General features: G+C 43.8%; 4 protein-coding genes and 1 pseudogene across 6 annotated transcripts; 4 read left to right on the forward strand and 1 right to left on the reverse strand.

Moving 5' to 3' along the window:
* The first annotated feature begins 5,850 nt into the window (after nt 1-5,850).
* Nucleotides 5,851-22,006, forward strand: LOC133903672 (dnaJ homolog subfamily C GRV2-like). The gene is made up of 22 exons (XM_062345107.1): nt 5,851-6,439; nt 7,027-7,257; nt 7,363-7,450; nt 7,866-8,074; nt 8,366-8,467; nt 8,542-8,604; nt 9,286-11,487; nt 11,781-12,143; nt 12,306-12,446; nt 13,304-13,696; nt 13,803-14,294; nt 14,973-15,196; nt 15,303-15,647; nt 15,831-16,119; nt 17,237-17,683; nt 17,767-18,112; nt 18,481-18,824; nt 18,911-19,381; nt 19,951-20,075; nt 20,598-20,721; nt 21,319-21,387; nt 21,544-22,006. The coding sequence occupies exons 1-22, from the start codon at nt 6,014-6,016 to the stop codon at nt 21,769-21,771; spliced, it is 7,722 nt and encodes a 2,573-aa protein (XP_062201091.1). The 5' UTR covers nt 5,851-6,013; the 3' UTR covers nt 21,772-22,006.
* Nucleotides 22,007-24,758: 2,752 nt separating this feature from the next.
* On the reverse strand, nt 24,759-27,358 carry LOC133903673 (transcription factor MYC2-like). The gene has a single exon (XM_062345108.1). It carries the CDS (start codon nt 27,259-27,261, stop codon nt 25,195-25,197), a length of 2,067 nt encoding a protein of 688 aa, XP_062201092.1. The 5' UTR covers nt 27,262-27,358; the 3' UTR covers nt 24,759-25,194.
* Nucleotides 27,359-36,841: 9,483 nt separating this feature from the next.
* LOC133903289 (probable ADP-ribosylation factor GTPase-activating protein AGD8) lies at nt 36,842-43,545 on the forward strand. 3 transcript variants are annotated; one of them, XR_009907210.1, is made up of 10 exons: nt 36,893-37,125; nt 37,337-37,455; nt 38,532-38,964; nt 39,235-39,495; nt 40,242-40,364; nt 40,809-40,910; nt 40,984-41,342; nt 41,479-41,567; nt 41,652-41,874; nt 42,119-43,545. XR_009907210.1 is itself a non-coding variant. In XM_062344595.1 (7 exons), exons 1-7 carry the CDS (start codon nt 37,057-37,059, stop codon nt 41,089-41,091), a joined length of 1,215 nt encoding a protein of 404 aa, XP_062200579.1. In that variant the 5' UTR covers nt 36,842-37,056; the 3' UTR covers nt 41,092-41,410. The 3 variants fall into 3 exon arrangements, 1 of the variants encoding a protein (XP_062200579.1); XR_009907211.1 differs by having other exon boundaries at nt 41,735-41,874; XM_062344595.1 differs by lacking the exons at nt 41,479-41,567; nt 41,652-41,874; nt 42,119-43,545 and having other exon boundaries at nt 36,842-37,125; nt 40,984-41,410.
* A 4,213-nt stretch (nt 43,546-47,758) lies between these two features.
* Nucleotides 47,759-49,712, forward strand: LOC133903380 (protein RGF1 INDUCIBLE TRANSCRIPTION FACTOR 1-like). The gene is made up of 2 exons (XM_062344735.1): nt 47,759-48,030; nt 48,573-49,712. Exons 1-2 carry the CDS (start codon nt 47,971-47,973, stop codon nt 49,272-49,274), a joined length of 762 nt encoding a protein of 253 aa, XP_062200719.1. The 5' UTR covers nt 47,759-47,970; the 3' UTR covers nt 49,275-49,712.
* Nucleotides 49,713-50,826: 1,114 nt separating this feature from the next.
* LOC133903986 (uncharacterized) lies at nt 50,827-57,127 on the forward strand (annotated as a pseudogene).
* The last annotated feature ends 7,393 nt before the right edge of the window (nt 57,128-64,520 follow it).

Genomic DNA, 64,520 nt, shown 5'->3' on the forward strand with positions numbered 1-64,520 from the left:
GTGATACTTCTGGTCTTTGTAGGGAGCTAGGAAACCTTTTTTATTAGGATATCTAGAATCAGCAAGATAAAAAAAAATTACATATAAAATAATGTGATACAATATATCAACATGATAATGACAAAAGTAATATGTCTATTTGTAGGATCTATGGGCCTTGCCTTCAGGAGGATGGGGAAAATAATATGAGTATCGGCTCAAAGAATCACTGAATACTCGAAAGTCGTGTGCACAACTAGGCTATCCAGCTACAACAAATGTGAATCTCGTATCAAAGTCACAGATATCCATTGTGTTCTGTATTGGATATCTATGACGACCAATGTGGGGGAATCATCTCAGTTGCTGGCACAACAACATGTATATATGTGCCATCTATTGCACCAATACATTTGTTGAAGTGGGGTGAAAAATGAGAATCTTGAAACCTTGGGTGAACTATTGTAAATTATGCATCTTTTGGTTTTATATTATTCCCAGCTAACAGATTGAGACATTCCAAGACTTTATTAAATTTTCAACTAATTGTTTCAGTTGATCACTTAAATATGTTCTCAAGTTGGAGAAATGATTGAGGACCACCACACATCCACAGGAACATCCCTAGAGCTTCAACAAAACTCATCATTCTTGTGGATTTTAGTTCATAATTTTTAACTAATGTTGTATGCAACTTGTCAAAAACAGGACGATTCATATGAAATATGTTCTAGCAATATCTATTCACTTGTAGTTGGTCAATGAACCATTGATAACCAGTTTGTAGTGGAGGGTGCCTCATCTTTTTATTCAAATATTTATCATTATGGTGCATAGCAATGAGAGTAGCTGTTGGTGCTACGTGGAGTAATAATTCATCACTGCCACTCTCACTAGATGAATCATCATGACTTTCACTTCATGAGCTCAACTACAAAAACATGACATAAGGTTCAGCTCAAATTAAAATTGGTGTAGGAATTAAAATTATAGCATTACATATAAGATTCATAAAGTATCAAATTTCAAACATTACATACAAGGGTCAGCTGAAATTAAAATAATAGCCTAACATTATGATACATCACATGATTGATAAGAAACTCTAGCCCCTTTTCCTCTCTTCATACATCCTCTTGAGCTAAGCCACCTTTTCTTCATTAGTTTTAGAGGCTTTAAACATTGCACGATATTCTTGTTTGATAAAGAGTTTGGTGGTCATAAAGTGTTCATCGCTTTCTTCATAAGCTCCCGCACTCACGATTTGTTCAATGAGCTCTATAATATCATCCTTAACCTTTTGGTCATTTTTCTTCTTCCCGGTAGACATCAATAAGGCGTGTCACTTGCCTAACCATGGGATTTCTACCATTCTTCAAGTTTTGAGGAAGGTCATCATTAATCTTACGCTTTCCTCCCTTTTTTTCATCTTTCACAATGATAGAAACATCTTCACCCTCCATAGAATCATCATCAAGCTGAATATGAGCTGCATTTGTAGGACCACCTGGAATAACCGATGATGCACCTGTGACATTGATATATTGAAGCATAACTTCAAGATCATCTAGGTTCTCCATAGGGCCATCAAGAAACTTACGATATTTGATGTTTTCCTGAAATAATAAAGTCATATGTTCTTATTAATCACAACAAATCATCCATGGATTTGAAAAGGGCAAAAAAACTTCAGATTTACGTACCGCTATTTTGGCCTCCCACCATTCGTCGTTGGTTGTAATAATTCCCTTTTGAATGTCATAAACAAGACCGGTTGTAGCCCTCTTCAAATATAACCATAAGTTGTAATGTGGCTTCAATGCATCCCATTTGTTCTTCAGCTTGTCATATGGATAGTGTTGTTTAGTCCTTGCATTGGATTTTTCCTCAAGGTTCTTGTAGCTAATGGTACTCAAGGTATGTCCCGATCTATTCCAAACTAGAGTTTCTTCCTTACATATCTTAGAGAACACTCTCGTCGTATAGGCATCCTAATTAGCTTTTAGTACCTTCATTTTATCCATCCAATTTACCGCAAATTACTAACAAATCAGCAAAACATATGTTTACAATAAATGAACAAAATATAACATATGTTTACCAAACCTGACAATCATTAAAGCTAACCCAGTAACTATCGGTTTCATTGGGCACTGTGCTAGGAGTTTATCCACTTGGTCAAAAAATGATTTAGCTCCAGTGTCCATGGGATGAAATTGGCCAATACAATAAAAGTTGTTGGATATCAACAAAATAGTTCCCAACTACTAACAAAAAAGAAACAACATCTAGACATGTGGAGCATCGCAGTCACCCTAAGATAATTGTAGTACTACATCAACTTAGTTTTGCTCAGTTTTATACAAGATAACCACACAAGGAAATATAAAAGATGGGATCCTAACAAACCAAGACACTTGATTTTCCATCCACTGCAAAGCTATCCATCTCAATTGAATATAGAACACACTATTATTCGACAAAACCTTTCAAATTACAGCAGCCACATCATGCTACAATAAGGTGATGCCTGAAATACCCTTGGGGGATAATGACCACAACGACCAATTAGCATGCTGACTAAACCCCAATTTAGTAAACCCTTGCCGTAATTTTTTAATCACTCATTAGCTCCAAATTTTAGATTCCGTAACGAAGGATTTACGAAAATTAGTACACAAGGGGCATGGGGATTCAACTAAACCCCAAAAAATATGAGGGACAAAGTGCAATTCAGTCTTTGACAGGATTAACTACTTGATAAAGTGCAAATATATTCAATCTCCATATTGAAAATGGGAGGGACTTGTTGATTTTCTACTTACCGTGGGGAGGATTGACACCGGTCGTCGAGAGAGGAGGCGCAACAGGGCTGGTCGTTGACGCAGCTCCGGTCATTGAGAGAAGGGTCGCGACTTTGCTGGCCGTAGAGGTAGGTCCGATAGTTGAGGGAAGGGGCGTGGCGGGTGGCGCTGATCGTTGAGGCAGGTCGGCCGTCAAGGACCTCGTCGTCAATTCGGTGGTCGAGGGACGGGGGCGCGACGGTGCTGGTCGGGACGAGATCTGGAGATAGGGTAGGCGACGTCTGACTTCGATCTCATAGGCAGCGCTGAAAGTGCATCTAGCCATTATGTGTGATTTTGATAATTAATAACAAGACATATGGACTAACAATGGTGTTAAGTTTGTTATTAGGTTGTTGCATAGGTAATGCAATGAGAGATATGCATGAGCTCTAGGTGAATGGAGAGATTGAAAATGCATAAAGATGAATGAGCTCTAAGTGATGACAATACATATAGACTAACAACTGTGTTAAGAATTGTTATTAAGTTATTCCATAGAAGATGCATAAGTGATGAATCAATGATTTCCCGAGAAATGTCATGAGAACAAAATAAATGCATCGTTGTCATTGAACTCTTAGTGATGCTCATAAGGAGAAGGAAAAGCTCAATAAGATTGGTAATAAATTTGAAGACTAAGTTATTTGTGTAGATCAAGTAACTAAAGGTATGACATTATCAATAGAGTTTTATGGACTAACCCGTGCACTATGTGTTTGAGAATGAGTGGGGTTAGGTTCTATATGAAAATTGACAATATGCATGAAGAGTAATAAGTTACGTATGGAGATCAAGTAACTTAAGGTACAAAAATTGTCAATTAGGTTTTATGGACTAACACATATGTTTTGTGATCGAGAGTGAGTTGAGGTTAGGATCCATAATAAAACATAAGTTGAATTGAAATTATATATGCTAGGAGTGAAGAACAAAAGTGGACTCCATATTTGATAAAGTTAATTCCTTGAAGATGTTGAATACAAAGTGATTTTTTTATAGCAAGACGGTGAAGGACAAGCAAGACTCGGCTGCGATGGACCGTCCGGTGGTGAAGGGCAAGCAAATAGCTTGGCGCCGAAGGACCAAAGTGGTGGTGAAGAGTGAGTGAAGGCTTTGCGCCAATGGACCGTGTGAGGTCATGAGAAACTATGAGTGATTCACATCAATCATTTAAAGAATCAAAAAGATATGGAGTGAAGAATATATGAAGTTAGCCCTCAAAGTTTGAATGAAAGAAACATTACTTGAAGGTATTTAAAGGCTAAAAGTGTTTCAAACGAGTTTTATCTTTAAATCTGAGTATATGTATACCGCACTATTAAGAGAGATGCAACGTAGAGCTAATTGTCATGTCTCAGTGCTCAAGAGTTTATAACCAAACCCCAAAGTGAGAGTTAACTTTGAAAATCCGGTGTGGAAAGTGTGGAAGTGTCCGAATTAGGTTTTAAAGTGTTTCTGGTTTGATCAAATATGTTTGGGATCATGATTTTAGTTGGGATATGTAGCCCTCTGAATAAGCTTTCTATAGAGTCTAAAATCGTCGAAATCGGACTTCGAGATCAAAAGTTATCGTCGTTTTTCAGGGTCAGTTCTGGTTGACCCGGATACTCTGGGTTGTCCGGAGTCTCCGGGTGAGGTTTCGAGCCATGTGGTCTGTTAGGGTCTAAATGTTTCACCCGGATACTCCGGGTTGAGCTCCGGCCAAGGCTCTCGGTTATGCATTCTTGTACCAACCTGAAGTCTCCGGGTTGACCTGAATACTCCGGGTCAGTATATAAAAACCTGTAACAGCTAGTTTGATGTCTGTACCCAGAGTCTCCGAGTTGACTCGGATACTTTGGGTTAGTACAGAGATATCTCTAACGACTAGTTTTTGAGGGTTGGGTATAAATACCCCCTCACTCTCATCCTTTGTTGCTGCTGCATGAGCATGAAAGAGAACATCTTTAGAGTCAAAAGAACTCTCTCCCACTCCGATTTAGTGTGAGATTTAAGAAGAAAAGTGAGTTGGGTTGTGAGATTGGAAGATTAAGTGCAAGTGAGCTAAATCCAATCTTAAGCATTTGAGTTTATTGGGGGAGGAGAGGAATCGGTATATATATGAATGACAGTGGTGGGTAATTTCTCACTAAGTTTGTGGCAACTTTGATAACCTCGGTCCGCAAAAGCTCGAGAAGCTGTATTTTCATAGCTTTTACACTTGCAGTACAAAGCTTGCTTCTGGAGATGATCGGTTTTGAAAAAAGCTAGCCTGTTTGGGGGAGCTTATGGCTTTTAGGGCTGCTCTAAGTAGCAGAAGCTACCTTAAGCTCTCCAAACATGGTTTTTTTTTTCATTCATCTCATATCGAGTTTACATTGTTAATTTACTTGCTCACTTTATGAGAATAACGAGAGAATAGATATGAGTATAGGTCTTTAGCAATTATGTCACATTATTTTCATTACTTTTCCAATTTTATTTGAAGGATGCAAAGAACATAGAAACATAGAATGAATTGTCTGTTGATGTGTGTATCAACATCTTGGTATCAATTGATTTGCTTAATATGAGAAGAATATTTTAGACCAGTCATAACACACGGACACTCAGCTAATTCATATTAATATTTGTGTTCTGAGTTATGATTTGTTTCACTTAGGATGATTTTGAAAAAGGTTTTGTGAGCCTTTTTTTTTTTGAAAATGGAAAAATAAGCCAAATCCACTCGGGCTGAAGCCAACACGGAAGCACAGGCGAAGCAAAGTCCTGCCCTGAATGGACAAATCCCCTCTCATTCGCTTCGCTGCTACGATTAATAAGGCCACGTGGACAAAAAGATAATAAAATCGAGATCGGAACAGCCTGCAAAAAAAAAAAAAAAAACAGCGAACTTCGTTGGAAAAAGGGGCCAATGGGAAAATTGATTAAACTTTCATAATATATCCAAATTTGATTATCATTTAATCATAAAGTTTATTCTTCGCCTCTTCTGCTTAATACAAAATTTTATTATAGACTAGTCATTTATAAGAGATATGAAAGATGATTAATTTCAAACACAAAATCTCCTCCTCCGCCCACCGGCGAGGCAGCAGCAGCAGGGGGATCTCGTCTCAGCGCTGGGGGCGATTCACTCGCGCCACTCCTCTTCCCCCTTCCCCTGGTGGCTGCGGAACCCTAACGCCGGCCCCCCGCGCCTAGCCGCCATGGACTTCGCCAGCCGCCACACCGCCGCCGCCGAGGCTGCCCCGACCCCGGCCTCCGCCGCCGGCGCCGAGGAGCCCGAGTACCTCGCCCGTTACTTCGTCGTCAAGCACTCGTGGAGGGGAAGGTACCGCCGGATCCTCTGCATCGCCTCCTCCGGCGTCGTCACGCTCGACCCGGCCACGCTCAACCTCACCAACTCCTACGACACCGGCGCCGAATTCGACCGCGCCGAGCCCCTCGCTGCCGCCGACGAGTTCACGCTCACCGTACGCACCGATGCCCGCGGCAAGTTCAAGGCCATGCGCTTCTCCTCCCCGCTCCGCGCCGGGATCCTCACCGAGCTCCACCGCCTCCGCCCAGTCCGCGCCGTCCTCGACTTCCCCGTCCTCCACCTCCGCCGATGCACCCACGATTGGGCCCCCTTCGTAAGTTCACGCCCCCTTCCCGAATCCTCCTTCCTCTCAACTTCGTATCCGGCTACTGTCTACTGTGTTGTGCTACTTTGACTAACAAACTAACAATGCAATGCTTAATTTGTGCAAGTGATTTTACTTTAGAGTTCTGTGCTGGTCAGTTGATGGTTCCATCCCCAATCCCGTCTACAAGTACCTTGTGTTATACCCTAATGGCTTATTGTAGCTACCCGGAGGGTATAAAATTTTGTCCCCTTCTTCAGGTTGTGTAATAACACCAGACTAAGTTTAGCTAGCTACCAATTCAAGCAGAACTCTTGGAAATAATGTTACATGTTTGTACAGTAATCTTCCTTGCTCAAATTGCTGCGATTTTTCTGTCTGTAGATTTTTTTTATTTTTTTGGAAAAATCAAATGCTACTATTCAAATTCAAATTGTGCCACAACGCGTGCTAAAAAATAAGGTTGAGCAGGCTAGTAGAGCACCTCTTCTGTAACATACTAACAAAATGGTGTATCGAAGTAAGGTAGTGTTGTTTAATCATCAGTGTTTGATATCTGATACCTTGATTACTATATGTGAATGAACATTCTGCAGAAACTTAAGGTCACTTCGGTGGGTGTTGAGCTCCTTGAGCCTTCTGGTCATCTGCGCTGGTGCTTGGACTTCAGAGATATGAATTCTCCTGCTATCATGCTCTTGGGCGATAGTTATGGTAGGAAGACTACTGAAGGTAGGGGGTTCGTGCTATGCCCCTGTTTTGGTAGGAAGTCAAAAGCATTTATGGCTGCTTCAGGCAGTACAAACACTGCGATTATATCACATTTGGTACACCGTTCTGTCCTCATCCTTTTTTTCCCGGTTGTTTTACTCCTGGTTGCAAGTGAGACAGATTTCCATAGGTTAATGTAACTTGTGTCGTCTATCTTTCAGACAAAGACTGCCAAGTCAATGATTGGATTATCTCTATCTGTGGACAAGTCACAGTCGATGACAGCGGCTGACTTTATAGCAACAAGAGGTGGGCATTGCATCTATAGCTACAATGGACTTTACTTGTGCTTCTATTTCATCGGTGAATCTGTTAAGCTATTGAGATGAATGATTTTATAATGGTGAAGGTGCATAAGTATACTTTCTATATATCTGATGCTTTTTTCTATTGATATGCTTTTGTCGCTAGACAACATCTTAATTCAAGTTATCCTTCCAAAATAAAACAAACTGAATAAGTGTAAAATACCACCTTCAGGCATTAAATTGATCAATAAATCCACATTTATCTCATGTTTTAATTACACATTTATAGATGTTGTTGAACCTACATTTATCTCATGTAATAAAAGGAATGAATACACTGATGGTTTGTTTGTGGCCTATGAGCCTGTGCCTATGGTCTTATTTGATTTTTAATTGCCTGTGGATTTCTTTCCCAGCTATGGAGGCAGTTGGAGCTTCTGAAACTCGACATGGAGAATGGTCAGTAACAAGATTACGTCCTGCTGCACATGGCACTGCTAGCATTGAGAGCTTAAGTTTGGGTGTTGGACCAAGGGGTGGGCTTGGAGAACAGGGTGATTCTGTTTCTCGTCTGCTTGTTCTTACAAACACTAAGCTCGTTGAAAGACGTCCGGAGAACTATGAGGTAGACATTTTGTCCTCATTTTTTGTACTTACTTTTGTATGAACTGTTCATACTTAAAACTTTTTTTTTATTACATATGGATACGCTGCAAGTCTACAACCATACAGCCATTGGCAAACCAAGTTACAAGAAAATGGTAGTTAGTTTTGAGTGCCAAGGGCAACTTTGCTTTTACAACATCGTCATGGTTTTCTCCCTTGGATATATTTTTCCTAGATTGCTTGTCCTTTCTTTTTCTTATATCTTTAGCATGATAGGTTCTTACTTGTTTGCACTGAATTCTCTTTCCAGGCTGTCATTGCCCGACCTCTCGCAGCAGTAAGTGCCCTTGTTCGTTTCGCAGAAGAGCCACAGATGTTTGCATTTGAATTCAGTGATGGCTGTCCGATTCATGTAAGTATGCATTCATCTTCACTATCCCAGTATAAGGAATGTCTTCTAATTCTTCTTATGTTTTTCTCACTCAGGTATATGCAAGTACCTCCCGCGATAACTTACTTGCTACAGTTCTTGATATTTTACAAACCCAGGTATCACTTCTTTAATCTTTCTTAATCCTTCACCACTTGAGATCAGTATATACCGCCTTGATATATTTGAACACTCAAGCATGACTGCCTCACTTTTACTTTAGCACAACCAAGCCATGTATTTTAATTTTTTAACAAAATAAAGTAACATGAAGGCATACATTTTGGTCAACATTCAATCTGTATCTTCATTCCATCTATCTTTAGTTACATATAAGTTGTATGAAGGTATGCTACATATACACCTTATAACTCTTTGTGCAAGTACCAATGCTTGCTAAGCACCGGAAGTGCAATGACCAAAGCACGTGGATATGCACCATACATGCTCCCATTTTAACGTGTATGCTTGGTTATTCATTGTAGAACATTGCCATTTCACATAGTGACATGTTCTATATGTAACACATAACTGTATAATGACTTAAAATGTATATGAGCAAAGTTAAATTTGAAGACTGCAATTGTAATGATTTTCTGCATGACAAAATAATGCAACTGTCATGAAGCTCCATGTATAGTATTTGGAATGATTTTCCTCTTGTCCTTGAGTTTCATCTACTCAAGCATAGAGTAGATGTGACACTAATTAAATGCAGTATAATATGCTCATGGTGCATGTGTTTTCTATTATGCTAATATTGGTCTTCGTGCGTCTCATTTCCTTCTATCTGCTTTCAGAGACAGTGTGCAATTCCAGTGCTACCAAGGTTGACGATGCCTGGTCATTGCATAGATCCACCTTGTGGGGGAGCTCATCTTCAGATGCCTCATCATGGTCCTGTTGACATGGAGGCTGCTACCATGCACATAAAACATTTAGCTGTGGTTGCTAAAGAGGCTGTAGTTTCATCTGACACTGTCCCTGGAGCAAAAATCAGATTGTGGCGCAGAATAAGGGAGTTTAATGCATGTATACCCTATACTGGAGTGCCTGTCAATATTGAAGTGCCTGAAGTTGTCTTAATGGCTTTAATTAGTCTTCTTCCGGCCACACCACAAAACCTCCCCGCTGATGCTCCTCCTCTTCCGCCGCCATCTCCAAAAGCAGCAGCAACAATAATGGGGTTTGTTGCATGCTTACGTAGGCTACTTACATCAAGAAATGTGGCATCACATGTGATGGCATTTCCTGTTGCTGTTGGGAGAATAATGGGTTTGCTTAGGAATGGTTCAGAGGGAGTTGCAGCTGAAGCTGCTGGGCTTGTGGCTATGCTAATTGGTGGTGGTCCTGGTGATGCATCCATGTTAATGGATACAAGGGGAGAATCACATGCTACCTACATGCATGCAAAGTCTGTACTGTTCTCACAGCCAATGTATGTTCCGATCCTTGTTAACAGATTGAAGCCAATATCAGTTTCACCATTATTATCTCTGTCGGTTGTGGAAGTCCTTGAAGCTATGCTTTGTGAACCCCATGGTGAAACAACCCAACATGCTACATTTGTTGAGCTGCTGCGTCAAGTTGCTGGTTTGCGCCGTCGTTTATTTGCATTATTTGCACATCCTGCAGAAAGTGTACGAGAGACTGTTTCTGTTATTATGCGTACAATTGCTGAGGAAGATGCAATAGCAGCAGAGTCCATGCGCGATGCTGCATTGAAGGATGGTGCTCTTCTGAGGCATTTGCTAAATGCTTTCTTCATCCTTGCTGGTGAGCGGTGTGATGTTAGTCGGCAGCTTGTTGCTCTTTGGGCTGATTCTTATCAACCTGCATTGGAGTTACTGTCAAGAATACTTCCTCCTGGACTTGTTGCTTATCTTCATACGAGATCAGATGAAGATTCACAGAGCCAGTATGACGAAGCACCGTTAAGCAGAAGGCAGAGACAGATACTTCAGAGGAAGGCTCGTGGTAGTAAGAGTATGGCAGCACCAGAACAAGGGATGACCCCCAATGGTGTTGATGATGGGGAATTCTTTAGGCACACCAATGTAGGTACTTATGGAGGAGCAGATGTCCATCAGAGGCATGTTGGTCAGTACCCTACTACCCACACCCCTTCGCCAGGTCTAAGCATTGACCCTTCTCATGCAGCTTCAGTTCCACATGGTTCTGTACCTGAGGCCCTTTCTGAAAATAATCATCAAATTGGGTCACCACAGCTGGATTCACATGTTTATTCTGTGGACTCCAATGCCAATGGCAACCTCGTCAGCTCCTCACATTCAGATTTCTCAGTCCCTGCACAGGTTGTGCTTGAAAACACTCCTGTGGGATCTGGCAGGCTCCTGTGCAATTGGTATGGATTTTGGAGAGCATTCAGTCTAGATCACAACAGAGCGGATTTGATATGGAATGAACGCACAAGGCAAGAATTAAAGGAAGCATTGCAAGCTGAAGTTCATAACCTTGATGTCGAGAAAGAAAGAACCGATGACATTGTCCCTGGAAGTTCAGTCGCTGAGGATGCTGGTGGTAGTGACAGCTTACCACGAATTTCATGGAATTATGCTGAATTTTCAGTTAGCTACCCTAGCTTGTCCAAAGAAGTCTGTGTGGGGCAATACTATTTGCGGTTGCTGCTTGAAAGTGGAAGCAACTATCAAGCACAGGATTTTCCACTACGTGATCCTGTTGCCTTTTTTAGAGCTCTATACCATCGGTTTTTGTGTGACGCAGATATTGGTCTTACTGTGGATGGTGCAGTTCCTGATGAGCTGGGTTTATCTGACGATTGGTGTGACATGGGAAGATTGGATGGGTTTGGTGGAGGTGGGGGCTCTTCTGTAAGAGAACTTTGTTCGAGGGCAATGGCTATAGTTTATGACCAACATTATAAAGTTATTGGACATTTTGATGGCACTGCACATATTACTGTTCTCTTAGACAGAACAGATGATATGACATTGAGGCATCGTTTGCTACTTCTGTTAAAGGTTGGTTGCACTGTATTCTATTTCCTCTTGTATTTTTTTTCGTTTTATAATGTAGTAAGGATGTAAGATGTCATAAGATATGCTAGATATGGAAACATCAACAAGCTTTCTTTATGTGGTCATGTCTAGGCATTTATACATCAGAATCCATGAATCTCTTGACATGCCTTTGGGACATGGACATTAATTTTGGACTATATTATCAAAACAAATTACTAATACGGTTTTGCTGATGTGACATACCTTCAAATTCTGAGAAATCTGCCTTCCTCTATTTTCTTTGTTTTTTGTAGGCCTTGATGAATGACCTTTCAAATGTTGAAGCATGTGTTTTGGTTGGGGGCTGTGTTTTGGCTGTTGATTTGCTTACTGTTGCTCATGAAGCATCTGAGCGGACAGCTATTCCTTTGCAATCGAACCTCATCGCAGCAACTGCATTTATGGAACCTTCTAAGGAGTGGATGTACATTGACAAAGATGGTGCACAAGTTGGTCCACTTGAAAAGGATGCTATCAGAAGGCTTTGGTCAAAGAAGTCAATTGACTGGACAACAAAATGTTGGGCTTCTGGTATGTCTGACTGGAAAAGATTACGTGACATCCGGGAACTGCGTTGGGCACTTTCTGTTAGAGTACCTGTGCTGACTCCTACTCAGGTATTGAATCTGATGCTTGTGATCAGACACATGCGCACATGCACACATCTTACTGCTACTTCCCCTTTCTCATTAGTTAGCACTTATCATGCACAAATTCTTTTTTCAAAAAAGATATTTTGCACTCTTTTTGACTCACGCAAAATGGATTTCTGTTTTCAGATTGGGGACACTGCTTTATTTGTATTACACAGTATGGCATCTGCACACTCTGATCTTGATGATGCAGGTGAAATAGTAACTCCAACTCCTAGGGTGAAACGTATTTTGTCAAGTCCAAGATGCCTTCCTCATGTTGCTCAGGTCTTCTCTTGCTTTAAATGCTTGTTTTCTTTTTCTATTATCAGTGGAGACTAGATGTCATTGTTGTGGGCTAGGTTTTGGTGGCAAATATTGTAGGTGAGATCAACTGAAGTGTGTTCTCCTGGATCTCAGCGGCCAGGTGGTGCCGTGGCACAGGAGGGGTTGTGTTGACACCGCAGGAGAGGGAGGGAAGGAGGGAGGGAGGGAGGGCGTCACTATTGCTTAATTCCAAATGGCCGGAACCCTACCTGTAGGATGGCTGTGTAACAATCGAACCTAATAAAAATGCTTATCAACTTGATAAATAATAATTAAAGAAGCTATCAAGCCAAGGAGCAAGGAGGCCCTAAACCGATTGCTGCTGCTGCACACCTGCGCCATGGGTGGCTTAGGCCCTCCGGCGGTGGTAGTGAAGCCTCACCATAACAGCTGTGTATGGTACCCTGATGGTGCTATTGATCATACATGTGCATGGGAAGAATCTCCATTCCCTTAAATTATAAGTGACATTCTCTTAATTTACAGCTAATAGATTACTATACATATATAAACAGGATGGTAAGCAGAACACATCATTAAGCTCTGCTGATGTAAGTAACCATTGAAAATCACTAAATTGTAACTTCCTAATAAACCTGCTAGTGTAGCTATCAACAATATAATACAGCTATCAACAATACAATACAGACGATTGTCGCTTATGATAAGCTATTATTCTTACCAGTAAATTTCATGCTTTAGATTGTGATAAATTAGTTTAACTCTTCAATTTTTTACTTTTCAGATATATTTTCGCCTTGCTTTGAATAATTTCATTGATCTAAGACTAACAGAGTTTTTTTTTTGAAACGGTATAGGCTATGCTTACTGGGGAACCAAGCGTTGTTGAAACTGCTGCCTCATTGCTCAAAGCTATTGTTACAAGAAACCCTAAAGCTATGATTCGGCTATATAGTACTGGTGCCTTTTACTTTGCATTAGCATATCCTGGTTCAAATCTCCTATCAATTGCACAATTCTTTTCGGCCACACATACTCATCAAGCTTTTCACGGCGGTGAAGAAGCAGCAGTATCTTCGTCTTTGCCTCTGGCAAAGCGTAGTGTACTAGGTGGACTGCTCCCAGAATCTTTGCTGTATGTCTTAGAACGCAGTGGCCCTTCTGCTTTTGCGGGTGCAATGGTGTCTGATTCTGACACACCAGAAATTATATGGACCCACAAGATGCGGGCAGAAAACCTTATTCGTCAGGTATTTTACTGTTGTCCTTTATTGTTATATGTTAAACATTTCTTTCAAAGTCTTGAGATTTTATTCTTATTTTGAATCCTTTTGTTCATCTGATTTGTTTTTGTAGGTTCTACAGCATCTCGGTGATTTTCCTCAGAAATTGGCTCAACATTGCCATTCATTGTATGATTATGCCCCTATGCCACCTGTGACATACCCGAATCTGAAAGATGAGATGTGGTGCCATCGTTACTACCTACGTAATCTATGTGATGAGATTAGGTTTCCTAACTGGCCCATTGTTGAACATGTGGAGTTTTTGCAATCATTGTTGGTAATGTGGCGTGAAGAGTTAACTCGTCGTCCAATGGATTTGTCCGAAGAAGAAGCCTGCAAGATACTGGAGATTTCTCTTGATGATCTTGTGCTTGGTGATAATGGTAGTAGCAAGCAGTCATCCGAGTTAAGTTTGGCCAATTCGGGAAACAAAATTGAAAACATTGATGAGGAGAAGCTTAAGCGCCAATACCGGAAGCTGGCAATAAAATACCATCCAGACAAGAACCCTGAGGGAAGAGAGAAGTTTGTTGCTGTGCAAAAGGCTTATGAGCGATTGCAGGTGCTCCTTTGTTCATCTGGTCATGCCACCTTTTTATACCTTCTCTCTATGTTGCTTATGTTGTTTTATTTGCTTCATCCTTTTTTTTCGTTGGAGTGACTGTCACAAGTAGTTTTATTCGATGCACCTCACACCTCAGCACATCTTTTCCACCTTGCAGCACTCATTCTACAAATTGGTGTAAGTAGTGGAACATGTGTGAAAAATACTGAAACCCATTAAGATATGAGTGCGATTTTCGTATCCATGGGTTTCTGGTTCTCGTGTCCCTATTAGTGAATTCAGCATGCTGCAATGTTTAAAAAATTCGTCAAAAAATGATATATGCAGTACATGTAAAGTTAAGTATACCTGCAAAAATTCAATGTCAAATTCATCCTAGATGTGAAGAAACAAAATAGACAAGCAGAAAATCCAGTATTGTTCATCATGTGCTAACAGTAACACGTGTTTTTGAATCTCGAAATCAAAGATGAGTTTGAAATTGAATTTTTGCAGGTTTACTTTACTTTATGTGTACTACATACATGATTTTTTATGGATTTTTTTTGAAACATTGCAACATGCTGGATTATCGTATTTTAGCTAATGGGCACGCCCCTGGTCACCAACCAATTTCCCAAGACATATTTCCACTCTGTTGACTATTTACAGTGAATCTATCATCTGCACATGCAGGCAAGCATGCAGGGATTGCAGGGACCACAAGTCTGGAGGTTGCTACTCTTACTCAAGGCACAATGTATCTTGTACAAGAGATATAGATATGTCTTGGAACCATTCAAATATGCCGGTTATCCTATGTTGCTAAATGCAGTTACTGTAGATAAGGATGACAGCAATTTTCTTTCATCTGATAGGGCCCCTCTTTTGATAGCTGCTTCAGAGCTAATTTGGCTGACGTAAGCTAATACAGAATTACTTTAGCTATGCTTATATCTTTTAAAAAGGATGCTCACTTTGATTGAATATCCATTATCTCATATTCTTGTTGTAATGCTATGTTAGATGTGCATCTTCTTCGCTAAATGGAGAAGAGCTTATACGAGACGGCGGTATTCCTTTGTTGGCAACACTTCTTTCACGTTGCATGTGCATCGTTCAGCCCACAACTCCGGCAAATGAACCAGCTGCAAGAATAGTCACCAACATAATGCATACATTCTCAGTTCTCAGCCAGTTTGAGTCAGGAAGAGTTGAGATTCTTAAGTTTGGTGGCCTTATTGAGGACATCGTGCACTGTACAGAACTTGAATTTGTTCCCTCAGCTGTGGATGCTGCTCTGCAGACAGCTGCTAATGTTTCAGTGTCATCTGAACTGCAAAATGCTCTGCTAGCGGCTGGATTTCTATGGTACTTTCCTGCCATCCTTGTTGTATTTGCTATAATTAATACAGGGATTAGAGACTGAATGAATTATCATGTACATATTATACTTGTTGACTAATTTGAAGTATGATATACATTACGAGAAAAAAAGGCGTATCAATAAGCAGAGTTATGTCACTAATATATCTAATTAAAGTGTACTTGCAGGTTTGTGCTGCCCCTACTGTTTCAATATGATTCAACGGCAGAAGAGAATGAGACAAATGAGGGACATGGGGCAAGGGTGCAGATTGCGAAAAATCTGCATGCTGTTCGTGCAACTCAGGCTCTGTCAAGGCTTTGTGGTCTCAGTAGTGACGGAATATCGAGCCCATCTAACCAACCTGCATATAATGCACTAAAGGCGCTTCTTACTCCAAAGCTCGTTGATATGCTTAGAAACCACCCACCTAAAGAGCTATTGTCAAATCTAAATTCAAATTTGGAGTCACCAGAGGTAATGGGTTCTATTTTCAATTGTATTATATGCCTAGAACATTTCCATAAATCCGTAGTCAAAACTATATCGTTTAAACATATGCATCTTTTTGGTGTGCTGCTGGTGCCAAGGACCTGAAGGTCCTTTTGGCTGGGTCTTAGGTTCTTCAGGACCTGCTGGTGCCAAGGACCTTTTTCTAGTGCTTGTTTGTTCGTTTGTTTTTTTCTTGGTGTCGTTAAGGGTATAATAGTCAAGGGTATTGTTGTAATATCCTAGTCTAGGGTTTCCCTCCTGTACTCTATATATTGCCCCCATGGACTACCATTGAATACAAGTTGCTATTCCTAACAGGTGTTTAGTCTTTTTTTGTGTTCAAGTGTTTAGGTGTTGTTTGTTGTAATTTGTTTTCCTCCTTTAATGGAATGACACGCAACTCTCCTGCTCGTTCGAGAGAAACATATGTATCTCGTATATCAGCCCTCACCATGATCTGCAATGCACTCAGTAACCTGCTAATTTTACTACATATGTAACACGCCAAAAGGTCCTCTACTGTATTTCCCTTAAAAAATGTCTTTATAACTTCATTATCATGGGTACATTCACATGTACTCATGCGCATGCGTATGGCTATACGAGTGCGTGGCCATGCACACTCAGACTCAGTTTAGGGAATTATCGGCAGTGTGGATCTGTATTTTATTTTTCCAGCTTAAAAAATGTATCACGTACAGTTTCATAATTACATTCTCCCTACCCATGATTTAAGAATTAAGAGTAAGTGGGCGTGACAAGTCATGTTTACCTACAGAATGAACAGGCACACTCAGAATAATGATGCATGCTATTTGCTTCATCAATATACATCATGCCATTGCTCCATAGGGAGCAACTGTAAACTGTGTTCCTTGTCGTGCTACTCATGCAATTATTTTGAAACAACTTGCTACTATTTGGTTGCAATTCTGCAGATGATTCACTTCATCAATATACATCGTTTTATTGCCTCACAGTGAGCAATTATGAGCTGTTTTTCATGTAATACTTGCAGATAAAATTATTTCACAACAGTCCACTACTTTACAAATGTTCTCAGAAGATTTTGAGCTCAACAAAACTTTCCTTTTTGTTATAGATCATATGGAATTCTTCCATCAGAGGGGAGCTTCTCAAATTTGTGGACCAGCAGCGTGCCTGTCAAGGCCCTGATGGTTCATACAATTTGACGGAATCACATTCTTTCACCTATAAAGCTTTATCAAAAGAATTGAATGTTGGTAATGTATACTTGAGAGTTTACAACAATCAGCCGGATTTTGAAATCAGTGATCAGGAAGAATTTTGCATTGCTCTGCTTAAATTTATAGCAGAGTTAGTACAATTGTGGAATTCCATTAATTTAGAGGACAACACGATGCATCAACCTGGTTCAGCTGTTGACACATCTACTTCTGAAAATGGTGAAGTCAGTGATTCAATTAGTGAAGGAAAAGAAGACACTTCATTGGGAAAACAAAGTACAGGGACAGATAAAGATTCCAAAGTTGTTACAAACCTCCAAAGTGGGCTAACATCACTTCAGGTACTTCTATTGAAAGAGAACTTTCTAAGCCTCTTCTGTATGAGGCACATTTCCTGAATTGCATGTCATCTTTTTTACTGCAGAATCTTCTGACAAGTAATCCAGGCTTGGCTGCTGTTTTTGCTTCCAAGGAACGGCTGATACCTCTTTTTGAATGCCTTGCACTGCTTGTTCCTCCTGAAAGCAACATCCCAAAAATCTGTTTAAGTGTTCTTTCCCTGTTGACAAAGCATGCTCCTTGTTTGGAGGCCATGGTTGCAGAAAGGACAAGCCTCATTTTGCTATTCCAGATACTCCACTGCAAGCCTCCTTGCAGGGCTGGAGCACTTGGTGTACTGTATTCTTTAGCCAGCACACCAGAGCTGGCCTGGGCTGCTGCCAAGCATGGTGGTGTTGTGTTCATTCTCGAACTTATGTTGCCACTTCAAGGTGTGATCTTTACTTTAGTATATTGTTGCTGTAGTTAGATATCCATCAGGCTATGAGCCGATGTTCTGTTTATCGCCAATTTGCCATTATTTTGCATAATTTACATGTTCCTAGCTCTCTACATGTTCTTGCTGTTTTGCTGGTTCCGGATGATATTTTTTTTATGCACAACTGCTTATTTAATTAATTGAGTTTGTAAATTTCTTATGCTTACGAACCGCCAATGAAGTTCCTGGTGTGTTCAATAGAGTTTGCTTCGTTTTAACTGCCCCTCACTTGGATTTGTTTATTCATATTTAATTTGTTACCAGGACTTTATAGATCCAGTTCTGTACGTCATATTACTCACTTAACATTTAATTGTGTAGAGGAAATCCCTATGCAGCAAAGAGCTGCAGCTGCATCCTTATTAGGCAAACTTGTTGGGCAACCAATGCATGGTCCCAGGGTGGCGATCACACTTGCTAGATTTCTACCGGATGGTTTGGTTTCTGCAATTAGAGATGGACCTGGTGAAGCTGTTGTTTCTTCTCTAGAACAGACAACAGAAACTCCTGAACTTGTATGGACACCTGCAATGGCAGCTTCTCTTTCTGCGCAGTTGTCAACCATGGCATCAGACCTCTACCAAGAGCAGATGAAAGGCCGTGTTGTTGATTGGGATGTACCTGAACAAGCATCTGGCCAACATGTGATGAAGGATGAACCACAGGTAGTTTTTTTCTAGAGCTATTCTGGTTTCTGCATCCCATAACTTTGGCCTAGATGTGACATAGTAACATACTGTGCAAATTTCAGGTTGGTGGAATTTATGTAAGACTCTTTCTGAAGGATCCCAAGTTTCCACTGAGAAATCCTAAAAGATTCCTTGAAGGGCTGCTAGATCAGTATGTCTCCTCTGTTGCTGCAACACATTATGAAGCAAATGCTGTTGATCCAGAGCTTCCTTTTCTGCTTTCTGCTGCATTGGTTTCCTTGCTGCGTGTTCATCCGGCACTTTCAGACCATGTCGGTTACCTAGGCTATGTTCCGAAGCTTGTTGCAGCTATGGCCTATGAGGGAAGAAGAGAGACTATGGCATCTGGGCAGACCACAAGTGGATCGCAGGCAGAACCTAGTGAGCATGCCAACTCTGATGGTCACTCTGATACCACTGTGCAGACTCCACAAGAACGTGTTCGCCTTAGTTGTTTGCGTGTACTACATCAGCTGGCGTCTAGCACAACTTGTGCAGAAGCTATGGCAGCAACAAGTGTAGGAACTCCTCAGGTATTGAATGATTTGACATATTTATGTTTGATGTAACTCTTTCTGGATAATTGGATGTTAATTTTTTGTTTTCATAGCAATTTTTTGCTGATACAACAGCATGACTGCTTTTGTGATTTGACTAACTCATAAGAGCGTTTTGTGATAAAGCTTGGTAATACTAGACATTCAAAAGTAGTTAACTAATTATCATGTCTACACCTGTACTATTCAGATAAATATTTAAGCCAGTGATGATTCCATTTCTGGTATCTTTTGTCAGTTCAACTGCAGACCATACAATTTTGGATCTGTTGTCTACATTAGTTATGATCTCTTGACTTCCACAATGACTATTTACGATGGTTTAAAAAATTGTCCATGTAGCCTGCCTGGGTACTAGATGCCACCCTGCTGCTTGCCTACCGCATTTTAAAACACTGCTATCGACCTCTTTATTTTAAAGTTGAAAATTCCATAAGTTCTCACAAAACCATAAAAAGAACCAATATGATTAATACATAGCACGGCGTTTTAGAATGGCATCTGAAGACCCATCATAATATAATCATGCTTGAATTGTCTTGCAGGTTGTACCACTGCTTATGAAAGCAATTGGATGGCAAGGTGGAAGTATACTGGCATTGGAGACACTAAAGCGTGTCGTTGGTGCTGGTAATCGGGCTAGAGATGCCCTTGTTGCACAAGGGCTAAAGTAAGCTGCTCCAAATGACTATATAGCTATTGGTGCATATCCTGTAAAATTGCCCTAAAGTTGATTTTTTCGTGAAAATTAGATGTAAAAGTTTTTAAAGATTTATAAAATAAATTGTAATGGAAAAATAGGGGATGGTATCTATAACCATGCAAAATTTCAAGACCAAACTCAACCCCATTTGCATGATACAAAAAAAAAGACAAATACTAAGTGAAACAGTACAAAACAATTATTTTACTTAGGGACGAAACTGGTTATTAATATGCAGATTCAGATATTTTGGAGCATCTCAGGTTCTGCCTTTTCTTCCATATCTAAAAATTACTGGAGTGGTCCATTTTATTGATTATGCATTTTTTTTTTGGTTAAATTAAATCAGTACATGCCATATTTTGGAGCCTTTTAAACAGAAATATTGTTTGTTACCATATATTCACTCAACGTAGTTTTGCTTTGAGTCGTGTTTCAACTCTTGCAATAACTGATATCTGTTATGTATTTCACAATGAAACAAAATAGGGTTGGTCTCGTTGAAGTGCTACTTGGTATTCTTGATTGGCGTGCTGGTGGAAGACAGGGACTCTGTAATCAAATGAAATGGAATGAATCAGAGGCTTCAATTGGGCGTGTTTTGGCAGTGGAGGTAAGATCCACTTCCGTTTTTTTTTTATAAGATGCATGTTAGCCTTTTAGTTCATTTCTATTATTACCTTGAGCTTTTTTTATAGGATGACCTTCACATCAGATTGATGCAATCAAAATAAAATTGGATGTCCTTAGAAAAAACAGAATTGGATCGATCTTAAATGCTCTGTAGGCAGATGATATAACCAACTGGGGACCGATGATGTATAAAGTTTAGTTCAGCATCCTTTTTGGCTTTTGCATGCTTTGGGTATCTAGATTGACTTCAAAAAAATTGTATATCTGGCATTCTTAGCTTAGCCTGAAATGTTTTATGCCAGAAAATTCATGAAGTATTCTGGCAAAAGAATTGGACAGATAGATTTCCTGTATGTAGTGGTTTATATTATAAAAAGAAAGCAGAAGCGTATTCAGAGCATAGATTTGTTGAATTGTGCCGCTTTCATTGATTTGCTGATGTACTTAGTTTTGCCTTTTACACTTCTACATGCTTGGATGGTCTCACCAATCTCCATGGCTTGTTTGTTTGCTGACGCCTTATTTATTGTTATGTTGACTTCTTATTCAGTGTACTTTTTTTGTTTGATTTACACAGGTGCTTCATGCTTTTGCAACAGAAGGTGCACACTGTGCTAAAGTTCGTGAAGTCCTGAATTCCTCTGATGTAAGTAATTCACCGCTGTTGTACAACTCACCGAACATTACAATCGATATTAGCTTATGACGTTGGGGAACTATATTTGTGATCATGACAAGTGATTCACCAAACAGAAAATGGAAAAAATCTTGGTGGATTGAACTACATTTTTCCGTTGTGTAGGTATGGAGTGCCTACAAGGACCAGAAGCACGATCTATTCCTCCCATCCAATGCACAAACTTCTGCTGCTGGAGTTGCTGGGCTCATTGAGAGCTCGTCGTCAAGGCTCACCTACGCCCTTACAGCACCCCCACCTCAACCTGCGTTGGTCCGGCTACCATCTTCAGCTCCCTCTCCACCATCAGCTCCTGCAAATCCTAGGGGACGGCATTCTTATCATCATTCATAGCGCGGAAAGCAAAGTACAGTTTATGCTTCCATACTCCACCAAAGAGCAGCTGATCTGGGCTGCATTTCAGTACATAGCATGTACAGTTTTCCATTGCATATAGGTGGGTTTCGTGTTTGTTCCTTTTGCACATGTAAAGCATATGCTTTTTTTTGTAACATATATGTCCATAGAATGTTCGAGCTGAAAATGTGTATCGATTCATTGTTGGGTGAATGAATACCTTGTCTTTTTACCCAGATTACAATGATGCCTGTCTTTTTGAGACGATGAGAGAGAGAGAGGGGAATGAATAGCTCTGTTTGATACCTATGTGTGACCTGCTTAATCGTTTACAATCGTATTGCTGTCCAGCGTTGTGCCCTGAACGATTTTGTATTTGTTCACGTTTTACCATCATTTTTTTCAGTTTCATAAAAGAAAATAATAGTTTTCGAGGTAATTCACCAAGATTGCTCTGTGCTGTGGTCTACCAAACGTTCCCAAGATGCAAGGAAGCCTATTCGCTCATTGTTTGCGGATTTATTTGTAAAATTTGATTCATGGTTTTATGGTCACGTTTCCTAAGAATAAAGTTGTAATTTTAGGTAACAGTTTTCAGACACACTGCTCGTGATTTGAAGCAACTTTATTATTAGAAACTTTAACTTCAAAGTTTGGCCTTGATATAGCTCACGACTTTCAAAAGGCAATAATCCATGGGAATACATCAACAAAATTGTTCCCAAAAGCAAGTATGCTTTATTGCTCGTGAGCAGCAAATCTTGCCATCAAAATTGCTCCAAGATGCTAGGATGCCTTGGATGCTGCAAACAAAAGTTGTTGCAGTAGTTTGAACTCCTCCCTAAATAAAGCAAAACAGAGAAGAAAACGAAATAACTGCACCAGCCGGGAATCCGACCCGGGTCTGTTCTATTCTACCACTAGACCACTGGTGCTTTTTGTCAAGTTGATCGTTTTAGATGGTTGGTGATACTGAGACTGAGACGCGGCCTTGGCATAGTTCATATTGTCGTATTGAATGATCCTTTGGAAAACTGCATCTGCACGGTTGGTAGTGATGGCAACAGGTCAGGTCAGTTACGGTACGGACAAAATAGAACCCCAAGACTCGACTTAGTTACCTGACCAGCGCCCACAAGTTTGACAGGCGTAACATCATCTCTAATCATATTTTCTTCGTTTCATTTACTTCCAAATGACTTCTTTATTCACATTCTCTTTATTTTCTCTCATCTTCAACAGCCTTTTTTGGAGATGAATCGCGAAGGGAAAGGAGAGAATCCCGTCCTAAAAGAAATAATTTTGAAAATCCCTTCCTGACAGAAATCGTAAAGTGAAACTGTTAAAACGCTGAAGACAACGAAAATCCCATCGTGAAGAGAATCTAGACCCCGAAAGGAAACACTTAGAGATAGCCTAATATCGTGCCTGTGCCCGTGCCCGTCGGGTATCCAAAACCCACATGTATTTGATAGCAGCAATAGAAGTCATGTGGAAAAGCAGAAATCCGTAGCAACTCTTGAACAACGCACTGCTCCACTCAAGTTATGAAATTGCTCATAGGATTCCCAGAGCATAAAAGTTGAAAAAGAACAAATGGCACGTTGGTTAGTCGTATTGCAGCATACAAAAAACAAGATTATTGGCTCCTAATAAGCAGACAACACCAAAATTACTACGTACCCACCATCCTAATTCCATTACAAGTTCAAGCACGCACGACAGAAATGCATAGATTAATGGAACAGGAATCCTAATCCTAATCCAAGAGAAATATATATGATGGCACTAGGCTACAGATTGACAACAACTCAATTGTCAACAAGTCAACATTACAATACTACCACGACTTCACAGGTACCCAACCCGCCATGCATGTGAGTAAAATCCTAGATCCATACCCATGAATCCACGGGTAGGATTGTCATCCCGAACGGTTGGTTGTATTCTAGAGAGAAAAAAATCTTATGGCATGTGATTAATATGGGGTCATATTAAACATTTTGCTAAGAACATCGCTGTACATTAGAACTAGAATACACAACCTGATTCACATGCGAAAGCGACTCCTGCGTAATCTTTTCTTTCTTTCCTTCAATTATTTTCAGAAAGAAAATGATTCAGAAGAAAGGCATGTGAACACTAAACAACTCTCCAAATCTTAACCCCCAATCCACTGCACAAATTTTCTTAAAATATAGAATGATTCAGAAGAAAGACTAGTTCTTCTTCCAGCCCTTCCTTCCTGCTTGCCAGACTAGAAAATTAGAATGATTAGAGTTGCAGTATAAGCCAGTGGTAAGCAAAATGGAGCGATCTCCTTGGATGAGGATGATGAGGAGGTGCATGTGGATTGTCGCCGCCGATGGTTGGCCCGGGCTGATTGATGTTAGTTGAAGAGTCACATGGGCCACTCTTGAGTCTTGTCCCCTGCAAAAACATTACTAGCCGATTCAGGGATGAGGAACATCTCAAAAGAAAAACTGCTATAGTAGCACTAAAAGTGGGGAAAACGAAAGCATGAGATATATGTGCTGACGATTGATTGATTTGTACTAGTATTTCATTGCCATGAGGCAGGCAGAGGCAGAGGCAGAGGCAGAGAGGTCTATTCTTTCAGAGGGAAAAGGTTGCTTCTCCTCCATCAGTTGCCTAACTCCCTTGATTCATTCATTCATTCATTCATCAGTTGCTTGATGTGAAGTCTACCCAACTCACATGTCTCCCATCACCTCATGTGCACATCCTATTGTCACTCATGTTAAACTCACGCAACCATTCCCACATGAAAACTTTGCGCTCCTCCATTCTCGAAAAAACTTGAGTTCCAAAGCTCCTCCAGTCCAAATGCTAACACAAACCAACCAATAAGATGAATCAAGAAACAAATGTATCTTGCATCCATCAAACATTTCAACACGAACCGGCAATAAATTAACCAAAATTATGCATTGCATGAGATGAAAAAACCGACAAGACTCCAGTTGAAGCGAAATGATATCCTGCTGTAAAGTACCACACATCAGGGTACAACGACGATCAATACATGATCCATCCATCCAACCTATATACAGTTTTCATCATCACAAACTCATAACAATATGTAATTAACAACGACGGATGGATGCTCGCTTGCTTAATCCTTCATGCTAATAATTAACACGCTACTAGCAAAAACACAACAAGACGATGAACAGCAGCAGCAGAGCTCAGTATCATCATCCATCCTTCCTTTCTAAAGCTTACAACAACAGAAATACCATCATCACCACCCACCGGCGTCCTCCTCAATCTCTGGCTATTGTAACCATGCCGGCATCGCCCACCGGGAGAAGACGACGACCAGGTGGTGTGGCGAGTGAGCAACAGTAACAGTACCGTCCCTATCTGGCAGCCAAAGGTGAACTGAGCTCGCCTTGGTTACCTGCCCATGGCGGCGCCGGGCTCTGCAAGGCGGCTGTAGAGCGCGGCGCTGAGCTGCTCCTGCGAGTATATGCGGCTGGCCATCTTGACGGCCACCTGCTGGATCATGAGGTCCTTGACAACGGAGACGCTCGCGTGGTAGACGTCCAGGTCCAGCTCGCGCAGCGCCGTCATCAGCCGCGCCGACGGGTGGTTGCGCTTGTGGCACTGCATGCGGATCATCGCCTCCAGCCCCAGGATCTTGGCGTCGATCTCCACCGCGTGGCACCGTGGCCCGGCGTCGTGCCCGCCGGCCTGCGGGGCCGGCCGCGCGTCGCGCTCCTTCTTGAGCGCCTCGATCTGGGAGTGGAGCGTCTCCTTGTCGGATTCGAGCGCCGTCAGCTTGCCGCGGAGCTCGTTGATGTAGGAGATGGCGTCGCCGAGCAGCGACGCCTTGTCCATCTTGGACACGTTGGGTACCACGGCGCGGAGCGCGTAGAACCGCTGGTTCAGCTTCTCGCGCCGTTGCCGCTCCGCCTCCACGTGGTTCAGCGGCTCTTCGCGTCCGTTCGCCGGCTTCCGCCCGCGCTTGCGCGGCCGCTTCTCGGCCTCCGGCGGCGGCGCCACCACGCGGCTGCTCTCCACCTCGCGCACCGACGCGTCCAGGTCCGAGTGGTCAGACTCCGACTTGGCCGGCGCGCCCGTGCCCGTCGACGGGCGCGTCGTCGGCGCCGACGAGAAGGACAGCATGCCCTCATTCGCCGTCGCCGCCGGGTGGTAGTTGGTGTTGCTCGCGCGGGAGGTGGCCTCCATCGAACGCTTATTGCTGTTCTTCGCGTCGTTCGCGGCCGCCGTCATGGCCGCCGTGTGCTGCGAGAAGAGGCTCCCGGGCGCGGTGGTGAGGCTGGCCGTGGCGGCGGGAGCCGCTGGCGACGGGTTCCTCCGGCTGGTGCTGTCGGCGCCGAAGTTGAGGATCTCGCCGGACTCGGGCTTGAAGAACGGCGGGGCCGCCGCCAGTGAGGGATTGGACGCGAAATCCGAGAAGTTGAGCTCCCGGCGGAAGGGGCCCTGATGAGCCTGGCTGTGCTGGTGCTGGTGCTGCCGTTGCGGTGGCGCAGCAGCCGGTGCCGGCGGGGGCGGCGGTGCGTGCACGGATGGGCTGGGGTTCTCCGTGAGCGTGCTCGTGCTCCCGTTCTCGAAGTGGATCTGCGGCGGCGGAGGCGGCTTTGAGACGTAGATCTCTGCCGACGGGTGCGACACGGAGTCCTTGGTGTCCATGACCGGCGTGTCGGCGAGCCAGAGCACCGAGGGATCCATCTCCGCCTGGTCCGCTCCGGGCGCGGGCTCCTGTTGCGGCGCCTGAGGCTGCACGGGCGGCCACGAGCTGGCCCCTGCTCCCCCGCCAAATAGCGAGCGGATCTTGGCCATGCCTTCGGCTGTCTGGAAGATGACATCGGTGGAGCCGAGCTCGAGAACGCCGGTGCCGACGGGGACGCACACCATGGTGCGAAGGCCGAAGTTGTACGCCTGGCGCGCGCGTTCGCAGGGCGTGGAGGATAGGCCGGAGGCGATCCAGGTGGGCTGCCCCGCGAAGAGCGCCTGCCCGGGGAGGCCGGAGCCGTTGAGGAAGGACTGCGTCATGGATACGAGGAAGAACCACTCGGTGTCGGTGACCTCCTCCTCGACGGCCTCGTCGGGCGCGGGCGCTGCGCCGGAGATGAGCGAGTTGAGCTCGCGGAGCACGCGCTTGCGGTGCTCCTGCTCGGCCTGGGCGGCTGGCGTGAGGGGCCTCTGCTTGCGCTTGTCGTCGTCGCAGCCCTTGTAGTAGCCGTCCCCCCAGGCGAGCAGCGAGGCGCCGGTGGTCGCGTCCACGGAGGACTGCCAGAAGATGGCGTAGGTCCAGGTGTCCCTGGAGCCCTCGATGATGGCCTGCAGGCGCTGCTGCAGCGTATCCTGGCTGAACCCCTGCGGCGGCGGCGGCGGCGGCGGGGTCGACGAGGGGGCGGCCCAGGGGAAGGCGGGGAGGTCGGCGGAGGCCATGAAGGCCTCCATCATGGAGGCGTTGTCGTCCGTCCACAGGTTCATGGGGGAGAGAATGGTGGGTGGAGAATGGAGAGAATGGGGGAGGGAGGCAGGGAGGGGAAAGAGAGCGAGAGAAAGAAGGGATGAGAAAGAAGGGATGGGTTGTCCGGAAAAGCCCGCGCCGCTAGTTTTGTTGGCGGGGGTAAATCCGGAAATGGTAAATTGGCACTGCACTTCGGGGCTTCGGGCAGGGGTGTTTGTGTAACCGCCGCGTTTTGAGCGAGGTGGGCCCACTCCGCTCCGTCCTTGGCGCCGCCGCCGGGTAGGGTTATTTTTATCTAAAAATTTTTAAGAGTAATTCTGTATTAAAAGTGATTCTCTAGAATAAAAATATACAGATAAGGTAATTCTGTGTAGAAAATAAATCAGAGAAAACTGTTTTTTATTCTCCGGCTTCTAGTTCATTTTAGAGAATCACTCCTACAGATTCTATTGAGTCAGCTAAAAGCTGAAATCTGCTGTTTGGCAGAGCTTCTCTGACTCCAACCGATAAACTGCTCTGAAAAATCTACCAAACAGACTCATAATTAAAAAAAATCACAAATCCAAAAAAACGAAAGAAAAAAAACAAACAACTCATTAAGTTACTAAAACTTGTGAAAAATACGTAATATTTGTTAGAATAACACCATAAATTTTAAGTTCAGATGTCATTAGGAGAACAACTATACAAGATAAACTTAGATGGATACACTAGGACCAGTAAGTCTATTATGCATTCTAGATAAAAAGCATATTTCTTATAAGTAAAAGTTGTACGCCTAACTTAGAGTGTGTTTGGTAGGTATTCATATTCACTCAAAAAAATTCAGTTTTACATTTTTCGTAAAACATTTCTCTAGCGCATCAAAATCTCCTTTAAAAACCATTTAACTAACTATCTAAATTTAATTTTTTAAACAGATGATAATGGAGCAATAGATCATTTTGCCTTTTACTAATACATTATTCTTTGTTTCATTCAACCAGCTACCAGGTAGAGCAACCAGCCGGGCGAACAACGTAACGAACATCAGCCAGGTGGGCGACGAGGTCAAGGTTGGCAAACGGGATGAGAGAATCAGCTAAAACACCTCTCATCTCATTTCACCATCTCTGACAATTCGGAGAAACATTTCGGCTAGAAAAGTTTCCCCTCACATCGTATGGCAATTGATTCTCCCGAATTAGGAGAGAATCAGAACCGATTCAAGATGCCAAACATGCTCTTACTTTGTTGAGTTAATGAAGATGAGCTTCAACAAGGGTTATCTAGTCTAGGCTTGGCAACGGGACGGGTCTGAGCTGGGTGCAATAAGAACACACCCAACTTGAAACTCGAATCGAAAAATCTAACAAGCGGCGGTCGAGAGACATGTGGTGCGGGCTTTTCGGGTGTTAGCTAGGAGGCCCATGGGCGAAAATCCGCCCCCGCCCCCGCCCCTATCCGCGTCCTCCATGGGCGAAAAGCAGGCCCTCCTCCTACCCTCGTCGAGTGTAAAACCCGCGGGGACCCGACCCAGCCGACCTTGTTGTTAGCCTTAATCTAGTTGATGTTGTTGAAGCAGCTCCGCGAACAAAGTCTACATCAAGTACGTAGTCGAAATCGAGAACGTCGATGAAGAATAAGTAGTCGACGTAGATCGCAATTGTCGTAGCAGTCACTGAGCGCTCGTGCCAAGCATTGCCCAAAAACCTAATTGTCACCCCGTGCAGATCAATACACGGCGCTAGTTTCGAAGATCCCACTCTCCTCCTTTTCAATGCATGCCGAGAGAAGATAATGACAAGATTTGGCACGGAACAAAATAGTGCAGCGAGCGTGAGAGAGAAGAGAATTGGGAAATGAGGATAAAAAACCAGCGAGACCAATCAGGACATCTCATGATTCTCAAATAATCATAAAATTAGCAGTTTCAATCACAAATGAAAATTAATTCCGATCAAATTAGGGGTTTCAATTTCACTGAATCACCAAAAAGAACTACCGTAATTATCCTTGATTACAAATATCTATTTTAATCCCATTAAAACATAACCATAGTATTAAAAGAAAAAGATAATTGCATGATTGGCCGTCATATCTACACACGATTTTCACACAAAAAAAATGCACGAAATGCGCGTGCGTGTATAGCCAAAGTCCCTCTCTCTTCTACATATTTCCATTTTAGTCAAAAGAACCAACTATTTAAAAATATTCAACTCTATTTAGACTAGCGGTATGAGAATAAAGTATGTATGCTTTGAAATTTCACGAATTGAGCATATATGGGCCAATTCCAGCCATATTAATTCGACGTAGCTGTAAAACGGTGTAATCACATGTTGTAAATCTCACGGTGTGCTCATTGGCACCATACATTCCATAAAATCTCACTCACTGTTTGTTTTACCAGTTAACTAAGGAAAATAATGCTTATGCCATTTAAGATTTAACCATTTCTCTTGCTCCAATGGTTATATATTTTTTTCCGGAGTGCCATTTTCTTGTGAGAATGAGGTAGACCACCAGACACGGGATGGGATTTTCCCATTATGAGCAAAGGAGTGGAGTGCCACTGTTGGCGGGAATGTAAAGCTCTATGATATCTATCGTTTTAATTATTTCATTTCATGCCCCCAAATCTTTTATCCTTAGCCTCACCCTAGACTTGCTTAGAGCGAACGTATAATCGAAATGTAAAATGCATGCTGAAGTGGGCATGTGCAGTGTTTAGAGATTTTATGTTCTAAGTGATTATTTTTTAGAAAAAAGAAAAGAACATATGTTCTAAATGAAATATCACATATTTTCCATGCATGTCCCATTAAGTGGGGCATTACAGTTTGCAATGTTTTTTTCATGGTTACGCACGTGCACAAGATGAAGTGAGATATATAGATAGAAATATATAGCCCAGCCACAGGCAGCCGGCGTGTTTGACCGTCGACCCGACCACGCACCAGGCAGCCGAATAAATAAGATCAAAATTCAACCGGTACCAATAATACCATGGCAATCAACCCACTTACATCCATACCATCACACCATTCAAATTTTATTCCCCGTTACCTTTCTCTGTATTATCCGTAATACCCCTCCGACCCTCCAAAGCGTTTGGAGATTCACGAAGCCTACCGTCATCGAAGCCACTTGAAGCCTCCACTCCCGACCGCCCAAACCCTAAAGCCGCTGGAAGACACCTGCTTATCACCACCGCTCCTGTTGGAAGCCACCCACTGCTATTCCTATCGGAAGTCGCACACCGGCACACCGCCGTTCCAACCCAAAGCCGCCTGCACAAGTTGCAGGAAGTCGCCCGCTGGTCGTCATCAGAAGCCGCCTGCTCATCGCCGTTGTTCCCGCTTGAAGCCGTCGGAAGCCACCTGCTCATCGCCGTCGTTTCCGTTGGAAGCCGCCTGCCCGAAGCCACCCATTGGAAGCCACTTGTTTCTGCAGCTGCTGCTTCAAACTGCCAAAAAAATCTAACGTTGGTTATTTTCAAAACGTCTAATAAAAATCAAAACACCAATTAAGATAGCAAACAATCCAAAATACTTAACAATAAACATGATGATTATGATGCTTAATAACATGTTTATAATTAACGATATGATTAAAGAATTAAAACGTGACAGATGCATTCTCCTGTGATGCGAGAGGGACCAGCGACGGGCGCGGTGCAGATCAACACCAGAGTGGCAAAATGAGACGGTGCGACATCTGGTTGATATCCGACGGAGGCTGGGGGCGGTGGCGGCTTCAGGAGACCACATGAATGGCAATGGTTGCTTCGGGCGACACTAGGAATGGCGGCAACAACTTCGGGCAAGTGGACTGATTTCGATTGTATTATTAGGTACCGTTTGAGTTTTGATGGTATAGAAGAAATTTTTTGAATAAATAAGCTCAAGCCCAGCATGAAGAGGAAATATCTTTTTTTCTCAGTGTGCGAGTAAATTTTTGACTAAAAAATTTGTGAGGGCTAGATAATAACATTCTCTGCAACATAAATTTTTTAAAATTTTTCATAATTATTTACATAGTATTTTGAATTTTAAAGTAATAGAATGCTGTATTTTTTTTTAACACATCGCGGGTTAGAAGTGACACTGGTGATATAGTTGCTATTTTTTTTCAAACGGACGGCTAAAGTTACCAAAATCAAAATATTAAAATTAAAAAATCGAGGACAGCGAGCCAGCGCGATCTTATTATCGTTTAAAACCTGCACCCGAAATCTGAGCCGTTCGTCTTCACGTGTTTAGCGAGCCTCCAACCACTCATCCATTAGTTTAATAATAATTTAACGTGGATGTGATTGGGCGACCTGGAGATTAGCCGCCGGGTCCTTGTCGCCGCTCAACAATACTCTAATCTAGAGAGAGGATAAAGTACTCCAACTTGATGCACCCAGACACCATGCTCTTTTGGATTGCTGATGCAAATGCTACACTCACTCCAAAGTACTATAAGGACGAGAGAAGCAAGAAAAGACTTTGCTTGCAGAACCTATGATATCTCACCCACTATCAAACATAATAAGAATTATAATAAGGTGAATACGATCAAAATAGATCCGTACTCAATCTTTCACCGAATTATCTTATCCGATCTGTACTCGTGAAAGCTTAAGTATGAAATTACATACTATGTCCATTGGAAAGCTTACGGTGTTATTGTTAGAGAAGTAGGTAACTGTGGAGCTACTAGTACTCTTGATTTGAAGGTTTGATATGTTACGACGATGGTTGTGGATCAAGGCACTTTTGTTGGCCACGTGATCGGTGAGAACGAGACCACCACCGAAGTAGAGGGAGGTTGTTGCGGACCAGGACATGGGGCGATCGGGTATGGCACGCCATATAGGGAATGCAAATGGTAGGTGGAGAATGGTAAGGTCGAACATGGTGGAGTTGACGTGGAGAAAGCCAAGCGTGAAGGCGTCGGTGGGGTCAGCAAGCACCAATTGGAACTGCGAGTAGGACGGGTCGGTGGCGAGAGGGCTCGTTGGCAGGCGAGCTTAGTGGTGAGGTGCACTCTACCACCAGCAGGGGGTTGTAGGGCGGCTTGGGGTGCCTCTGGTGAGGTCGGCGAGATCTATTGTTGCGAGGAGCACGGACATGAGGACATCGCATGAAGAGGAATGCCTAGTGGCCTCGCGAGCGATGAGGGTGGTGCCATCGCTGCATAGATCCCTTGTCATGCATGCCATGGGAAGAGGGAAGGAAGGTATGGGCGGCGAGGCATACATAGTGGGGCGGTGCATGACTAATTCATCAACGCCAAGTTTAATCAGATCTCATAGTGTGAAAAAAGGTTGTGCAACACAAATTAGCGGTATGAAGGAAAGCTATATAAATAGGTTGTAATGAGGAGTGTTTGATCAACATTTTTTAACTGGTAGATTCGTCGATAAATTATAAAACTTACACTTAACTTCACTACTTTGTAGATACCCGACCTGCTATGTCTGTAGATAAAAACACAAATCTATACTTACGCCAATTAAATATGTTACCTGTGAATCTACGGATAAGATGGTTAACTTTAGATTATATCATAGTTATGTCGTGTTATATCGGCAGGGTATGAATGGATCATTTTTGGTAAGAGACAGAAATGCAACGTTGCGTGTACGCATAGCAGGAGGGAATAAGGTAATCGCATGTCCACGACTGCGTGGGTGAGGCGGAAGCTTCACGGCAAGAGGTGGGGTGGAACACGTTTTGCTCGCGTGGTGGGGCCGGCCCGTCCAGTCCAGTTGTCGTCACGTGCCAGGGGGCCTGCACCGCACCAATTCCATGTGATGGACGTGAAAGACACGCGTTTCTCCTTTTCCTTTTCTTTTCTTTTTTAAAATTTATTGTCATTGTTGTTCTCCAGTTTATACTTACTGTATGTCAGTCAGTAACCGTTTTCCATTGAAATGAGTGGATGTGGAATTTTGCCGTCGGAAGGGAAATGTATTAAGTATCTTAGTGGTTATCTTTGACTGCTATTTTATTTATTTATTTAAATATATTTTATAAAAAAATTTGTTCCTAATTTTTTATATTTTAAGTAACTCTTACTCATCCTTTATTTCAAGTTTCCTATTTTCTTGAATAGAAAATCCTCTATCTAGATTTTCTCTCCTACTTTTTTTTTCAATAGGTTTCCTAAATTTGTTCCCTTTATAATCTATTCACCTCTATTTTATTAATATCTTATAACTAATAAATATATGTTTGATATTTAAACAGTAATATCTTGTAACTAATAAATATCTATTTGATATTTAAACACGTGTGTTTGTGAACTAATTACTCTTACAACATGTCAGCCCTCACATGCTCTCTCTTCCCCTCTCATCTCCTCATCTGCTTAAAAGCAATAATATGTGGATAGGGAATCTCTCACATTTGCTAGATACGGGGAGCAAGAGATGTTAGATACGGAGTTAGATAGAGAATCATTTGGAGAGGTTTTTTAGCCGTTTTTACTAAAATTTAAGATAAGAAAGAGAGTATGGAGCCGATTAAAATTGCTCTTACAATATTTAGAACTATTTTTTATTTTCTCTCCTTTAAGACTTAACTCTTCAAGATTCTTCTCTACGAAATTTTTCTACATTAATTTTATCTCTATTTTCACATATTTCTCTCCTCTCAATATGTTACACTAACTGATATATACAAGAGTTGCGCTAAAGGACAAGCTGGGATGCGTGTCTGCAAAGCCAAGCCAATGGTGGGCCGGCCAATCGGACAGGAGAAGGAACTTGGCCGCATCCCATTCCCATTCCCATTCCCATTCCCATCCCATGTGATGCACCTCTGCTCTGCTCTGCCCCGCCATGTTTAATTCTGACGTGAGCTCCTCATCAGATGAATGACATGTTTGGATCTAAATTACTGTAAAAGCTATAGCTAGTTGTTGGATGCGTATGGCTACGACAGCAAATGAGCTCTTCTTGACCTACCCACTTTCTTCTTCTTTAATCTGTTGGCACAAGGGACGAATCGATCGATGAAGAAACACACATGCATGCATGTGAGATACTACTAGCTAGCTAGAGACCTTCGTGTTCGTCTGGATCATGCATACATGATACTAGTGGTCTATACTAATACTACGAACGAAGCAGCACGGCCGTCGTCGGTGACGGGGAAGACGAACAAGAAGGTCTCACGATTACATACTTAAGATTATCCTTAAAGATATTTCCTTCATTTCGTTTGTTTTTCGTTCTCTTTTCTATTACCATTTATTTTATTTTTATCCTATCGTCAACACCTTCTTTGAAGAAGATTAGTGAGGTAAAAGAAGAGAACCATAGAACGAAGTTGATAATACTTTTGTGATGGGAATTACGAAGGTATGTCATCTCCAATCGAATCTTTTTGCATTTTTTATTCTTTTTTGAAAGGATTCTCATTAACTTCAACGATTTTTCTTCGTGTTCCAGTTACGAAAGTATTCTCGTCTCTATTTCTCTTCACCTGATATTCTCTTTCATTTCTATTCACAAATCCCTCGAATATAAGCTGTTGAGAATGAGATAGAAATAAAGAGAATAGAAATACATCTCTATTTTCTTCACACTGATATTCTCTTTTATTTCTATTCATAAATCCCTCGAATATAAACCGTTGAGAATGAGATAGAAATAAAAGAATAAAAGTGGAGAGAGAAATACGAGAAATAAAATAAAGAAAATATGGTTACATGGTCTAATCATAGTCTGCGGCGGGCCCTGGCCGGGACGCCAATGAGAATGAATGGATCCAGCAGCTGACGCGGCCGGCTCTGGACCTCAGACATCTGTGATCTATCAGTCAGTGAATTGGAAGAGCTGAAAGCCTGCGGCGGCGATATCATGTCTACCGAGTACCGACTGACGGAGCTGGCTGAGCAGATGATTTGGAATCAAACATTCACGTTCAGCTTCTTCGATTATTCCATTGGACTCGCACCTGCTTTCCTGCCTGCTTCCATGGATCGGCTCACTTCACTGGAGTGCAACGGGCCATCTTCCTGAATCCATCTCTCTCCCTTACCGAGTTCATTCACTACTGGCCTGGGTTCCTCCTCTCCATCGTTCAATCCACGACTAGCGTCAACATTTTTATTTTCATATCTCATATATGCCTTGAAAATTCGTGGTTTTAGCTCACAGAGAAGCGCAGAATCCAATGGCGAAACAACAATACAGAATTTCACACACGAACTCAACCATGCGGACCAAATTGCAGAAAAGACGGGCTGAGCTGCTCAAGTACTTCCAAGTCCCTTTAGTCGAATCACTATTTTGATCCAACGGCTTCAAGGACCTTAGGGGCTTGGTCGCCAATGCCCCTAAAACTATAGGCACTGATGGCACTCGTCGGGGTTGCTCCCGACGGCCGCCGCGTTAGCCGATTATCTTGTATCTCTCATATAGCATGTATGCATGCTCCTCCGGCTGCTGCTGGTCTAGAACGGCGACCGGCACTTTTCTTGACCGGTAAGGTTTCGCTCAGTAAGAACAACTTATATTTAATTGGTGGTGCTATATTATAATCAACTATGTATTATGTTTGTATAACCTAAAACTATATCTTAAGTTATATACATTTGAATTGTATAGTAATTATAGTAACGCTTTTAATCATATGAATTAGAATTATATAACAAAACGATCATCTAATAAGTCTAGCAGCGTAATTGCGCGGGCTAATTGGCTAGTATACATAATCCTGGGGGGAACCTGAATACCAAGATGACTTCAGCTCAGTGGCCATTGCCGAGACACGCTTCAAGTGACAGATATAAGCAGTTCCGACAAAGATAGAAATGGCCAGTGACAGTTACACTTGAGCAAGCCAACGATAGAACGCACCAATGACATGTAGGTGAAATAGACTGCAAGTCATCTCATATCATCTCATATCTGAACAGTAACAACGTCAGATAAATCATCCAGCAAGTAGTGGTGATTCACAGTGCTTCAGGTCGTTAAAAAATTCAGAACAACGCCTTGCAGCAAACAGCAATTCGTGACCTGCTTCAAGCTGCTAATAGTCGTCGCTAGTATCCTCATACCCCAGTCTTCTAGAGCAGTGACTGGAACAGCATGGTTCTCCAGATGAATCTCCCACCTCAGGGATGGCAACAGGGACAGAGAATCCCCCGTCGTCGCCAATAGGACACCATGCTGCGCGCTCTGCGACGAGCTTGGCGCCGTCGTCGCCAAAAGAACATTCAAGTTTTAGATAGCATCCACTCAGTGTCGCTTCTGAAATTAGGCAATGGAAGCCACAGCAGAGAGTAAGAAATAATTGAGTGTAGGATCATTATACCGTATCAGATTAACTTGTTTGCGTCGTATGAGAAATGAGATAGTTGGGTGTAAATTTAGAAACCGTGGCAACACACAGGTGCCAAAAAAATAATAATTAAATCATCTGAATGCTGCTCGGTTCAGTTGCTAACTTGCTACTATGGCATGGAAGGGAAAGGAACTGCTCTTCCATCGGTTCTAATGGGCCGAATCGCTCGCAAAACAAGCCCAACAGAGAAGGCCCAAGAGATGCGATTCAGTGGACCCCACGTGTCAGTGACCACGTCACCCCTCCCCTAGCTGAATTTCCATCGGGAGGCGCTGCCTGCCACGCAACGCAAAGGGAAGCGGAGGCGAGGGCAGCACCGTCCACCACCACCGTCTCCTCCTCCTCCTCCTCGCCTCCACCCCTTCCCTTCCATCCCCTCCCACCCGGCCACCTCCCGATCGATCCACCTGGGGTCAGGAGTTTCCAGCCCGGAGCGGCTCCGTTCGATTCGATCACGCTGCTAGGTTTGTTTGGTCTGCCGCGATGGCGACGGAGGCCTTCGCCGACAAGAACGCCGTCTTCCGCAAGCTCCGCGCCAAATCGGATAACAAGGTATGGGGCAATTGTCCCGTTCCAATCCGTTCCATTTGATTTTGTTGCGGATTCGAGGCGCCGGCCGGTCCCTTTGATCGCTTTCTCTCTCTCTCTCTCTCTCTCTCTCTCTCTCTCTCTCTCTCTCTCTCTCTCTCTCTCTCTCTCTGACTGAGTGCCGTGTGTGTGTGATTTTTTTTCTCCGTTCAATTTCCGGTGATGGTGCCCGCAGATGTGCTTCGATTGCAACGCCAAGAACCCGACGTGGGCGTCCGTCACCTACGGCGTATTCCTCTGCATCGACTGCTCCGCAGTGCACCGCAGCCTCGGCGTCCACGTCTCCTTCGTCAGGTCACTGCACCTCACCTTCTCTTCTCTTCTCTTCTCTTCTCTTCTCTTCTCACGGCCATCCACGTATGTGGGCGCGTGGCCATGGCCTCACAGGCTCAGTATATAATACTAATCTCCTGCAGTGGGTGACTGATCGATCGCGTGTGCATATGTACAACTTGGCATTATTTTTTGTATATAGATATGATTACATGGACGCGGAATCTGAATTTAGGCCTGCCCGATTAGGATTTTGTTGTATCTGTGTTTGAATTCACTGTTTTCTGTCATAGCTGCGACTCTCAGTTATGATGTCATCTTTAGTAGCAAAGTCTGCGATATGGTGTTGCATATATTTATTTATATGCTATTTATGCTGTGCATGAGGCAAGGTGTAATTTTGGTGTCAGAATCTTTTTTCTTGAGGAACTTTGACTCCTTCCATTATTTCTTACTCGGGCTCTGCAATACCAGTTTCCAACAAATTCGCATGCACACTAGTTGAACTTGCATATTATGCATTAAATTTTTGGCATGTGCCATACGCTTAGTCTGCTTAGGAGGGTTTTCTGTTTCTGTTTTATTGCCATGGCCCATGAGCATTTAGTACAATGTTTTTTGTGTCATCATTTTTTGGGGGGTGTGAGACAAGATGCACTGGAGTAATATTGTCGAATAAAGTTACGAAGTGTTGAAAATTTTCAGGGTAACATGCAATACAAATGCGCTAGTATGCTTTTCGGGATTTTGACTTAATTTGACAAATAATCCTGCAACGTGTATAGAAACTTACAATTGTTGACATCTGATTTTAAGTACATAAGTTTCGTATGAGCTCTGTCCAAGTTGGCTGAGTCTGCTTGAATGCAATTTTTCATCAGATAGATCTTACCTTTCTAGCACGGGATTTTTAACTGCCACACACTACATGAATTTATATCTGTTGTAGCCTGTTTTTGGTTCCTGCTGATCTGTACCATCTAGCATCTTATCCATTGAGATATCCAAAGATTAATGCATTTTTTCGACACTTGTACTTTACTCTCAAGCACATCAAATGACTCAACTAATATTGAAAAAATGCTGTAAATATGCAGGTCAACAAATTTGGATTCATGGACTCAAGAGCAGTTGAAAATGATGGTTTATGGAGGAAACAATCGTGCACAAGCATTCTTTAAGCAGCATGGTTGGACGGATGGTGGAAAAATTGAAGCAAAGTATACTTCAAGAGCTGCTGACTTGTACCGGCAGTTGCTTGCCAAAGAGGTTGCTAAAAGCTCCATAGAAGATGGCAACAATAGTTGGCCATCCTCCCCAGTTGCAGCTTCGCAGGCTTCAAATCAAGCTGTTGCGTTTCCAGATCTCAAGCTGACAGAGGCATTAAAAGAAAATGTAAATGAGAAGAATGAGTCTGAGATTGTTCGTTCACCTAGAGCCCCAACACATTCTTTCAAGAAGCCGATTGGTGGTGCAAAGAAGCCTGGGAATAAGACTGGTGGACTTGGTGCACGGAAGCTTACATCAAAGGTATGCTCTCTGCAGTGTACAATGGAGTGTAAACTTCATTGACTTAAGAAATCATAGCCCCAGTTTTGGTCCTTCACAGTTGTGTTCATATGATGTCAAGTCATGAGATCTGTTTCCCCTAGTTTGTTTGAAAAGTAAGAAAAAAATGACTAGCTATATTAACACTTCATTTTATTGTTTCCCACTGAACTTCAACTCCCAAGGTTTCTTCTTTTCTATCGTTAAGTAAACTGGAATTTTCGTTCTAACAAACTTCCGTATTCTTTTTAGCCAAGTGAAAGCCTCTATGAACAGAAGCCCGAAGAACCAGCTCCTGTCCTGCTACCGGTGACTGAGAGTACTACAGCTAGGAGCAAATCTCATACTTCCCGATTTGAATATGTAGAAAATGCACCTTCAGCTGGGATCAGTTCGGAAGATAACCAGATGATAGGACATGTTGCACCCCCAAAGTCTTCAAACTTCTTTGCTGAATTTGGGATGGACAATGTATATCACAAAAAATCTACGTCCAGTTCATCCAAAGTGCAGGTAATTTATGTTTTATTCAGTTGCCTTAATTTTGCAACAGTTGGTATATCTGTACATAATAAGGACTCCAAAGAGGAGCATTTAGTTCCACCATTCCACTAAATTTAAATTTTTTGTGGAAGCATTTGAAGGTTGATACACGTAATATATTTCTAGTTCTTCGAGGCATGTTCATTCCCACTCGTAAGTACACATTTGAAGCTGAATACACTATTTGACTACTCACTAGTTGGAATTTTATTCTGCATGTTGTATATCAATAGCTTTTACCTTCCAACTCAGCTGTTTGACTAACTCGCTGTTGGAATTTTAGTTCTGCATGTTGTATATCAATAGTTTTAACTTTCCAACTTAGGTATTGGCAACCATAGTCCAGAGCGTTGATGATTAATCAATGCAGCTCTAGCTAAAAAAATATCCTAACAGTTGCCTTTTATTTTGGGCATGATTCCTATGAACAAAGCCTTTGTTAAAAGACAATTGGTTGCCCGTGCAATTAAGCATGTAGATAACACATTGCGTATTCTGGCGCATCCTAATTATGTTGGTGAAAATATCAGTCCAAGTTCTTACTGATGTCATCCTGGTTTCAGTAGTTCATCTATACATAATAAATCATGTGTGTGTTCCCTCTGTAAATAATGAGCGTGGTTGCATACACAGATAGTGACATAGCCTTGCTTACATTCTTTTGTTTGAGTTTTAATTCCAAGCAGTCTGAAATATTTGGTTGCGATGATCTCCAGGTTGAGGAAAGTAGTGAAGCAAGACAGAAGTTCTCAAATGCGAAGTCTATTTCATCTTCTCAGTTTTTCAGTGATCAGGCCAGTTTCGAAAAGGAGGCTCAAGTCTCCCTCCAAAAGTTTTCTGTAAGTATATTACTGCCTCTTTGCTGTGATGTTAACATGACATACACCTTTTAAAGCTCAGGCAGTCCATTTCTTAAGGTCAGACTGGGTTAGCCTGGGTTTTTCCATGCCATTGGTTGACAATGAAAACCTCGTATATCTTTACAGTACTTTACATGTTTCTTGAGTAATTATTTATGCATTTTATCTCGAACTGAACATCTTTGAACCTTACTGCCTAAGTCCAAGCAATACTCAATTTTTGTCTGTTGTGATGCCTGGGCATTGGTTTTGATCCAGGCCTTGTATGTCCTGACCATCAACGTGCACATAGCCCCATTTTTACACAGGCGCACTATAGCCTAGTATGTTGTGGGCATGATTTGCTACCATAGAAGTTTGAAATCACTGGCTTGGTTGGTACTGTATTGGATCCTACATTCTCCTCAGTTTACCTTGTTGTAGGGCTCCTCTGCCATATCAAGTGCTGACCTATTTGGCCATCAGACGAATAATTCTAATGTTGATCTCGGTGCTTCAGATTTGATTAACCGAATTTCATTCCAGGTAACATTCTGGTAGCGTGGTTTTAATTTCCTTGATGGACTTGTGTTCACCCTTCGTCGTTTTGTCTCCGTAGGCAACTCAGGATCTGTCTTCTCTCAAGAACATGGCTGGGGAAACTGGGAAGAAGTTGACTTCTTTGGCGTCCAACATCATCACTGATCTTCAGGATCGGATCCTCTGAGTTTAGTTAATAGTGAAGTCTCCTTTACGTTTCTTCAGTGGCTGGCTTCTCCCATCAAGTGGGTGACAAACTGGCCTGCCCGGCAGATCTGTCTAGGAGCTCGTAGCATCTAAAAACTTGAAGTGAGACTTAGAGAAAAAGGAGAAAAAAGAAAACTTATCGTGAATGCTGCACTGGCTTGGCATCTGGAGCTGTAACAGAAATGTTTTTGCCCGTGATTTTATTTCTGTTTCAGAGAGGGAACTCAGATGGTACCTAAATATAGACCTTACCTTTGCTTTGTAATGACCATTTCATAACTAGGACATACATTTTCGAACTGCATGGTGGGTGCTAGCAGTGGTAGATCTTTGCAAATGTGACAGAAGAGAACATGATCATATGCAGGTATATGCCTGCATGGGTCTCAAGTAAAAGCGGGGATGCGTTATATTTTCTGAAATCGCGACAAACTACATCTTGATAGAACTCCGCTGGTAAGCAAGTACTAAAAATAGGTTGAGTAGGAGAGTCGCAAGTGCCCAAAATACATTCACAGTTTCTAATATTCTAATGTGTAGGTAGTCACTGAGTCACGACCTTTTTGGTTCATCTATCTGTCTTATATCGAATGACTATACTGCTCCGTTACACGGTTCTGCAGCAAAGGAGAGGAGAGGGAGCTGCAGCGGCGATTGCCGTCGTCACCTTCGCCTCTTCTTCCATTTTCCTGCAACAGCCCATGCTCTCCTCTTCCGCTGACCACCACCATCCTGGAAATGAAGAGATCGAGAGAGAACTACGGTAAACCTTTTGTTTCTCTCTCTTGAGCATCTGTCTTACTCTTCCCAAATATGCTAGTATTAGATTGATAAGGTAGTAATGACAAGCAGTTGCATACTGAACTGTTGCATCAGATGCTAGACCACAGCACAATTGAACAATGAATTCCCTTTTTATTTCCTTTATGCCATTCCTCCATGGCTGACTGGTGCTGCGATTTGTTTGGTTGCAGCTAGCATTTCTTGTGTTTGTTTACTTTTTGCAGGAAGGCTATGGAGTTGATGAAGATCGCTCCTGATGAAAATGAGCAGTGAAGCATGTCCTTGGTATGGACCTGCAGCATGCGCTGGCTACAGTGGAATACTGATAACACTCACTTCCTAATGATTATGCTTCATTAGGCACCAAAAAAGTATCAGTTAGGAAGTAGCACTACACCCGTTCTGTCGGGTATCTGATGAAATGTTAGAACTGTGGAAATCTGTAGGTTGAAATGCATTTTCTTCACCTTTGATTCTGGGGCAGAACGTGATAGATATATGCTGCGTTAGGACATGGAAATCTCCTCGGTTCTTTTTGGATGGATTTGTACTAACTGAGATGGCCGTGTTTTCACGCTGGAGTAATATTATTAGCTGTTGGTGGTATCAGCTTCTGAGTTGATCTTGGACCCAATCAACTGAAGCAAAAGCTGAAAGACGGAGCGTGTGATGTAGCAGCAGCAGGATGCAGGAGCAGCTGGTGGTGGTATCTCTTTTTGGTAGTGTAAGCTTCCGTGCTGAGTTGATCTTGGAATCCAAATCTTAACTGCATCCTATCCGATTCCGAAAGGAGGAGGCAATTATTGGTGGGCCATTATAAAGGCAAATGGTTTAGCTTGCATCTTCCACGAAAATCCATGGCTGTTTCGCCCAGAATGATGAGGTTAGAGAAGCTAGCTGCGGTAGGCTCCACTCACTGCTGCATTCTTCTTCTGCGAAATAGAAACTCTCATGTCTCATTCTGCTTCTGCTGTTGCTGCACGGGCTAATAAAGTTTGTCTGTGCCTCGCCATTTCTGCACCCCAGAAGATAGTTAGTCCATGACAAATTGCCATTGATCCCAAGTGCATAAAAAGCAATCTGCACCTTCTCTAACCACATGCACTTCCCGAGTTGCTGCATAGGCTAATACGTATGTCTGTGCCTCTCCATTTGTACCATGCCTGACTGGTTCGCTGATTATAGTTGAGCAGCTGACATCTTTTTTCATTCATTTGTTATTTTTCAGGAAGGCTATGGGATTAATGAAAATATCTCCTGATGCAGGTCAGCAGTCTGACTTGAGCGTGTGCTCGTTGCAGAAGAGTAGCGATCAGCTGAATAACTCTTGATGATTATGCTTAGTTGATTTGGGACCAAACATTCTAGCCTATTTACCAAGTAGTAGCATTCTGTCGTCAGGTGTCTGATGAATTGTGTGAGGGCGAGGGAGATTTTCTTTCTTTCTTTCTTTCTTTTTGCTCGCAGCAAGTCAATTGACGTGGAAATCTGGAAAAAAAGGAAGCGCGTTTCTTCAGCTTGGAGTCTAGGACAGGACAAAACCTGCGCTAAGACATGGAAATTTGTATGAACTTATTGGCAGGTCATTGGAAATTTCTGTGAACTTACAACTGCCAAAGCGTGCTTGGTGCCTGGCCGGTGCCAAAGAGTACTTCTCAGTCCTTTTTTTTTTTTTTTTGCCTTTTGGTCTCTGTAAGGTTCTTCTCATTCTCCAAATGCTCCATCGATCGGATTTGTCTTATCAGTCAGTGCCTCAAGTACCAGTGCATCCGGTAGGAATGCAGCAGGTTATAGCCCTAGCTGTCGTAATGTTCGTTTTCCCAGCAAGAGTTTCTCCAAGTTGTGTAATGAACTTGCTCGGCTACAATTCAGGTTCTTCTGCACGAGCGTTTGTTAGCATGAGATGAGAGGGCGCATCTTGTGTGACTGGACCACTGAGTACTGTAAGTGCAAAAGGTTTTGGTTTGCATCTTCTGGGAGGAAGAAGAATCACGCGCTGTTTCACCAGGAATGATCAGTTATAACTGTTGCATTGTACGAACATACCCTCTGATTCTGAAACTGTCATCCGCACACACTAGCTGCAAAAGGCGGTAGCACTCACTGATAACACAAAGCGAACGAATCACAAGTACAGGTGCCCATAAAAAGCTAACGGAAAGGAATTCTATTCCATGACGATTCCAACCTAACCAAGCGCTTGAGCCCCAGGCATTGTCCGAATTCCTATTCTTCAGAGAACCAATAATAAATAGGCAATGGCGGTCCTCTTCCTGATTACTAGTCTACTCTACCATCATCACACAAAAACCCAGCTGCCCATTGGCCAGCCCTACCTACTTAATACTAGTGGAGTATCTTTAGTTAATTAGTCACGGGTCGAGAAGAGTAGAGAGAGGCATCCATCCATCCATGGGCATGACAGCCCAACCAACGCCCAGGAACGATTCCCTCTCCCTCCCTCCCTCTCTGAGAGAGAGAGAGAGAGAGAGAGATGGATTCCCTCCTTTTTTTGCTCACGTAGATAGAGATAGATGCCCATTTCTTCTTATCCTTTCCTGGCCATCGACATAGAAATGCATGCTAAAGAGTGCTCTGTCAAGTTTCCATTGCATGATACAACCCTCATTAGCTTGTGACCTATTCTATTCTACCTGACTGATTGGTGGTGGTTAGCACAAGAAGAATTCAGCTGCGAGAGGCAACTGTTCTTCAGAAAGTCAAAAGATAATGGACTCTAAAGTCTGAGCCATTTCATTGTTTCCCAGATCATACGGCAAAGCTGGTGTTCAGCACTGCATCCAGTTTTGTATGTAAGCAGCCACCATAATATTGTACTACTAGTGTATCAGTGAAATTGCTAACCAGCTAGGTTAGTGATTAAACAAGCTGATAGTTAATTAACGGTCGCTGGAATGCAGGTTGCATCCATCGATGTAAGCCAAGCCCCAGTTTTGCCACACGAATAGATGTTGAGATATCTAAGCTGTTGCTGTGGCAGTTAGCCGTTGTTTTCTTGCTGTAATGCGCCTCATTCTTTTCACTGTTGCACTGATACATACACCGCATATCGACATTGTTTTGCTCCTTGATGTGTCAACAGCACAAGTACTATGAATAATAAGTATACATTAGCTTAGCAGCTTTTTTTAATCTCAAATACAACTAAATTCATTGAACCTCGTCTCCTTGTGCCCTCAGCAACAGGGTCTGACTATTTTCTTACCCAAAGCAACACACACACACACACACACACACACCTGAATAATAATACTAAGCACTATCACAGCTTGGGTTTTTATGGAAGATTCCAACTAAATTTCCAATTGCTAACCAGCGCCCTTACTTCTTTTTTGCCCTGTTGCCTTCAGAGATTCCAACAGCACGATGCAGCGGCACAAGGTTACAAAAATGAATGCAGTCTCATTTCCCGAAACAAAAAATAAAGAAAGAGAAAACTTTTCTTAGAAAGTACTAAACCTAATGATCACATTGTGGTGTGGCCCTGGTGAGGAAAGGAGAGACGATTTCCAGGTTAGACTGTCTTCAGATGAAACCACACATGTGAACAAAGTATTTTGTTGCTTGCCCCAGTTGGACTTGGACCCAGCAGTCGTTGCACAAGGAAGTTTATGAATCAATCACTCCCTCCTTGGCCAACTTGTTCCTAGTCAGTCAGTCAGTCAATCCTGCTCACATTTCATTTGCATGTTTGAAAAAAATTGTTCATGTTTCAGTTTCAGAACTGTGCCATTTCCTCTGTTGCGCATGAATCCAAGCGGTTAGATTGCGGCAATTGCAGCACCCCTTCGTTAAGACAATTTTTCTTCAGAGTTTTTGGTTCTTTTTTCTTTTATAATAGAACAAACGTTCATTATTACATCATGTCAGATCAAGGGTGATTTTTTCTTTTGGGTTCTGCTGATTAGTAGTGGATACAGTTTCAGAGGAAGCGGCCCGAATCATGTCCGGTCCATACGATTCCAGGCATCGTTTTCTCGTGCGGATTCCCTTCCACGCTTGGCAAATATCTTTCAAGTTGCAAATGACAGCGAGTTGTCATGGAATTCGCCTGTCAAAGTGCCCATTACTTTCCCTTCCCTTCGCGAAAGGTTGGACTTGTCAATGCACGCATCTCACCATTTCAGGTCGTTTTCAAGCGAGTGCCTATCTGTTCATCGATACACACACACATTTGAGTCGACAAGAAAATCTTTTGACTTTTGATGCACACCATCTAGTGCAAGATCGGATTACATCCATGATCCCTGATCCCTTCCCTTCCGTTGAAACCAAAATGCGACATGTCTTCGATCCACTGTGCAAGTGGCTCGCAGCAAGATTTGTAAACCACACTGATGACTGATCTGCTATCAGCAGACAAGAGTGCAGAAGTAGTACACTGACTTGATGAAATGAAACAGGTGATTCCTTTTGAAAGAAACAAAAAATGATAGGATGGATTACAAATCAAACGGTTAGTAGAGTAGTAACATATTAATAAGATTTGAAATCGTGCATGCATGCTTTGGCTGCACTGCACATTTTCCAAGCTGCAAGTAGAATCAAGAACATGTGCCTGGCCCTGCATTCCTGGGCTCCTCAGGTCCTATACTTAACTAGTACTACTACTCTAATATTCAGGTAATCAGTTGATTAACAAAGGGCTCCACTCCACTGGCCGCCCGATTGGTGATTGCTTTAACAAAGAGAGAATGGCATCTGAAAGCACAGCCGCAGATGGTAGGAGGATGAGGAATCTGACGGTCCCTCCCTCTATATGATTCAGCTCAGCACTGGTGGAATTGTAAAGTGCCTGCCTTTGAGAGGGGGAGGAGACAGAATCTTTTCAAAATTTAAACTTTGTGGTCTACCTCACACAGAGTGTGTGTTTTTTCCGGCATCTTTCTTCCATGGGAAAGAAAAACCCTGCAAAAGAGAAAAGGAACAGAAGAAAGTTTTTGTTTTCTGCCCATGAGTTGGAAACAGGTGTGATGAGGAGAGTACTATACTAACAAATATAGCAGATTAGAGAGAGGAAATAGGGAGCAAAGCTGTATTGTCAGTGGTTGCATTATCAGTAGAGGAGAGGTAGGAAAGGAAGAGGGAAATGATCGATGTTTTCTTAATGAATTTGTGCGAGAGAGAGAGAGAGAGAGAGAGAGAGAGAGAGTTGGAATTAATTATCAAACAAACAAAGACCATATGAACAGTTGGAGACAAAGCAGCAGGAGGTATCTATCAGCTGGAATTCAGGATTTAATTAAAAACAAAACAAAAGCTAGCTAATCTACTTGAACACGAGAAAACAGCACAGAGAAGATAACTAAACGGAAAACATGTATGGTGCGTTGAGTGCTACAATTAGCAGCAGGAAGAAAAGAAGATTCGGCAGTCAGCTAATTTGACCATGAAGAAGATGTCTACTCCAGTTGATGACTATGAGCAGTGACTGACCTTGAGCACAGAGAGTGATGTAGTATGACGATGTTGCGAGCAACTACAACTTGAGGCGCAAGTCAGTCTCGGTCTAAGGTCTACCCAACAGGCCGGTTCCAGTTGAAACCCGAGGCATCTGAAAAGGTAGTTGGCAGAGGAAAGAAAGCAAGCACAAGGCTGCAGAGCAGAAATGAATATTACTCGTAGTAACAAGGCCTACTAACAGGGGATGGCTCCTTGCAAATAACGCATCTGCAGATCTGCTGGCTGCTGCCGATTCGAGTACGATTTCGATTTCGAATTAGTTGTTTGTTTATGCTCCAAACACAAACAGGAGGAGGATAAGAACGGCGGCTTGACTTCTCCTTCCTTGTCCTGCTGCAGCCGCCAGTATTCTCCTCTCCGTCCGCGTGTGCATATAAGCCCATTCGATAGCCCCCTTTGCTTGCTTCGCCTGCCCTCACATTTCCTTCCTTCCTTCCCTCGCCGCCTCCACGCGCACCAGAAACCGCCGCTCTCTCTCTCTCTCCCCCTGCCTCTCTCGCAACTAGTCTTTCTTTGCGTGCCCAGAGGAAGAAGGAAGAAGACGAACAAGGTCGTCTTGGGCTCTTGGAAGCTGCGTCAGGGCCTCAGGGAGATGGCCATCGACCACGAGTCCCCCTTCAAGGAGCTCCGCCTCAAGAACCGCAGGATCATGGTGAGCACACCACTCATCCCTTCCTTCTCCTAATCTTCTGCAGTCCTGCCTGCCGTTCTCGAGACGTTCTGCTCTGCTTCATCATCGGTTTCGTTTTCTCCCTGCACCCTGGATGTCTTCTTGTCGATCAAGAAACGGTTTCTTGGTTCTTCAGCTTCTGCTTTCTGTTACTGACTGCCCTGTTGTATTGGACGGATCGGTATTCATTGGGGATGAATGAAGCTGCATCTAGGCAATGGCGATGCAAAAAAAAAAAATTATATTTTTTCTCTTGATTATTTCGCTCGCCCCTTTTCTTTGTTCTCCGCATTGTTTTAGATGAAAATTTGGTTGTGGTTGCATTGGAATCAATCCTTTTTGTGCCTCTTTCATTGGGGTTTCCGTCCGCAATCAAACAAAGTGTGTGGCGATGATTACAAGGAGAGGAATTTTCTTCTAATGCGCAATCTTTGAACCTTCCTTCACTGCAATGCAAAGGCTTGGCCTTTGAGCAAGCTAGTGACAGCTGACCAATCTGTCTTGTCTGTGTTGTGTCCGTGCAGGGAGGCGGCGGCCCTGAGCCGGAGGAGGAGGCCGCCTCGGCCGCGGCGGCCGTGCACGGGGAGCAGTGGCCGCGCTGGCTGGGCTCGCTGCTGTCCGCGCGCTTTTTCGCGCATTGCAAGACCCACGCCGACTCGCACCGCAGCGGGGAGTGCAACATGTTCTGCCTCGACTGCAGCGCCGCCGCCCCGGGCGCCGCCGGAGCCGGCGCGCTCTGCTCCCTGTGCCTCGCGCACGGCCACCGCGACCACCAAACCATCCAGATCCGGCGCTCCTCGTACCACGACGTCATCCGGGTGTCGGACATCCAGCGGTTCATGGACATCGCCGGCGTGCAGACGTACGTCATCAACGGTGCGCGCGTCGTCTTCCTCAACGAGCGGCCCCAGCAGCAGAAGCCCGGCGGCGGCGGCGGCAAGGCCGCATCCGCCTCCGCCAACCTATGCGAGGTCTGCGCCCGCAGCCTCCTCGACAACTTCCGCTTCTGCTCCCTCGGATGCAAGGTCGTAGGCTGCTCCCCCGACGCCGCCAAGGCCAGGAACAGGCTCATCCGGTCCTCCGACGGCTCCACCTCCTCCTCTTCCCTGCGCAATGCCGACAAGAAGCAGAGCTTCACGCCGCCCACGCCTCCGACCCTGCCGGCGAAGCGGCGCAAGGGCATCCCGCACCGCGCGCCATTCGGCAGCCTCATCGTCGAGTACTAGCTCACCTGCCATCCTCAGGGCTGCATTCGCATTACCCAGCGCAGTAAAGTAAAAGTACACTCTTCAACCAACGAACGCACAGTGAGTCAGTCAGTGAATCCATGCACGAATCCATCCGCCATTACTGATTACTGCAATGGGATGGTGGCAAAGGAGGGAGCCACCACTTCGATGGCCGCCTTCCTTTGCCATGGCACTTCGGTTGGTGGTGCTTCTCGAGGTGGATCCATTTGCTTGCTTGCTTTGCTTTTCACAAAGGAAGAGAGAAAGAAAGGAGGGTGCTTTCTAGACAATTACTTACTATGTCCGTCAATCAAACTAGCTTTCCATTGAGAGTTAATTACTGTTGTTAGGACAGAAGATATATATTTCTGATAGAAATATATGTACATGTTTAGTCCTGTTCTGCTTCATATCATCATATTATAGCTTTTGTGATGCCTTTTCTTTTCTTAGATGTCTTGAGAACGTATGAGCAGAAGAAGAATTGCAGGTGGTAGTAGGGATGGCAATGGGCACATTTTACTCATATGTTTGCGGGTAAAAACCATAATCGACGCGGGTTTGGTTTCAAATTTTTACCCGTGGGTATGTGTGCGGGTTTGAAGTTGAACTCAACGGGTATGAAGAGACGGGTATGATATCGGTTTACTCGTGCCCGCTTCACCCGTTACCCGCTTTACATATACTTTATTGATATTTGTTCGTATGATTAGACTTGTTGTGTTGTTGAACAATCTTCGTTTATATTGCACTAAGTATGATTGAATTGTGAAACAATATGTTGTATGTGTGTATTATGTGATAAGGTACCTATGAGATATTTGTTCATTATCTTAGTTAAGATGCATATTTAAATTATTACATATTTGATATTATGTTTAATGCTTGTTTGCTATATTTGCGGTTATACAGGCGTGCCCACGGGTATGTGATACCTGCGGGTGGCGGGCATGGGTTTCACTTTTTACCCGTGGCGGGTAATAGGTGCGGGTATGAGTTTGAGAATTAGCTCACAGGTACGGGTTTGTATAGCTTCTACCTGTAGGTATTGTACCCGTTGTCATCCCTAGGTGGTAGTCAGTATCCAGTCATAATAAGCAATTTGGAGGTGTGATTAAGGGGTTGTTTGGTAGAGCTCTTCCTGATTCAAATTCTTTGCGGAGAGTAATTCTCTAGGAGAAGTGATTCTGTTGCTGAAAGTGATTCTCTAGAATAAACTATATGGAGGAAGTGATTCTGTGTGGGAAGTGAATCAGGGGAAGCTGCCTTTTCAAGCTCTCCAGCTTTTAGTTTATTTTAGAGAATCACTCCCACGGATTCCACTCAGGGAGCTAAAAGCTGAAAGCTACTGTTTGGCAGAGCTCCCTCTGATTCTAGTCGGGAAGCTGCTGTGGGAGCTCTGCCAAACAGACCATAAGCAGTTCTGCTTCCTTGCATTTTCTTCAGATGTCTTGTGCTACTTACTAGTAGTTACAAGAATCTAAGTTCATCTGTAAATATGCATACCTGAATGAGGAGATAAATCCTGAACATGTTGCGATGTGTGTCCATGGAAAATGTGGTTTGCTCTTCAGCTTGTGAGCAACATCAGGTGGTTCTGCATTTGCAACATCAGGTATTCAGTCAGGTCAGATACAGGCATTCATAGTATCAGCAAGCAAATGCCGTGACGCAGTATGAATGTGGCTGCATCGCTATGTATGATTAAACAGATTGATTATACAAACAATACTGCTCTTTTTCTTTTAATCCTGGATTGATTGAATTAAGTACCCGTGACATGATATTGATATCTGCTTTGTCAGTGACGGCGTTGATCAATGAAGCCGATTGATTGGGTGCCCCCCCCCCCCCTCCTTTCTCTCGGTTGTAATGCTGCCAATTACCATCTCCATTTGGGAGCGAGTGGCATCTTTTATCAAGGAGAAGGTCGAGCGGTTTGTTCATTTCTGCTGCTCTGTTACCCCATCCCATCCATGGACAGGTGATCCAAAATTGCTTTAGCCCACATGGATATGAGCTTTTATGGGTTGTTTCTTCTAGTCCGATGGATATGTAGGAGAGGATTACATTGTAGACATAACTTTATATCTTACACAAACGAGGAATCGAACATTTTAGCCACATGTATTGCATCGAAAATTGCATGAAAGAGATTAGAAGTTTTGTCACTAGATTAGTCATATATTGAAGTATTCCCAGAGGAGTAGTCACTTGACTATCGTGGTGAAGCAAGCCAGAGAAGTTGATTAGAGTCCGTAGCCCTGCAAACCATACTTTATTGGTCATATAGTAATTTTGTTGTGGTTCAAAATTCAAATATATTTTTCACCCTCCATAGGAGTATCTCTTTACCGTGCAATGTCAATAGAACTGCCATGCGGCAAATCCTTGGTTTTCTTGAACCGACCGAGCAGGGTCATGCGGATAGACGCACGCGACCCAGAGTGCACGTAGTAGGCAAACGTGATTTGTGTGCAACCCCACACACGTGGGACTAAAGATGGCAACGGGTATGAATTACCTGTGTGCCCGCGGGTAAGAAACCCGACGGGTGCGGGTTCGAACGCAGGTACAGATACGGATTTGATCTTAAACCCGATAGGCAAAAGGTCGCAGGCAAGAAAAAAGCATATCTGTACCCGTGAACCTGTAAACCCGCTTTAATCACCTTACATGTAGGTTCAAGTCATCACTAGGTATATAAACTAGGAGCTTAGGTATATAAATCGACCCCAATTACCCACAAACCCGTGTTGTGGGCGGGTATACGGACGCGCGTACGGGTACAAGATGCCCACGGGTAGTATTTCTTACCCGTGGCGGGTAGCAGGCGCGGGTGTGGGCACGGGTATAAGCTCGCGGGTACGGGTCTGAGCAACCTCTATCCGCGGGTATTTTACCCGTTGCCATCTTTACGTGGGACCTGGTAACTACTAGTCATTTTCTTCGTGTGGTGTGGTTGGGATGTCAACGTGTCACTTGCCCATTGGTCCCGGGTTGCTCGTGTGGGCTGGGCTTCCCTTCCCATTAGCCGCCGCCTTCCGTTGACCCACCACCGGACGACGTCCCTTCAGAAAACTGTTTGTGCGTGGGCTGGAGCTGGGCCGTGCGATCGGATTTGGACGGCCTGGATGCCGGTTGGGTGACGTCATCTGGTGCATGGAGTGGAGGCTCGTGGCGCCTGGATGGTGACGTTGGGTGTTTGGGGTCGGTGTTGGTGATCTGGCAGGAGATGGATCTTTCTAGAATGAGGTAGCAGAGGGAAAACGCTACGGGACCCTACTAATAGACCTGTTCAAAATTCGGGCTGGGTCGGGCTTCGAGCAAGGTTTGGAAAACCTGACAGAAAACTAAAAGCCTGAGCTCGACGTTGGGTCGTATTTCTGGGCCCGAGCCTGGCACGACAATAGGGTTTTTTGGGTTTTCCCAGGCTTTTTCGGGTTTCGGGCCGATTTTTGAAGCTCGAGCCCAGCCCAGAAAAACCCTGCGGGCTGGGAAGTTAAGCCCGAGCCCGTCCCACATGCTGGTCGGGTCGGGCGGGCTTTTTTCGGCCAGGTCGTGTCGCTAGGCGGGGTTGCCTATGATCAGGTTTACCTACTAATCAGCACGCGCATTAGCAGGGCCACTCGCGCACGAATTCGGACAGGTCGCGCACGAATTCGGACAGGAAACGACAAACACGCGCACGAGGTCGCCCTCCATGTGAGCATGCCCAGATGCGGCAAGGTGGCTGTGTTGGAATCGGTTTCGGTCAGGTGTTGCTACAGAACCGAATAAAAGAAAGGGAAAACTTGTTATCTTAATAAACTTTTCAAGATAACTTTGTCAATAAAAGGTTTTAAGTCTTACATAAAAATGTTTTCTAGAAAACTTGTTCACACAAGTTGTACTGTGAATTTTTTTTCCAAAAATATAATAAAAAAGATTTAAGCAATAACTTATTAGAAGAAAGGTATCCAACAAATTTTTCAAAAAAGGTTTTCCAAAAAAAGATGATCAAGCTTTTCTTAAAAAAATGAACATGTAACTTTTTTTAGATAACTTTAGCAACGAAAGTTTTTAACATAACTCTTACAGATAAGTTTATAATGAATCTATAGCTTGTTGATAAATTTTTGTAACAAAAGCTTTCGATAGCTAACATTTTGAGACTTACATAGAAATATTTCCTTAAAAAACTGGTGGAAAACAGTAACAGGAGGGAGGAAGGGAAACGAATCTTAGTGGGCCCGCCCTATCTGGCCTCTCCGTGACGGCAACTCGGAAACGAACGAAAAAAGAATCGTGGGCCGAACCGCTGCCATTTAAATTCTCTTTTTCCTTTTTCCCCTCCTTTTTCTTTAGTCAGCTCAGCCCAACAGGCCCTCGGCCTTTTCCCACTCCGTCAACCCAGCAACTCGCGCAGCAGCCCAGCGAGCTCGCCATCCATCACCCGCGCCGCTGACCGCCCTAGCAGCTCTCGCCCGACCGCCTGATCGCCAGAAGCGGGCGCGCTCAGAAAAGGATTTTCGCGTCGCTGCGTGTTAGGGTTCACCCTCTTCCGTTCATCTCTCTCTTTCGTGGCTTTTCTCTCCTGGCGGCGACGACTGGGCGAGCGGCGACGCCCTTTCCGGTTCTTCGTAGGGCCCCGAGCATCCACGAGGTAAGCACGCCCCTTCCCTTTCTTTCCTGCTGTGCGAAACCGAGCCCAAACCCTAATGTAAGCTGTTTTTTTTTTTTTTTTTTTTTGCGGCAGCAAAAGGGGTTTTCCTTCCTGTTTCGGTGTTTGTATTCGATCTCTCCCTGAACCAAGGTATGGATCCAAATGTGCTCTTTGTTACGTCAAATGGCTTGGTTGTGAAGGTGGATTGGTGTTCCTTCTTGGTAGATCTAGTACTTACGTGTGTTGATTCATTGAAAACTGGTAGATCTGAACATGTATAATGCTTTTGAATTCTTTTTGCTTTTTACTCGAGTTGTTTCAGGGTAGCAAATTAGCACGAATTTTTCTGTTAGGATCTGAACATGCACATACATGTGCCGAACCATACATTGTTCTTTTCATCCAAATTTTTGATACATGATTGCACTCCCTTGGGTCTTGTAGATGGACAAAAGGAAGCTTAAAAAGAGAAAATTATTGCTGCTCGTTATTGCTGCTGCATATGTGGCTTCTTGTATGGCGGTTTTGTTTGTTCGATCTAGATGAAGTAATAGAAGAGAACCAATTACCTAAAAATTATGTGACAAAAAGACTTAGAACATAAAAATTCCATTGCAACAATAGATGGAGGTAACGTCACCATCTCCAGGGAGGTTATTACAATAGCTGGTTCCATTCATCCTACTAAACATGATCTTGTATGAGCTTGTACCAACCCATACAACCAACCAAACAAAACATGTATCATTGCAACCAAACATCCTGCTTGTACCATCCCATCCAGAATCATCCCATACAGGTGAACCATCCCATACATGTTCAACTTCATTCAAGCAACCAAACAGGGAGTTTGTGCTCAAATATATATATATAATCTGACCCAAATACAAGTATATACATGTATTACACCTACTAACTTTGTTTTTTTTTGGCAAAAATTACCAACTAACTTTGATTTTTTTTTTTTTTTTTTGCAAAAATTATTGGGTGTACATATGTACACCCATGTCCTATACTGGGTCCGCCCCTGGAACAAGGGTTTGCCATCAGTAAATCAACCACAGATATTTAGGACCCTGTTATTCTCTTGGGGAGGATGGAGGCACTCCACTTAATTTCTCCACCTGATCTTAGTATTCTGAACTCCTTATCTTCCTCCAGGTTCAACCAAGGAGATCAGGGAGTCCACCTTCTGTTCAGCCTGCTTCACATTTGCTGGCATTTCGATCTGAAACGTCTCTACTTCTCTTAAGGAAAGCACATAAAGACAAAACCCTTGGAGTTGTTTGCCGGAGGGTATGTTCTTTGAACACTATTTTTTTTTCCTTTTTGGTTATATACTTTTTCCTCATGGAGGATTTCCCAAATAGTTGATTCTTTTTAACTTAGGCATCAAACCTATTGCAAAAACTGAAAAACTTATTCTCTTCCTTCACTGTGCAGATAAACGTGGCTTGTGGATTGGGAGGGTCACAATTAATAAGAGACGATCTCAAAGATGTTGGAAGAATAGAAGGGCATGGCGAACCAGCTACCTGAAGATGTGCTCGCCAACATCCTGCGACATCTTGCGCCACACTGCCTCGCCACATCCCGCTGTGTCTGCAAGCCCTGGCGCACAATAATTGATGCCTGCCGCCTGCTGCGTGCGGAACTCCTCCCGCTCTCAGTGGGTGGCATCTTCATCAACTTCCACGACCTAGTCTTGTCGGAATTCTTCTCCCGCCCCTCAACAGGCCCAACAATATGCGACAACCTCGACTATTTGCCATGCAGAGATAAGTTTAGGGACCACTGCAATGGGCTCCTCTTGCTTTATAACTATGTGGTTAACCCGGTCACGCGACAGTGGGTGCAATTGCCCCCACTCCCAAGCCCACGTATGGGGGGGTACCAAAAAATTTGCTGACAATGCGTACCTAGTCTTCGACCCCACATTGTCGCCACACTATGAGGTATTTCTAATTCCTCGTCCTCATTTCGTGTACAACTGGTTCAATTCCAATGTCGAATTAGACCCTGCAATAGAGGAATTAGAGTGGCCACCATCGCCATGCGTACTGCATGTGTTCTCGTCAAGGACGAAGGAATGGGAGGAGAGGTCATTTGTTCGAGAAGGGGAGGCTGCGGGGACTGTGTCTGATATGCGATTGGACTGGTCAGGTGGCCATCACAATGCTGTCTACTGGCGGGGAGCACTTTACGTCCATTGCCAAACCAACTTTGTTATGAGGTAGCTACTGACTCCATAAGTAGAATCATTTAGTTTATGTACCTCTCCCTTCATGAAAAGATTGTTCAATGTTATCGTTTATTAATATTTCTCAGTTATTTGATTCTTGCAGAATATCATTGTCAGATGGCAAGTACCAAGTAATTAAACCACCGGTAGATATTGAACTGTTCCGATGTCCTCATCTTTATCTGGGAAGATCAGAGAAGGGAGTGTACTGTGCATTAAATATGCGGGTTTATATTCTAAATGAATCGAAAGGCAAAATGGAATGGGTGTGCAAGAGTATTATTGGACTCAGCCATCAGCAAATTGATAGACCCGGACCTTGGACCTTACAAGATATTAACTATCATGAATCACACAATGAGTACGAAGATGGTAACGATGAAGCAATAGTGGAACAAAAATTTGAATGGGACTCCGACAATGATAGTGTTATTGACACCGAAGGTAGGGACAAATGTCACTTTAGTTATGGCCGTTATTTTACTTTCCTTGGATTTCATCCTTACAAGGAGGTTGTCTTCTTGAGTGACACATTGAGTCGAGGATTGGCCTACCACTTAAATAGCTCAAAGGTTCAAGACTTGGGCAACCTCCGCCCAACACATTATGGAACAGAGATGGGTATCCAGCCATTCATAGAAGCATCTTTTCCATACACACCTTGGATGGGAGAGTTTCCAGAAGGCAATTAGTTTAGAAGTTCATCATGAAGATTACGAAGGCATGTATTCAGGACAGGCCGTGAAGTACATTTTAGAGCTAATACCAGCGAGGTTCCCAAGTTCTTAGTCAAATGTATCCGCCGGTAGAAAATTATTTAAGGTAAGATGCCATCGATCGTTATTAAACCAACAGCAACATTCAATGAGAAATCATTAGATGGCACAGATTACAGAACATGGGACTCTGTTGATTCATATGTGAGTTATGTAATAGCAATAAAAGGGCCGTTTTTGCTCGATATTTCCTGGAAATCGGTGTAAGTTTACATAAGACACTATAGCTTTTCATGGTAGCTAAAACAGGATGCAATTGTTATACATGCATCTTATAGTTCATAATGGTAAGGCCATAAAAGGTGCGCAATGTGATATATATACACACACACACATTGCATCCCTCTGATCCGGCTGTCCATCCGATCCGACCATCCGTCCAACCTTTCAAGGACGATCCACCAGCGCACAACTGAAACACACACCCCTTGGAAGGCCAGGGGAAATTGAGATTGTTGTCGAGGGAGGAGGGTGACCCAGAGCCACAATGGAGCCGTTCACGCGAACAACGCTTTGGCGACTCCACATGCCATGCCAATCCACCAACAATCCCCAAATCCAATCCAAATCCCCATCTTCCTCCCCTTCACTCCAACAGATCCACTCGCCCGTGCCCTCCAGATCCTTCTACGGCCACCAGTCTTGCAGAGCATAGCCAGATCAGGTGTCTCAAGCGCCCGAGCAGAATGCAAGCGGCAACCCATAGGCTGGTATGCCAAATCCGTCGGAGAGCGGTCAACTCGAAGCTGCTGGTGCCGGATTCACCTCATATGGCGCCCCCTTCGACACCGAGCAGAGGCCAAGGAGTGAGCAGACCGGAAGGTAGAGCTACGCGGAGGCAGTAAAGAGCCGGATCTAGCAGCAGCCGATCCTCTCCCAGTCCACCGCTCAGCAAATCATTCGCCGCATTCAAGTCAAGATCCAAGAGTCTTCAATGATAGAGGTAAGACAGTGCCAACCTCCCCTCCCTCTAGTCCAGTCAATGGTGACAGAGAGCCGATGCACCAGGCAAAGATTGCAGTGAATCTGAAGGTCAGGGGAAAGATCGCAGCTACCAGCATTAACAATAGCTCCTTGAGCCCAACGCGACTGGTAGCCCTGCCGGGAACCTTCAATTCGCCATGGGAACCTGCACGCCACAAAGAACATCGCTGTCCTTCTCCTGCAAGCTATGAGCCCCCAAGGCACCACCACAGCGAACAGTCTTGCCATGTCCAGTCCTCAGCTCAGCGCATTCGGTATGGAAGCAGCGATAGCACAAGGAATCAACAGAACGCCTGCACCAAGCACCAGAGGCACCTACCAGCTCACAGCACCACCTCAGTCATAATTGTCCCATTTGCAGAAATCTCCACCACGGCGGAACGCAAAGCTCTAACACGATCAGTAAATGAGGTCGAATGGAGCACAGTTAAGCCAAGATTTTGGTGGAGAAGGGACAGAGTGCATCCAAAACTGGCAACAACCCATGGCACGCCATGGACGACACAGAGCAAGCCGAGACCTGAAGCCTATTTAAGAAGAACAAAGGGGAAATGCCTGAACTGCCTTGCTCCATACCACAGAGTAGCAGTGTCGAGATCCTACAAGATGTTGGCGCTGCAATAGATTTGGCCACCGCTCCACTGAATGCAAGCAGAGAGCTCCCACCCACAACCAAGTCTACTTGCAACCCATCTCAACCCACAATCCCCGCTCGGCTCACCCTCACTCCAACTCCTACACCAAGCCTGCACTTGAGTCGATGGTCAGTTTCCTCGGTGACCCAGCCGCACGCCTGGTAGAAGATTTTGCTACAGTATCATCGACATGGGATGTCGAGCACCGTCGGGAGCACCTGGCCAGCAAAGCGGCTGTCTGTTGGCTCGCAAGCAACCGACCCGACACAGAGACTTACATCCTAGCCAATGCCCTCTCTCAAGAGTTTGGAGTGAGGGTTCATGAATGTTAGGTGGTGAAGCATCATCCAGAAGATTGGCTCATCATTTTCAACAGTCAGCTCATCAGAGATGAGGTTGTCCGCACCAACCACTTGCCATACCACGGTCGCGACTTCAGATTTGCAGCATGGAGCGAGACGAGGTATGCAGAATCCATAGCTTTTGATTTTCATGTTCGTCTTAGGATTGAAGGACTGCCGTCGCACGCCTGGTTCGAGGAGGTGGTGGCGCTTGTGATCGGCCGGCGATGCGCCATCCACTATGTCGAAGAACAATCAAGGCGCCGAGAGAGGACAAGAACATATGATCTGTGGGCCTGGTGCAGCAATCCAAGCGAGGTCCCAAAGATCATATGGCTCCCCATCACTGATGCAGGCTGCGAGCTCCCGTTGACATCCATTCCTCTGCCCATGGTGGAGATCCACTACGACCAGCCTACGGATGTCAAAAAGGGGGCAGACGTACATATTATTTATCCATCAAGAGGTGATTCAAGATCTTGCCTTTCTTTCTGATAATCCCCCAGATCACCGTCACAGCAACAGGCGCTGGGAGCACATCCTTGACTGGCAGTATGGCGAAACTGATGGAGGAGTGCAACCAAACCATGTTCCACCGACCAGGAGCTGCCGCCACGGGGGTGGCGGCCACCGGGACCAAGACGGTGACCTAGATGAAGACCACAGCAGGCGGGGTACACGACGGAACCATAGTCATTCCCTCTGGGCATGCCTCGCGTGCCCCTGCCACGACACACGAGACTTCGTGCGCGGGTGGGATCTAAGCACCCACTACGACCGTCGCCGCGTAAGGCTCTGTCACACCGCCACGCAGCCTGGTGCTCTGAAGCAGGCGCACTACTAGTAAGAAAAAGTGGCGACCGAAGGTGACTTCTGCTTCCCCACTAGTCACAGTACTTGGTAAGTGGTAGAACCACCAATCTCGATTCAGCACTGATGCTGACGATGCGAACCACATCCTGCCTAGAGATGAGCTACCAAATACCGAGTATATTTGTAGACTCTGATCCCATGCTTTCTGAGATTGGCTCTGACCTCTTCATAGCAGGGGAACGTGAGAAGACACCCACACTAACAAGCCCAATGACGGCGTTGCCAGTGTATTCTCCAACACCGGCGACCATACAGTTGAATCCTGACAGCGACCTTCATCAGCCAGCTCTGACAAGCCCGATGGCAATGCCGGTGGTCACACAGTTGAACACTGGTGCTGGTATCGATGGGGAGATCCCAGTAGAAGAAGGGCTGTCTACTCAAGATGTTTCAGGCGACGACGAACACGCGCAGGTAACTGATGTGCAAGTGTTCATTGCCTCAGTCACCAACCCCATCGAAACATCCATAATGCAGTGCACGCCGATGATTAACACACCTGTGCCATCTCAAAATGAGCCAATCTCCGCTTGCACGCCTAGAAGAAGTGATAGACTAGCTAAGAAATCAACCCCTGGCAAAGATCCAATGCAAATGGCACAAGATGTTCTAGAAAAAAGACCGGGGCCTCTGTCGCCCTCTACAAGCTATGATTCTGATATGATTAAGTGTTATGTGCAGTGTTTCGCACAGTCGGGCCATAGAACTGATCAAGGCCCTGGTGGACAATGGAAAATAGTAGTAGAAGAAGGGTGGTCGAAACAGGATTACGCCGACGCCAACCCAGGGGGCGAGTCCACCTCATAGTGAAAGAGGCACCACATCCAGTTCCTCGTCGTCTGTCTTTGCATGATGTACCTCCTCCAAGACATCTCCAGCATTAGAAGGCCTCTAGCCCCTCCAGTTTCTTTTGCTCCAATTCAGACTGTCGTCCCTGTGTCTTAAGTTTGTATGCCTCAGGTTGTATTTTGTCTGCTAAGTCTGCTTCCATCGAGGTACAATCTAGCCTCCTTGCAACAACAAAACTTGCTGATGATCCGCTACCAGATCTACATGTAATCGAACGGGTGTTTAGGGTGGCACCTATCTGTGTTCATTCCACCTACAGAATGCAATGCTCTGTTGTTCGATCCTTTAATCATGTAATAGCACCACTGTAACATCATATGCTGGAATGTACGAGGATTGAATGCCCAGGCCAAATGAGCAACTGTCAGAATCCTTATACATTCTTATGGGGACACAATAGTATGTTTGCAAGAAACAAAAATTCAGTCTTGGACCTCCCAATTCCTACTGGAGGCCATGGGACCGGATTTTATCGACAATTATGCAGAACTCCCATCAATTGGCGCCAATGGAGGTATTCTTATCGCTTGCAACAGAAATTTCTTTTCTCTATCTGAACCGCAGCTCTCTCAACACACTATTTCAGTGATGATCACCATGTTAGCTGATTGGTCTTTGACATCAGTCTATGACCCGCAAGGGGATAATGAAAAATTGCCTTCATTTAGGAAGTCAGGAAGCTGAAGCCAGTGATGAAGCAGGAATGGCTACTATCTGGGGATTTTAACCTCATCTCTAGTGTGGCTTATAAAAACAACTCTCAGCTTAACCTCCCAATGATGCGGTGTTTCAAAAGAGCGATCAACGACCTGGCGCTAAAGGATCTTAAATTACATGGTCGACGTTTCACCTAGAGCAATGAGCAGAACAAACCCACCCTAACAAGAATAGATCGTCTCCTAGAGACACCTGAATGGGATCTACTCTTTTCGGCATCCTATCTACAGGCTTTATCTTCAGGAGAGTCTGATCACGCACCGCTTTTTCTAACAGGTGAAGCAATGAAGCCGGCCAGCACTTCGTTCCGTTTCGAATCATTTTGGGCCTCCATGCCATGAGTCATGGACACCGTTAAAACGGCATGGTCACAGCTGGTCCTTGTCTCAAATGCAATTATGCTCTTCCACGTCAAGCTAAATAGAACGGCGAAAGCTATAAAAATTTGGAAAAAGTAAAATATAGGAGACATCAAGCTCCACATGGCAATAGCTCGCAAGGTGATTTTCTTGCTTGACGCGGCACAAGATTTTAGAGTTCTGTCCCTGGACGAGCTGGACCTCAAAAAACATCTGAGATACAGATTGCAGGCACTAGCGGTGCTGGAGCGAATGAGAGCCAAACAGCACTCAAGATGCGTCCACATAAAAAAGACAGACGCAAACACAAAGTTTTTTCACATGAAAGCTAATGGTAGGAGGCGGCAAAAATTTATTCAGACGCTGCAAACAGATGAGGGACTGGTCTCTTTACACCATGACAAGGAAGCAATATTGCACAAATATTATGTTGAACAGCTTGGCACTAGTGTCCCACGCCAGCTAGCTATCAACTGGGATGCTCTGGGATACCAATAAAGAGACCTTTCAAGACTTGAATCACCTTTCGATGAGCAAGAACTGCGGGACACAATCAACTCCTTGCACCCAGAAAAAGCACATGGCCCTGGCGGATACATCGGTCTGTTCTATAAAAAATGCTGGGACATAGTCAAGGAACATCTAATGGAAGCAATCCAGACTTTCTATAGGATGGGATCGAATAAGCTACATTTGGTAAACATTGCCAATATAGTTCTCCTTCCCAAAAAGCTCGAGGCTGTGGCAGTTAATGACTACCGTCCAATAAGCCTTATTAGCAGGCTTGCAAAGATCATCACCAAAATCCTTGCAAATCAGCTTGCACCTCACCTAGATGACCTTGTTCAAAGAGGGCAGAGTGCTTTCATAAAGAAATGGTCAATTCAAGACAATTTCCTTTACATGCAAAATGTGATCAAAGATCTTCACAAGAACAAGGAGCCGGCATTGTTTATTAAACTTGACATTTCTAAGCCTTCGACTCGATAAGCTGGCCATACTTGCTTGAAATGCTCCAACATCTCGGTTGTGGTAAAAAATGCAGAGATTGGATTTCTTTCTTATTGGCCACCTCCTCCTCGCAGGTCCTGTTGAATGGAACTCTGGGGAAACCTTTTAAGCATGCACGAGGGCTAAGGCAAGGCGATCCGCTGTCGTCGATGCTTTTCATCCTAGCCATTGACCCACTTCAGAAAATCATTTAACGAGCCGCACAACAAAATATCTTAATGCCTCTATTGATAAGATCGGCGAAATTCTGGTGCTCTTTGTATGCGGACGATGCGACTATTTTTGCAAACCTCGACAGAGAGGAAATGGCTTCAAAAGAGAATTGACCGAATAAGACGGAGTTTCCTATGGAGAGGGGAAGTCCCTAAAAATGTGAGGGGGGCACTGTCTTGTTAATTGGCCGACAGTCACCAAACCAAAAGCACTAGGTGGTTTGGGTACCTTAGAGTTGGAAAAATTTGCGAGGGCGCTGAGACTTCGATGGCTATGGTTTGAATGCCAAGAACAAGACCAACCATGGAAAGGTATGTCGGTGCCGTGCGATGAAAAAGACAAGGCACTCTTCAACGCATCGACCAAGGTGTTGGTTGGGAATGGGGAAAAGGCCACTTTCTGGCACTCAAGTTGGTTGAATGGGAATGCACCACGCAACATTGCACCCCTCATCTTTGACAAATCATCGAGGAAAAATTTCAAAGTCAAATATGGCCTTACCCATCAAAGGTTGCTACGATATGTATGAATGATTGAAACAGAAGAAGAGCTACAACAGTTAACTGACTTATGGCGGCTTGTGAGAGACATCAACCTGCAGGCCGATGTACAGGACAAAATTTCATGGACGTGGACGACAAATTGCCAATATACCACAATAAGTGCATATGAAATTCAGTTCGTTGGATCCATTAAGAGATATAACATGCAGAAGATATGGTGGGCCAAAACAGAACCAAAATGCAAAATGTTTTCATGGATCCTAATGCAAAATAAAATCCTAATCGCGGACAATTTAGCAAAACGTAACTGGCTGTGAAACCAAATTTGTCGGCTGTGTGACCAAGAGTGTGAGACCACCGTACACCTGTGCAAAGATTGCGTGTACACAAAAGAAGTTTGGATGCACATTTTCGCATTGGCTGCACCTACACAACTTGCCGCAATTCAATCAGTATCAGACTCTAACCAGTTGGTGAAGAGCAGTACCCCTAAAAATATCGACAAACAACTTTGGCGCGAATTCAATGGTATTGTAATTACCTTTTGGTGGAATATTTGGAAAGAGAGGAATCGAAGGACATTCCAAAACGAGAAGACGCACTCAGGGTTGCACAAATAACTAAAGATCATATAGAGGAATTCTACAAAGCGATATCCTCAATTTCCTGAGTTGTGTTTTTGCGTCATTGGTGTCGGCTCGGGTTGTGGGTTGTTGTTTTGGCCTATCGAATATTTTTCCGATCATGGCCTTTTCCAATCTCCCTTCATAAGTTTGTATTTTCTCTTTGTACTCTTTTTACTCCATGTCTAATAAAATCGGCAGATCTCCTGCCGTCTGTTTCAAAAATAAAATAAAATTGAGACTGTTCAAGCCCTTGCTGCCCAGCATATTGTATAGAGGGGGATCCACCAGCAAAACTTCCCTCAGCAGCAGGGTCAAATAACAAATGATAGTTCGATCAATCAAGAGTTTCTATCCATTGGAGACAACCATTTCAGTCGTGGAACTGGACAGGAGCAGGAAGTTGGTTTTTAGCATCTTCATTTGGAAGGAAATCAAGATAACCAGCATGCCTTGATCAACACTGTGGAGA

Source organism: Phragmites australis, chromosome 21, assembly GCF_958298935.1.
Source record: "Phragmites australis chromosome 21, lpPhrAust1.1, whole genome shotgun sequence".
NCBI classification, from domain to species: domain Eukaryota; kingdom Viridiplantae; phylum Streptophyta; class Magnoliopsida; order Poales; family Poaceae; genus Phragmites; species Phragmites australis.

Coding starts and splice junctions, on each gene's coding strand:
- LOC133903289 (XM_062344595.1), top strand. CDS start 37,057: ATGGCGACGGAGGCCTTCGCCGACAAGAACGCCGTCTTCCGCAAGCTC. Junction 37,456..38,531: donor GTCCACGTCTCCTTCGTCAG/GTCACTGCACCT, acceptor GTAAATATGCAG/GTCAACAAATTTGGATTCAT. Junction 39,496..40,241: donor CCAGTTCATCCAAAGTGCAG/GTAATTTATGTT, acceptor GATGATCTCCAG/GTTGAGGAAAGTAGTGAAGC.
- LOC133903380 (XM_062344735.1), top strand. CDS start 47,971: ATGGCCATCGACCACGAGTCCCCCTTCAAGGAGCTCCGCCTCAAGAAC. Junction 48,031..48,572: donor TCAAGAACCGCAGGATCATG/GTGAGCACACCA, acceptor GTGTCCGTGCAG/GGAGGCGGCGGCCCTGAGCC.
- LOC133903673 (XM_062345108.1), bottom strand. CDS start 27,261: ATGAACCTGTGGACGGACGACAACGCCTCCATGATGGAGGCCTTCATG.
- LOC133903672 (XM_062345107.1), top strand. CDS start 6,014: ATGGACTTCGCCAGCCGCCACACCGCCGCCGCCGAGGCTGCCCCGACC. Junction 8,075..8,365: donor GACGTCCGGAGAACTATGAG/GTAGACATTTTG, acceptor TTCTCTTTCCAG/GCTGTCATTGCCCGACCTCT. Junction 12,144..12,305: donor CTGTGCTGACTCCTACTCAG/GTATTGAATCTG, acceptor TTCTGTTTTCAG/ATTGGGGACACTGCTTTATT.